This window comes from Macaca thibetana, chromosome 11 (genome assembly GCF_024542745.1).
Source record: "Macaca thibetana thibetana isolate TM-01 chromosome 11, ASM2454274v1, whole genome shotgun sequence".
Lineage (NCBI taxonomy): Eukaryota > Metazoa > Chordata > Mammalia > Primates > Cercopithecidae > Macaca > Macaca thibetana.
In genome coordinates, this window is record NC_065588.1 from 64,756,369 (window position 1) to 64,828,457 (window position 72,089).

The 72,089-nt window shown below is 39.3% G+C and overlaps 1 protein-coding gene and 1 non-coding gene across 3 annotated transcripts; one reads left to right on the forward strand and one right to left on the reverse strand.

Moving 5' to 3' along the window:
* Positions 1-5,953: 5,953 nt before the first annotated feature.
* Positions 5,954-56,851, forward strand: RAP1B (RAP1B, member of RAS oncogene family). Of its 2 annotated transcripts, none has more exons than XM_050748602.1 (8): positions 5,954-6,159; positions 43,148-43,230; positions 44,856-44,924; positions 46,464-46,520; positions 48,646-48,786; positions 52,252-52,395; positions 53,057-53,173; positions 55,609-56,851. In XM_050748602.1, the coding sequence occupies exons 2-7, from the start codon at positions 43,174-43,176 to the stop codon at positions 53,141-53,143; spliced, it is 555 nt and encodes a 184-aa protein (XP_050604559.1). In that variant the 5' UTR covers positions 5,954-6,159; positions 43,148-43,173; the 3' UTR covers positions 53,144-53,173; positions 55,609-56,851. The 2 variants fall into 2 exon arrangements, with proteins under 2 accessions (XP_050604559.1, XP_050604558.1); XM_050748601.1 differs by having other exon boundaries at positions 5,978-6,168.
* LOC126931888 (small nucleolar RNA SNORA70) lies at positions 22,465-22,598 on the reverse strand. The gene has a single exon (XR_007717996.1). It is a non-coding gene; the product is annotated as a small nucleolar RNA SNORA70 (small nucleolar RNA).
* Positions 56,852-72,089: the final 15,238 nt, after the last annotated feature.

Genomic DNA, 72,089 nt, shown 5'->3' on the forward strand with positions numbered 1-72,089 from the left:
CTGTCTCAAAAAACAAAAAAGTGAAACTTTTAAGGAGGTAAATAATATGAAAAATTAGAAATACTGTTATCAGGTTAAATAGTTAAGGACACTATTAATTCACTTTCTCTAAAAGGGGAAAAACTTGCTTTGAGCTTCTTCTTGTCCCAGAGACTGAGACATTGCTATTTCCTATACACTATTTTACAACAGTTCTGTACGGCAGATGTTATCATCCCATGTTATAGATGAGGAAACTAACATTCAACATGGTTATGGGATTTTTCCAAGACCACTAGGCTAATAAGCAGTGGAGCTGGACTCTGATTCTCACCCTCTCCACTATTGCACACTACCTTAGGAAAAGAAAACTCAGCAAATATATCTTAAATGCCTATTATGTTGAAAGCAACAAATACATCTCAAATGCCTATTATGTGGAAAGCACCAAGCTGTATTTCTTATAAAGATAGGAAATATGATCGGCACAGTGGCTCACACCTGTAATCCCAGCACTTTGGGAGTCTAAGGTGGGAGGATCGCTTGAACCCAGGAGTTTAAGACCAGCCTAAGCAATATGGTGAGACCCCTGTGTCTACAAAAAATAGAAAAATTAGCTGAGCGTGGTGGCACATGCCGGTAGTCCCGGCTACTTGGGAGGCTGAGGCAGAGGATTGATTGAGCCTGGGAGGTGGAGGCTGCAGTGAGCCATGATCATGCCACTGCACTCCAGCCTGGGCAACAGTGAGACCCTGTCTCAAAAAAAAGAAGTGTATATATATATATATATAGAGAGAGAGAGAGAGAGAGAGTATATATATATATAGAGAGAGAGAGAGAGCGAGAGAGTGAGAGAGCGAGAGAGCAGGAAAGGAAAGAAAGAAAATCCTGATCTTATAAGAAATATACATATACACATACACATTCTGATCTAGATTTTATCTTCTAGTATAGGCAGGACCAGTTACATAATTTGTGGGACCCAGTACAAAATGAAAATTCAAGCTTCTTATTCAAAAAATTATTGAAAACATCAAGATGGCCAGGCACGGTGGCTCACACCTGTAATCCCAGCACTTTGGGAGGCTGAGACGGGCGGATCACTTGAGGCCAGGAGTTCAAGACCAGACTGGCGAACATGGTAAAATCCTGTCTCTACTAAAAATACAAAACATTAGCCAGGCTTAGTGGTGGGCGCCTGTAATCCCAGCTACAAGGGAGGCTGAGGCAGGAGAATCGCTTGAACCCGGGAGGCAGAGGTTGCAGTGAGCTGAGATCACACCTCTGCACTCCAGCCTGGGCAACAGAGCAAGACTCCGTCTCAAAAACAAACAAAAAATCAAGATAGTGACATTAGAGCATTAAACCAATCATGGAACCCTTCTAAGTACAGGGCTCTGTACAACTGTATGCATGGATCATATGCCTGTGAAACTGGCCGTGAGTACAGGGCTCAGCAAACTATGGCCTACTGGCCAAATCCAGGCTGTTCCCGTTTTTGTGCACTTATAAGCTAAGAACAATTTTGACATTTATTTTATTTTCTTTATGAGACAGGGTCTTGCTCTGTCACCAGGGCTGGAGTGTAGTGGCATGATCATAGCTCACTGTAACTTTGAACTTGACTTGTGCTTAAGCTGTCCTCCCACCTCAGCCTCCCAAGTAGCTGGGACTACAGGCATGTGCCACCACGGCTGGCTACTTTTACATTCTTTTTGTAGAAACAAGGTCTTACTTGTTACTATGTTGCCCAGGCTGGTCTCCAGCTCTTGAGGTTCAAGTGATCCTCCCACCTCAGCCTCCCAAAGCACTGGGATTACAGATGTGAGCCACCACACTTAGCCGATTTTCACATTTTTAAATGGTTAAAAGGAAAAAAAAAAAAAGAATATTTTGTGATATGTTAAAATTACTTGAAATTCAAATTTTAGTGTCCATAAATAAAGTTTTATTAGAATATAGTCAGGTCTATTCTTTATGTATTATCTATGGCTGCTTTTGTCCCACAATTGCAGAGTTGAGTGGTTGCAACAGAGACCACCTGTCTGGCCCACAAAGCCTAAAATATTTGCTATCTGGCCCTTGACAGAAAAAGTTTGCAAATCCCTATTCATAGGAAGGTCAAACACAAGTGACAAAGGAAAGCAGCAATAAAATGTTTTGGGGATTCAAAAGAGAAGAGAACACATAAGGTTAGAAGTATCAGAAAAGAAGCTCTTTTTCTTTTCTTTTCTTTTTTTTTTTTTTTTTTTTTTGAGATGGAGTCTCACTCTGTAGCCCAGGCTGGAGTGCAGTGGTGTGCTCTCCGCTCACTGTAACCTCCACCTCCTGGGTCTGGTTCAAGCAGTTCTTCTCCCTCAGCCTCCCGAGTAGCTGGGATTACAGGCATGCGCCACCACACCCAGCTAATTTTTGTATTTTTAGTAGAGACGGGGTTTCACCATGTTGGCCAGGCTGGTCTTGAACTTCTGGCCTCAAGTGATACACCCGCCTCTGCCTCCCAAAGTGCTGGGATTATAGGCCACTGTGCCCAGTCAAGAAGCTCATTCTTAAGAGAAAGTAGATAAACCTAGAATAATGGGCAAGGTATTTCCAGAATTAGATGGAATGGGAAGGGGCATTCCAGGCAGAGGAAATCATTCACCTATGCACAACAGAGAGATGGGGAAGCAAATTATTTGGGCAAGATGGAAAGTCCACTGTCCATTCTGACTGTAAATCAGTTTTAAGTGAAAGGAAAAGGTGAGACACAAGGATTTTAATTTTATTTTGGTAGAATAGGGGAGTAATTGAAGGCTCTTTGAAGAAGGGTGTGACTTGCCTGGTATGCTTTAAGATAATCATCTGGCAACAACGTGTAGAATGGATCACAGCAGGAACAGATTGGAGGCCACCAGGCTGCAAAGGTCCTGGAGATGACTTGTGCCAACCTAAATTTGGCAACTAAAAACCATACTGAAAACCACACTAAATTTGGCAACTAAAGACCATACTAAAAGTATGATCTTAGTTGAAATGGAAAAGAGGAAACACAATGAAAGACCTTGTAGAATTACTGTCTAATAGATATGCCAATGGATGGATTATTTAAGAAAAGCAGAGAGGTAAGTGTCAGGCTTGAAGATCGGGTAATTTAAAAGATGGTGATACAATTCACAAAGGAAAAGGAAAAGGAAAAGAAACTGGTTTGGTTACAAAGACAATGAGTTCAGTTTGCACACACGACCAGTGCAAATTGCCAGTGGAATATCCTGGAGAAGAAGTCAAGGAAATAAATAGGAAAAGAGGCTCAAACTAAAAAGTGAGTTCAGTTCTAAGAGATGCAGATTATGGTATTCTCTGCATAGTGATAACAGTTTAATACGAATACAATGATTTCCAGTCTAATAAGAGAAAACGTGTTTTTAATTAAATAGATTATTTCACACGTTCTCTCAAACTCTAAAAATTCTAGCTTCCATTTTCTAAAACCAATTTCTTTCTGGAAAAAAAAAAAAATCAATTGCCCAAAGGACAAAGAGTTTTTCTAAAAAAAGAAAGAAAAAGCACAGTGTTCTCAGGTAACACTTCTGTGAGCTCAAAGTTTCAGACTTTCAGTTATCAAATTTTTATGCAATAATTGAAGTTAGTAAAGTCAAATTTATTTGTAATTCACTCATTCCTTGAGAAGTTACAATAATTCCAACGGACTGCTCTGAAATTTGCCTTTGAAACTTTCATTTAAAAAGGGTTTTCTGTGGCTCAAGCCTGTAATCCCAGCACTTTGAGAGGCCGAGACGGGAGGATCACGAAGTCAGGAGATCCAGACCATCCTGGCTAACCCGGTGAAACCCCGTCTCTACTAAAAAATACAAAAAACTAGCCGGGAGAGGTGGCGGGCTCCTGTAGTCCCAGCTACTCGGGAGGCTGAGGCAGGAGAATGGCGTAAACCCGGGAGGCAGAGCTTGCAGTGAGCCGAGATGGCGCCACTGCACTCCAGCCTGGACAACAGAGTGAGAATCCGTCTCAAACAAACAAAAAAAAGCGTTTTCTGAAAGAATGGATGTTACGTGTTCTCATAAAAAAATGCTAACTCAAGGCCCAGCGCAGTGGCTCACGCCTGTAATCCCAGCACTTTGGGAGGCCGCGGGAGGCAGATCACCTGAGGTCAGGAGTTCCAGACCAGCCTGACCAACACGGAGAAACCCCATCTCTACTAAAAATACAAAATTAGCCAGGCGTGGTGCTAGATGCCTGTAATCCCAGCTACTCCGGAGGCTAAGGCAGGAGAATCGCTTGAACCCGGTGGGGCGGAGGTTGTGGTGAGCCGAGATCACGCCACTGCCCTCCAGCCTGGGCAACAAGAGAGAAACTCTGTCTCAAAAAAAAAATTAAAATAAAAATAAAATAAAAAAGCTAACTCAGCCGGCGCGGTGAGTCATACCTGTAATCCCAGCACTTTGGGGGGCTGAGGCGAGCGCATCATCTGAAGTCAGGAGATCGAGACCATCTTGGCTAACCCGGTAAAACCCCGTCTCTACTAAAAAGTAGCTGGGCGTGGTGGTGTGCGCCCATCATCCCAGCTACTTGGGAGGCTGAGACAAGAGAATCGCTTGAACCTGGGAGGCAGAAGTTGCAGTGAGCCAAGATAATGCCACTACACTCCAGCCTGGGTGACAGAGCAAGACTCTCAAAAAAAAGGAAATAAATAAAAAGTAACTCTGTGAGGTAATATGTTAATTAGCTAGATTTAACCATTCCATAATGTATACATTACTTGAAATGATCATGTTGTATACACAATAAATGCAGACAGTAAATAATTTTTTAAAAAATATTTTCCTAAGGAAATAGAAATTATCGAAGTAGGTAATATATTCAATTAACCTAAATTGTAAAACATTATAAAACACAGAGAACTGTTATAATTCATTCTCATCTATTCGTTTAACTCAGGTTAGCTTAGTTTTGAATCACTACATATTCTTAAAAGGAGTGAAATTAGTCACATTCCATTTATCTTCCAAATTTATCAACGTTTATGAAGATTTATTTCAAGAATAATTTGTACAGGGCCTAATTAAATTATGAACCAACAAAATTAGTCTTAAATGATCCTCAAGCCCCACTTTTTCCTGCACTTTGCTCTCTTAATCTCTTCGTCCATCAAAACTGCTTCAAGAAAAAGTTCTGGTAAGTTTCTTGTACTAAGGGTAAAAATGGTAAGTTCCCGTGTTAAGTTCCCGCCCTTTTTGGAAGGAGGCATTTTGAAACAGAGAGTGTTTTCTGGTGCCCTGAAGTCACACAATAAACCTACCTGCCTATGCGTAATCCTGTGAAGTGAATAAAGCGTCCAGGCCACGCATTTAAATACTCAATTTATTTTAGTTATATAAATGGCGTTGGTTTAGGTGCAGGGTACAAACTTATTTGGAAATCATAGTTCTGATAACTGCGTTTGGCAGGGTAATTTGGAAAGAGTTCGCCCGGGTTAAGACACCAATGGATGAAATACTTGTCAATCCCGGAGAAAAGGCATCTCAAGAATGGAAAGACTTGCTGGCTCGGGCTCCCTCGGGGAGTTCTAGGTGTAGGAACTGCGCGCTCTCCGTTACTTCTCGGTTACTGCCCAGCACAAAGGACGACGCGAATACCAACAGACTGGACGAGTCTGTGACTACAGTTTGCATTAAGAGGCGGCGCTTTTTGGGTTTCGGAGGGTTCCACTGGAACCTACCAGGGTCAGGAACACCGACGCGCGGATTCCGCCCACCAGACATCCTGGGGAAGCGAGCCTGAAGGCGCGGCGCAGCTAGAGAGAACCTCGGCATTCAGGTAGCCCACAGGCAGCTAAGGGGCCCGTGGGCAGGGCCTGCTATCCGGCTGCGCCGCAGGCCGGCGAGAGGCCGGCGCCGAGGACCCGTCGCGCGGCGGCCAGGCCCCCTCGATTCCCCCTCGCCCCGCCCCCTAGGGCCCGCCCCTTCCCGGGCCGTGCACCCGCGCGCCCCGCCCGCGGGCGGAAGCTGGAGCGAGGCTGAACGCCTGACGTCAAGGCGACATCGCCAAACCTCGCCCAGAGTCAGGCGTGTAAACCAGCCGGAGCGGCGGCGGCAGCGGCAGGATCGCCGTGGCGCCGAGAGTAGCGACCCGGAGGGAGCGCGGGGCGACGCTGGCTGCAGGGACCCGGTGACAGCGTGAGAGGTTCGCAGAGTGAGTGCGTGGCCGCTGAGGGAAGCGGCGGTGGCGGCCGCGCGGGGCGGGGGCCGGGCGCCGGCTGAGGGGAGCGGGTGGGGTGCGGCGAGGCGCGGGCCGGGCGCGGCGGTCAGGGGCCCCGGCGGCGGCAGCCCCTTGGCGCGCGGCAGGTGGCGCGAGGGCCAGGCGCCCGGCCGGCTAGCGCGCTGCCTTGCGGGCCGGCGAGGAGGAGCCGCCGCCGCCGCCGCCGCGGGGGAACAGCGCGCTTTGCGGAAGGGGTCAAATGTCTGAAATATGGCGGAGGAAGTGAGAGCCCGAGGACCCCCCCACCCGCCCGCTCTCTTCAGCCCGCGGCCGCCGCAGCTTCTCCCGCCGCCCTCCTTTCCCCGCCGGCTCCCCCGAAGACTCGCTCCCCGCCCCGAGTCCCCTCGCTTGTCGCCTGGGTTCCCTCCGTGGTATGGGTGGAAGTTAGAACGGAAACCATAAAGTTGTCCTTTGCGAAGACCCAGCTTCCCCTAGCCCCGAGCTAGGGAGAGGAGCCTTCGGGGGAAACCACTCCCCTGCGCCCCGCAGGCTTGAGCCTGACAGGGAAAAAGTTTGCCTGAAACGGGGCTGGCTTGCTCCATTTGTTGCGGGAAGTGGCAGGAGGAAGGCAGCGGAGGGAGCCCCACCTAGTCTGGCAGCAGCCACCGTGCAGAGAAAAACTGTTAAAGGGGCCTTTCCCTTCGTCAGCAAGAGGAAATCTCTTTATCTTACAGAGGGAGAGAAAATCCAGGAAGTTTGTCCTCTTCTCTTTTTCGCCATCTCTGGGTGTCTAATCCTAAAACTATCAGCGCCATGAATTTTATTTAAAACTACGCCCAATGAACCGGGCCCTCCGGAGTTTTCTTCTGAAAAACACTGATGTCTTTTGGAGAAAAGATCATTCTTGCAAGTTAAAGCAGATGGATTCCTTCCCCTTCGCTTTACCCCCTCTTCCCACTCTCTTTAATAGTTTAGAAAAACGTTTTGGCCGTGTAACTTCTGATTGGTATGAATAGAAGCAGTTGTGTGTTGCAGTAACGGGAAATCACATTTTTACGGGGTAGAAAGTTGACACTAAATGAAGATTGTGATTTTAGTATTTTAAAATTAATTCCGTCTAATTGGATTTTGGTTTTGCTGGCGGCATCTAATATATTTCGAGTACTTAACAATTTAAAGCTCTGACTCGTAAATTTACTTTTGAACTCTTTTTTTGTAATTAGAATACTATTTGGACTTGCTCAACAAGACCATATCTTAACAAGAAGTAACTTATATAAATAGAAAAGGGAGACATTCATTTAACTTCAAGCCCATATTACTCTTAAAAGCTGACTCTTGAAATAGTATTTTTGAGTCATAGTGGAGTCATGGGACTTTTTAAGGGCCGGAAGGGACTATTTAGATCATCCAGTCCCACCCTGTCATTTTATGGAGGAGGAAACTGAGGCCTAGATAAGATAACCAATTAGTGGGTCCACTGACCTTTAGGACAGTAGTCTATCCGTAAGAGACAACCTGGAGAAAGAAATACAACATTTTTATAGTGAATTATTATCTTACAAAGAATATTCTTCCCATATCGCACTTTCTAAAAGTGGGTACCTTAGTCAAATAGGAGGAAACACCACTTGGGTAGTTTCATCCTCAGGTTTTAGGTAAGGAAACTGATACTCAGATTAAATAACTTTAAGCACACAGAGCCTGAATGATAGTCTTATTTGAGCCCATCTGTGCTTTTAATCTGTACTGCATTAGGTGTTTTCACTTGCATTTCCTTGTTTGACATTGACAATAAATTGTGAAGCTGCCTTATCTGAGGAAGTCCTAAAGTAAATCATTGGAACACATGTAACCAGTTTGTTGTTTCTAATATGCCAGGTATCAAAATACAACTGAAGAACCAATACTAAACTAACTTAATTTCAAAATGTGATATGGGGCATGAAAATGATTGCTCTGGCCGGGCGTGGTGGCTTACGCCTGTAATCCCAGCACTTTGGGAGGCCGAGCCGAGGCAGGCGGATCACTTGAGGTCAGGAGTTCGAGAACAGCCTAGGCAACATGGTGAAACCCCGTCTCTACTAAAAATACAAAATTTAGCCGGGCGTAGTGGCACACACCTGCAATCCCAGCTACTTGGGAGGCTGAGGCACGAGAATCGCTTGAACCTGAAGGCTGCAGTGAGCCGAGATTACACTACTGTACTCCAGCCTTGGTGACAGAGCTAGACCCTGTATAAAAAAAAAAAAAGAAAGAAAGAAAACGAAAAAAGAAAATGATTGCTCTGCTCTCTTTTACGTTCTCCCCCTCACCCCTGACCGCGTAAAAGACGTATCTCTTACCTTCTATGACACACATTACTTCCTGCCTCTTGTTACCATTATATATTATTTATTCCATTGTATTGTAAACCCCAACCACAAGATATATATTCTTTTGTATGCCTTAAAGCACTGGCATGGTGCCTTGCAATAGACATACAACACCAGTTAAATGTAAGTACCATGAGAGTAGGGACTTGATCCATTTCATTCTTCACGGTATTCTTCTTCTGTAGCTTTGCCTGGGCACAGAGTAATGGTTAGCGTTTGAATTTAGGGATTAATGGTAATGAACATTCAAAGAGAGGATACTTGAAGAGAACAGTGTAAGCCTTTAAAAAGAAACATTTCCATATTGGCTTTGGAATCTCTTTTACTTGACAAACTAATTTTCGTTTTATCCTCAATCCTTTTCAGAATTCCAATATTTTCTCTTAGCTGTAGAAAGGTAAAGTGACCCTCTCCCATAATAAAGAGCCACCATGTAAGAAGGGTATAGCAAAGAATTAATCGTTAAAATAACTAGATCCATTTTTGTAAGGATCCTTTCAAGTGTATCTTCCTATCTAATTCAAGATTGGTGAAAGGTCTATGCAGAGATTGATAACATGGTAACTGATTAGACATGTTATTTTAAATGCAGTCTAAGATTTGGATGAAAAACTCACGTTCAGGTTTCTTTGCCTTTTGTTGTAGGTATTCGATAAATATTTATTGAGGTAGTGAAATAAATCTGAAAGTGGATCTGATACAGAGAATTTGACCGATTTTACTAGGTGTCCATTTACTTTTTCCCCATAAGTATTTAAATAGGCTGTTTTATTATCGACTGTCAGGCAGATCTTAGTGATTTGCATCATTTCCTTAAATATGTAAAATAACTGTTTCTCTGTATGTTTGTGTTGCTAAAGAGGAGGTTGGGTATTGATCTGCAGTGTCTAGATTTGACTGGCACTAGGAGTAATTTAGCATTTATGATTTAGCTATTTACTGCTGTTTTATAACAGTGATGTCACATGTTCACTCTATAAAAAAGTTAGGTAAAGTTAATATTTCTTAAACTTTGTAAGACATAGATTGTGACTAAAAATATGCCCTGGGTGTTCTTCCCCCTCCTGTCATTGAGGACTCCATGGTCTAAGAGATTAGGCTGAAGTTTTTGTTAACCTTTTCAAATTAAATTTCTTTTAGAACAAGTTAAGACATTTTGGGTGATGGAATGATTCATTGTAACATTGGACAAAATTTTTAGTTCAGTAATCTATAAACAGGAGTACTGTATTATGGCTCTGGAAGCTAATGTTTTTCTGTGTTCATAGATGTTTTGTAATGGTATTGAAAGGTACTAGTTACCATTTGAGGTCTTAAGTTCTTTGTAAATCTCATGAGCACAGTGGAAGCAGCTACAAAGAATAGATGAATTTATCCATTTGCAGTAAAAACTGACTTGTATATAATCTGTTGTACTTTGAACCCAGTTGAGCACCGGATTCTAAAACAAATCTCTTTGGTCATAGAGAGTTTCTATTTTAAACAAGAGAAGTTTTCAGGAACTTTTGTGCTGCCTTAAAAACATCACTTTTTAAAATTCACTAGCAACAAAAAATAGTATCACATTCTGTATTTCTTAACACTAGACTATTTATTCCTAATGTTGGTCAAATCAAGGGTACAGTAGCAACTGATTATATAGTGATTTAGAAAGATTTTTTTTCCTTTGAATTAGTAGAGGGTCAAAATTTTTAAAACTGTTTCCAAAGAACCTTAAAACTTACGAAAAAATGAAAATAAAGGGGAAATGTACCAGTTTTTTAAATTTAAATTCCCTAAAGTAAAAATATTTACAGTATGAATTGCAGAATTTCCATCTGGTTTTTATTGTACAGGAAGACTATATTTTGTAATATCAGTATGCAACTCAAAATACAAAAAATTAGTTGGGCGTAGTGGGAGGTGTCTAATCCCAGCTACTTGGGAGGCTGAGGCAGGAGAATCCCTTGAACCTGGGAGGTGGAGGTTGCAGTGAGCCGAGATTGCTCCACTGCACTGCAGCCTGGGCAACAGAGTGAGACTGTCAGAAAAAAAAAATTACTTGATTATATGAGGTGCCTGCATACTAGAAATGTTCTTTTAAGTTACAAATCTCTCTCTCTGACCACAGAAATTATTTAATATTGTGAGTTTGAGTTTTATATCAAACCATTTCCTAAAACTTACTTGTAATTACTTTTACTTTATGTTTTTGTAGTTACACTACTTTATATATATACACATATGTATATATCAGTGAGACATTTTACATTTTAACTGAATTCTGATCTCATAAGTTGTGATTTTTTTTTCCAGTACTGGGGGATTATTTTTTAACTGTTGTGTTTTTTAACTGTGTTTAAATGTTTTTTGACTGTTGTGCAAATAGACTGAATAAAGGAAGAGAGCATCCATTAAAAACTCTAATAAATAATTTGGATCTTCTTTTTTTTTTTTTTTTTTTTTTTTTGAGACAGAGTCCTGCTGCGTCATCCAGGCTGGAGTGCAGTGGCACAGTCTCGGCTCATTGCAAGCTCCGCCTGCTGGATTCACGCCATTCTTCTGCCTCAGCCTCCCGGGTAGCTGGGACTACAGGCGCCCGCCACCACGCCTGGCTAATTTTTTGTATTTTTAGTAGAGACGGGGTTTCACCATGTTAGCCAGGATGGTCTCGATCTCCTGACCTCGTGATCTGCCCGATTCGGCCTCCCAAAGTGCTGGGATTACAGGAGTGAGCCACTGCACCTGGCGGTTTTTTTTTTTTTTTTTTTTTTTTTTTTTTTTTTTTTTTTGAGACAGTCTGGCTGTGTCTGTCAGGCTAGAGTGCAGTGGCACGATCTCAGTTCACCACATCCTCCTCCGCCTCCAGGGGTTAAGCAGTCCTCCAGTCTAAGCCTCCAAAGTAGCTGGGAATACTGTGCCTGGCTAATTTTTTCTTTTTCTTTTTTTTTTTGTTGTTGAAATGGAGTCTGGCTCTCTCCCCCAGGCTGGAGTGCAGTGGCGCAATCTCAGTTCACTGCAACCTCCGCCTCCAGGTTCAAGCAATTCTGCCTCAGCCTGCGGAGTAGCTGGTACTGCAGGCGTACACCACCACACCCGGCTAAGTTTTGTATTTTTAGTAGAGGGAGTGTTTCACCGTGTTGGTCAGGCTGGTCTCGAATTCCTGACCTCAGGTGATCCACCTGCCTCGGCCTCCTAAAGTGCTGGGATTACAGGTGTGAGCCACGGTGCCCAGCCAGTTTTTGTATTTTTTGTAGAGACGGTTTCGCCACGTTGCCCAAGCTCACCTCAAACTCGTAGGCTCAAGGAATCTGCCCATCTTGGCCTCCCAAAGTGCTGGGATTATAGGCATGAGCCACTGTGCCTGGCCCAGCATTTCACTAAGTAACTTTATTTTAAAAATATACAGTGAACTAATTGCCGAAGTGGTGGATTGCCTCTACCTGCAATTTTTGGTGAAAGCTTTTGGAGAGGAAATGGAAAATGCTGGGTAAAATGAAATTATAGTTATCTGTGTATTCTAAAATTTATCCTTCTTACATTAGAATATATTTTCCAAAGTTACTTTATACTAAATTCAGGGACTTTCTAAGTTTCTAAGTTCTAAGTTCTCAGTTAATAGAACTGAAAGGGTGTCAATAAAATAAGGACTATATATAAAATCTATTTTTACTTAGTTTTTATGCATCAAAAGGTATGTATGTTGCATCCAGCTGTTTGTTACCTTGTGTTTTAAAGTTGCAGTTAGAATGTGGAATCCTGTTACAACATTGTGCTCTAATATATTTGTGGCTCATGCTTCTAAGATTTTAAGTTATCCATAAGTTCTTCAATACAATAGCAAAATGCAGGAATTCCTCTGGAATCTTGAATTGAGGGATAAGGATGAGATATATAATGTATGTTATCTGTTATTTTCTTCTACTGCTCTTGAAATTAACAAACTTGAGATAGTGTACTGAATTTGTGTTTATAAGATTGGCTGAGTTCAAACATGTCTTTTTGATTTTCTTACTAGTGTTTAGAATATAGAAAAGTATAAAGAAAACTAATATCATCCGTAATCCAATCACTACAATGACTTTTTTTTAAAGCAAAATGTGTACTTTCCTTCTGAAGCTTTCCAGCCTCTGCCTCCTCAGTGAGAATGATGACATACTGTTGTTAGAGTTGTTGAGGATCAAATGCAGTATTATTTGTAAATATTTTATAAACCATACAATAATATAGTATTGTACTATTTATTTATTTATTTTGACGGCCTCACTCTGTCACCCAGGCTGGAGTGCAGTGGCACAGACTTGCTCACTGCAGCCTCAACTTCCCAGATTCAAGCCATTCTCCAGCGTCAGCTCCCCAAGTACCTGGGCCTACAGGTGCATGCCACCACGCCCAGCTAATTTTTGTATTTTTTGTAGATATGGGGTCTCACCATGTTGCCCACGCTGGTCTGAACTCCTGAGCTCAAGTAATCTGCCCGCCACCACTTCCCAACCAGCCATATTAGTTCTTGTTTTATAAAGCTTTTTTTTTTTTCTTTTTCTTTTTTTGAGATGGAGTCTCACTGTGTCGCCCAGGCTAGAATGCAGTGGCATGATCTCCACTCAGTGCAACCTCTGCCTCCCGGGTTCAAGCAGTTCTGCCTCAGCCTCTCGAGTAGCTGCGCCCCCATGCCTGGCTAATTTTTTTTTGTATTTTTCTTAGAGATGGGGGTTCACCATATTGGCCAGGCTGGTCTCAAACTCCTCATCCTGTGATCTGCCTGCCTTGGCCTCCCAAAGTGCTGGGATTACAGGTGTGAGCCACCTTGCCTGGCCCTATAAAGCTTTTATTATCCTATAGCATTGCTTAAGATTCCCATTGAAGTATGAATAAGAACTAATAAATGTGATTTTTGATTAGTCTAACAAAGGAATTACCCAGATCAGTATTTTCAAAGTATGGTCCAAGGAATCCTGGAGGTCCCCTAGACTTTTTTGGGGAGTGTACAAGTGCAAAACTATTTTTATAATGCTGAGACATTCTTTGCTCTTTTCTCTGTAGTGACATACCTGTAGTGTAAAAACAGTGGTAGATAAAACTTCTGGCACTTCAGAATAAACCAGGTTAGAGTACTCCACTGTGCTTATAATCATTGTATTATTCACTGCCATGCACTCACAGTTTTTTAAGTTTCACCTAAATGCTCTTGATGAAGAAGTAAAAAAATTTTTAACTAAATCTCTACCTTTGTACACATCTTTTTAATATACTCAGCAAAATGGGAAGTATGCTTAAAACACTGGCGAGACCACGGACAGCAAGCCTCCCAGCACTTTGGGAGGCTGAGTCCAGCCTGGGCAATGTAGTGAGAGCCTGTCTCTCCTATTAAAGAAAAAAAAAAAGCCAGCGTGGTCATGCACACCTACAGCTACTCTGGGAGGCTGAGGTGAGAGGATCTCTTGAGCCCAAGAGTTGGAGGCTGCAGTTAGCTCTGATTGTGCCACTGCCCTTCAACCTGGGTGACAGAGGAAGACGCTGTCTCAAAAAACAAAACAAAAACACTTTGCAGCATACTGAAATATAATGGTTGTTTCTAGGGAAAGCATTTGTGTGATTGAGTCGCACGCTGAAGCAGTCATTTTTTCATATAATGCCATTTTTGCTTAAAAGAATGCCAGACTTGGGCATTAGGCTGACATTTTCTTGAAAACAGTGAGCCTTTGCTTTAGGGAAAATAGTGATAGTATTTATGGTCAATGATAAAGTTCCTAGATTTTAAGCAAAAATTTTAGAAAGCTTGTATCAGCTGCTGTAAGTATATAATGAAATCTGTCATTATTTGATTATGTGCATAACTGAGTCAGTATTTCCAAATGATGAATTCATAGTATTATAAAAATCATACATGGGTAAGAAATCTTTCCAAAATGTGCTAGACCAATGGATTTTAATGTTATAGAGAACATAAAGTTTATCAATAAGGTATCCTGTTCCACATTGCAACTAATTGCTGAGTTTTGGTGTAGTGTCAAAGACCAATATCCAGATTTATCTGAAAACGCTATTATTAAAATATTCCCAACTGTCTGATGTATTCTTTTTGTATTACTCATTTTTCCATGCTTTGCTGTCAGTGTTTAATGTCTTCTTTGATTTATTTTGTTTATATTTTGGAAACAGGAATGGGAGCCAGAGATAAATGTGAAGCAATGTTTTCATGTGCTTTATCTTAAAATCTCTTATTAATATATAATCAATTTAAGTTTAACTTCTTTGTAGTCTTCTCTGAGCAGTCTATTCAACTTTTGGTCATGGTAATGGATTAGATAATAATTACTTTTAAGCCTATTTTTTGGTTTTAATACTTGTTTTGTATACCTGACCGCTCATCTATAGACAGAATGCCCTTGTGTCCAAATTCTAACATAATCCTTAATTAGATTTTTAGTAGTTGACTTTCTCAGTTTTAAAATATTTGATAACTTTCCCATAGTAAAGCTGTAAGTTTCAAGTTCGGTAATGTCTTTTTGACCTGAGAATTTGGTATGTTGGCTTTCCTTAAGGACACTTTTCAAAAACACACCTGTAGAATGATCCTTTTTTTACCTTTCAGGAGAATGCTGTTTCTTGCCTCTTTTTTTTCTTTCTTTCTTTCTTTTTTCTTTTCTTTTTTTTTTTTTTTTTTTTGAGACTTGAGTCTCTTGTTGCCCAGGCTGGATTGTGGAATGCAGTGGTGCAATCTCAGCTCACTGTAACCTCCTCCTCCCAGGTTCAAGCAATTCTCTTGCCTCAGCCTCCCAGGTAAGCTGGGATTGCAGGCACCACCACCATGCCCGGCTGATTTCTCTAGTTTTAGAGACAGGGTTTCACCATACTGGCCAGGCTGTTCCTGAACTCCTGACCTCGGGTAATCCACCCACCTCGGCCTCCCAAAGTGCTGGGTAAAGCCACTGGGAGGCCTTCTTTTTTATGTTAATTTAAAAACATTTGTAGCAATCCTTGTTAAACTTTTTATAAACTCATGGGATAAGTCCAAATTTTATTTATTTATTTTTTTTTTTTTGAGACAAGGTCTCACTCTGTCACCTAGGCTTGAGTGCAGTGTCAAAACCACGACTCAACTGAAGCCTTGACCTCCCGGGCTCAGTTGATCCACCTCAGCCTCCCAGGTAGCTGGGACTACAGGCGCGTGATACCACACCAGGCTAACTTTTGTATTTTTTGTAGAGACAGGGTTTTGCCATGTTGCCCAGGCTGGTGTCAAACTCCTTGGCTCAATCAGTTCTCCCACCTCAGTCCTCCAAAGTGCTGGGATTACAGGAGTGAGCCACCACACCGGTCTGGTTCCAAATTTTAAAGGATTTTTTAGACTGTTTGGATCTAGTAATCAGTTCAAATTAGGAAAGTGGTAAGAAAGATGGTTAAGTTACAGTTTGTATTGTGCACAGTTTCTTGGAAATTTAGTGCCAGTTATTTCCCTAGAGAGATTAAAATGGAAAGAAAAAGAGTTAATTCAGTCTGAACACCTCCAGTGTTGCAAAGAACAAAGTTGACACCAGAGGAAGAAAAAGGTTTAGGGAAGGAATACATGTGAAAATGCTAACTTCAGGGTAGCTTCTGGGATTAAGCATTATAGAATTCCTGCCTACATGAGCTAATCCCAGAGAGAGCAGGGAAATTTAACAGGAAGCTTTAGTGCTCTCTATATTAAATAATTAACTGGTCAGCTGTTCTAGCAGTTCTGAATTAGGGAACATACTGAGATCATATTTTATGTCCAGGACATCCAAATTAGTCACAAGGTTGTCACTGACTATTGTTTATAGAGTTGTGGTTGCTAGTTGAAAATATTGCATTAAATCCTTCTATTTTAGCTTGTTTATACTTGTGTTTTTTTCTTCCAGGAGCTCTCAACTTAATCATCCTTCAACAAAAAAGAAGTAAGACTAGGTTTGCAAGCTTTGAAGGACAGAAAAAGCATTTATAACATTTCTTTGTTTAGATACAAGTGATGATGGTTAATGATGGTGATAATAGGCAATGAAGAGGTGAAAGGGCGGGAAGTAGACCAGAAAAGAGAGTGAGGATGGTTATTAAGAGGTTCTTGTTAAGTGCAAGACTACTGTTAAAAGCAATTCACTTCACAATTCTGGTCAACAGGAATGATAAACTCAACATTGAAAAACACTTGTGATGCTTTAGTGGTTGATACATCTTATCCATCAGAAGGTCCTATGTAGAGGATAAACTGACATTATATTTGAGTTAGAGATTATAGTCTTGAAATTTCATCACTAAGCAGTTTGACTGGAGAGCCTTTCACTAGTTCTGCTCCCCAGTAGTCCCTTGTGTACTTTTCTCTGGACCTTCAGGTGATCAAATTATACCTTTATTTCATTGTCCTCATATGTTTTAGCTCATTCCATTGGGTGTGAAATTAAATCTGAGAACTCAGGTATTTGTTTTAAGTAGTTAGACCTTTTATTGTACTCTGTTGTCTTTTTTTTTTTTTGAGACGGAGTCTCGCTCTGTTGCCCAGGCTGGAGTGCAGTGGCCGGATCTCAGCTCGCTGCAAGCTCCGCCTCCCGGGTTTACGCCATTCTCCTGCCTCAGCCTCCCGAGTAGCTGGGACTACAGGCGCCCACCGCCTCGCCCGGCTAGTTTTTTGTATTTTTTTTAGTAGAGATGGGGTTTCACCGTATTAGCCAGGATGGTCTCGGTCTCCTGACCTTGTGATCCGCTCGTCTCAGCCTCCCAAAGTGCTGGGATTACGGGCTTGAGCCACCGCGCCTGGCCTGTTGTCTTAAATAGCATGGTTTAGTAGTGATAACATTGACCTAGGTGACAGGCTTCAGTTTAGTCTTTGGCACTGGTCATGAAACCTTGAACAAGTTAACTCCTCTCTTAAGACCTTATCTTTATGTAGAGAAAGTTTGACTAAATGGCTGTTAAGGTCTTTTCGGGCTTTCAAATCCTGTGTTTCTGTGATACCACCACCCTTGTTTAAGCCACAGTCATCTCTTGTCTGGACTCACAGGAGCTTCCTAATTTGTTTTCATTCTTGTCCTTCCCCACATTATTTCTACCCAGAATACAAAGTGACCTTTAAAAAGATGTAAAAATGTAAATCAGATCATTTAATAATACCCTCTGATTCCATTTTACCCTTAAGAACCAGTTCCTTTTCAAGGCCTACAAGGTACTGCATAATCCAGTTCTTGCTTACTTCACAACTTTATCCCTCTTACTCACTAAGCTCTAGCCAGCTGTACTTCTTTCTGTGACAATCTTTTGCCAGCTCTCTGCAATTCTGCCTCAGTCTCAACAGTGGATCTTAGTTCAGATGTCACAGTTACAGTTTTTACTGATCACCTTATATAAAGGAACATTTTTCTTCATTGCCTCTGTAGTTCTTATCATAATCAATAATTATATTTATCCATTTGTTTACCTCTCATCCCCTCTAAACAGTTTCAGGAGGACAGGAAGATCATGTTACTTTTCTACCACTATCTCAAATGGTTAGCCCAATAACTACTTAGTGCTCAAGATAATTATTTTAGTTAAAAAAATATGTAAAGTGTGTAACGGTTTGTCCATATCAGTTCCCATAAGCTACTCCTTAAACTGTTTTTCTCTTTACTCTTTTGGTAGTGACATGGTCTCAATCTTGCCCAGGCTAGTCTGGAACTACTGGGCTCAAGTGATCCTCCTGCCTCAGCCTCCCAAAATGCTGGGATTTACAGGCGTGAGCTACCGCACCCAGCCTTAAACTAATTTTTAAAGTTTTTTATCTGTGTCCAACTATAATTCCTCATTTTTTATTTAGGTCATCTGTCTCTTGAGGACTATTTGATTTCATTGCATGTTGTTGAGAGCTAATTGTTCTTAGTTACTATATGTTAAGATTAAATTGAGTAATTTTGCACAAAAGGTTTTTAGCAAAGACATGAAAAGTTAACCAATATAAAACTGTTAGCAGTTCAAAATATCGAAATGAGTGATATAAATGGGTGCTTATTAGAATCAAAGGAAGAAGTGAAATCCTTATCTATTAGTTAGAAAAGACAGTAAAAATAAGGTAGAATCTGCATATTAAAAGAGTTTTAGATTAACTATGAATTATAGTGAGCAACACTAGAGAAATTGAAGTAAATTCAAGAGTGTTTTGCTCTGGTAGATGTTTGTAAAATTGATTATAGGGCCATAATCCCTTATCTATATATAACCTTTGGTGCCAGGTTTGGATTTCAGAATTTTGAGGAAAGATTTGTTTTAGATTTTAGTAAGAGTAATCAAACACAGTATTAATGTGAAACATGGATAGTCACATTGAGAGAAGTAAAAGGTAAAAATAGTCTCCCATCAGTGCTCAGATGAAGTTTTGTCATTATATATCAGGTCAGTCTTTGCCACCAAAATAGTTGTAGAACTTTTGAGTTTTCAGAGACTTTAGGATTTCAGAAGTTCTATATGAAATTGGTTTCAGGTTGGGTGCAGTGGCTCATGCCTGTAATCCCAGCACTTTGCAAGGCCTAGGTGGGTAGATCACGAGGTCAGGAGATCGAGACCATCCTGGCTAACACGGTGAAACCCCGTTTCTACTAAAAATACAAAAACTTAGCTGGGCATGGTGGTGCATGCCGGTAGTCCCAGCTACTCGGGAGGCTGAGGCAGGAGAATCGCTTGAACCCAGGAGGTGGAGGTTGCAGTGAGCCGAGATCACGCCATTGCATTCCAGCCTGGGCAACAGAGTGAGACTCCATCTCAGGAAGAAAAAAAAAGAGAAGAAATTGGTTTCAAATGAGTTAAAAAAGGCTTTATTCATTACTGTTTGGAGAAGATACCAGGGTCTGAAAATGTTACTTTGAAGCAATTAGCTTTCCAAACCCTCTCTGCCAAGGAATTCTGTTTGACCCTGACTCAGGATGGAATGCACTGCTGAGGGTGATGAGTCTTTAGGGTATGGGAGAATCACCTAATTCAATAATTGCAGAGTCCAGTTAATCTTTGGAAATAGTTGAGGTTGGTGCCTGACAAACACTAACAGTTTTTTTTAAATGTTTAAATATTGAGAGCTCATATCTTAACCACAGTTTCATCTTGGTGATTTTTTTAGTCTTATATTAGGCAGTTTGTCTCCTAATGTTTTTAAGAATTATTTGATACATTTAATTGTAAAGTAAGAATACAATAGAAGATTAGAATAGGAATATTATAAATAGGACTAATGTAATCCTCATTTAAAAATCCTTGGACCAGACGCGGTGGCTCACGCCTGTAATCCCAGCACTTTGGGAGGACAAGGCGGGCAGATCACTTGAGGCCAGGAGTTCGAGACCAGCCTGGCCAACATGGTGAAACCCAGTCTTTACTAAAAAATAAAAAAATTAGCAGGGCATGATGGTGTGCGCCTGTAGTGCCAGCTGCTCGGGAGGCTGTGGCAGGAGAATCGCTGAAACCTGGGAGGGATAAGTTGCAGTAAGCTGAGATCGTGCCACTGCACTCCAACCTGGGCGACAAAGCGAGACTCCGTCTCAAACAACAACAACAACAAAAGCTCCTCGATGGAACCATTTGGTAGTGACAAGGATTGAAGTAAATCTCGGAAGAGGCTACTTAGAAACTCAGAATTGATTACAGGAAGTGACTGCCCCCTTTCCGTATTTTCTTCAGATGCTCTGGTTATTTTAACAGCGTAATTAACCACCTAGACTTTGGTTCTCATTGCCTTTATCCATTTGTTTGGTGTATATACTAATGTTCAACGATGCACACATTAATGCATGTGATGTTTTTTTGTACCATCTTATCACTTGTAGAATTGCCAAGATAGGCATTTTTTGGAGCTCCTTTTTTTTTTTAAGTGCTTACTGGCCTAATAATTATGCAAGTAAGTTTATTTATTTTAATGATATGTATATGAAAGCCCAAAGTAAGCATTATTTATTTCTTCCAGAGCAGTGTGGTGTGCCTTTCATTTTTCTAAGTGGTCTTTATTTTGTGGAATACTTAATGGATCTTTGAATAAACTGAAGAGGGTAGATTGTAAAAGGAAGAACTGTTAAATTAGTCAAAAACAACTTTATAACACAATTAGCTGCATAAACCAGTGTGTGCATAAGCAGGTAGTATAAATGCTTAGGTTGAGATACTAAAATAATTATTAGAGAAAATTATAGGAAGTACCTATGCTTCCACTATGTTTTGTTATTTGGTTAATTTTTCTCCTCTGAACTTCTGGCAGGTTTACTGGGGAATTTTCCATTAGGAATATTCTGGTCCTTAAGTTTCATTTTGAATGTGTAATAATGTCATGAAGATTATGAACCCACAATCTAGAATCAAGGCATTCTTTTAAAAAGTTTCAGATGAGGCCGGGCGTGGTGGCTCATGCCTGTAATCCCAACACTTTGGGAGGCCGAGGTGGGTGGATTACGAGGTCAAGAGATCGAGACCATCCTGGCCAGCATGGTGAAACCCCGTCTCTACTAAAAATACAAAAACTAGCCGGGTGTGGTGGCATGCACCTGTAGTCCCAGCTACTTGGGAGGCTGAGGCAGGAGAATTGCTTGAATCCGGGAGGCGGACGTTGCAGTGAGCCGAGATAGCGCCACTACACTCCAGCCTGGCAATAGAGCAAGACTCCGTCTCCAAAAAAAAAAAGTTTCAGATGTATTCAGGAGTGTTTATATTAAGCTTGTCATCTGATCCTGGTTATGAGGTTAACAGTAAAATGAAATAAAATATTTTTCTGAGCCATTTGTTTCTTCTGTCATGAAAGACTAATTCTGTTTATTTCTGAATTCGACCTTGTGTTGAAACAGACTGTAAAATCATGTTTTAAAAAAGCTTCACCCATTCTTGTGGAGGGTGGTGGTTTGCAAAAGCACCACCCCACTTAAGCATTTACATTGAGAAAATATTTATGGCATTCTTCGATTCATGAAAACAGGTATGCTTTGTTCTGGAGTTCTTACTGTTATCTACTAACTCTGAAGTTCGTCACTTTTGATTTCTTGTACCTCTACCTCAACAACTTATAAACTGCATGTAGTATAGTATTTGCTTGAAATACATAAAAGTAGATATTTTCCCTAACTAATGGGCATATTTCTGTGGTGGTTGTAGCTACTTTGCAACCTGTTCAGCAAATACTATGGGGCGTTTTTGGCAGTATCTTTAAATTTTGCACATAGAGAACCATCTTGGATAACTTTTTCCCCCTAGTCTCAAGTCATCCCTTTGGAGGTAGTGTCTCATTTTTAATCTGTGACTTGTGGAAGTTAAGGCATTTTGAGTAGCTTATTTAAATTACTAAATAATCTGATTTCTAGAGGTCTGAGGAATAGCAGACACCCTTTTCTGTACTAAATTGGGGAAGTTTACAGGCAAAAAGATGAATTAAATGGTCCTAGTAGACAGCCCCTAATATTTTTGGGCTAGGGGTAAAGGTCTTAAGAATGAGGGAAGGTAGTATCAGAATTTTCCAGGGTGTTTTTTTTTTGTTGTTGTTGTTGTTTGTTTTTTAGGTGGACAGGAAGTAGAATTTATTGGTGAGTATTAAGAGGGGGCAGCACAGTGGAAGCCCTCATGAGTGCAGGGCCTGCCACTTGTCCAGAGGGCCACGATTGGGAGTGTACTTGACCCCACAGCCATCTGGATGAGCCGCTTTTCAGCCACCATGTCTTCAGAATCATTGGCATTGAACTTGGTGAAGCCCCACTTCTTTGAGATGTGGATCTTCTGGCAGCCAGGAAACTTGAACTTGGCCCTGCACAGGGCCTCAATCACATGCTCCTTGTTCTGCAGCTTGGTATGGATGTACATGATAACTTGGCCAATGTGAACCCTGGCCACGGTGCCCTGGGGCTTTCCAAAGGCACCTCACATGCCTGTTTGGAGCCTGCACTGGGGTAGTGCAAGGTCAGACACATGAACATCCATCTGAAAGGAGGGGCTCCAAGGTCCCTTAAAGCAATCCATACAACAAACAGGCTGCATACACTACCAAGGAAGCTGCTGTTTGCAGCATTGCACACTGGGCCCACATGAGGAAAGGAACTCAGTTGGCTTAATGGGCTGCAGCAGGGTGTTTTTTAAAACACACACATACACCCAATCCCTACTAGAATGAGAGATTTTACTAATAATAGTGTTAGAAGTGTAAATGGTTTGGTAGCCAACCACTACTTTAAAATTGATTAGCTTTCCCGAGCTTCTGGGTCTTCACATTTAAATTTGACCTGACCTTGAAACTTCCCCTCTCGTTATTCCCAGCAGTGACTTTGTTTTATGCACTTTTCGAAATACCCCGTGCATAGCTCCTTCCTTCACATCATGCTGGAATATGACCCATACCAGCCAGACTACATCTAACAGAAACATAATACCTGACTAAAAGCGTCTTTTATCATGTAGATAGATATACAGGGTACGTTAATTTATCTTTAGAGAGACTCCCCAGCATACTGAAAAAACAGACCTAAGTTTTGGTAGATAGCCTTGCTTTATAGAAAATGAAAATGGGCCAGAGAGTGGTGACTCATTCCTGAAATCCCAACACTTTGGGAGGCCAAGGCAGGAGGATCACTTGAGGCCAGGAGTTTGAGACCAGCCTGGGCAGCATGGCAAGACCCTGTCTCTGCAAAAAATGTTTTAAAAAATTAGTCGGGCATGTGGCACACACCTATAGTCCAGCTACTTAGGATGTTGAGGTGAATAGATCACTTGAGCCCAGAAGTTGAGGCTGTAGTGAGCTATGATTGCGCCTCTGAACTCCCACCTGGGTAACAGAATGAGACCCTGTCTCTTAAGAAGAAGAAAATGAAGATGCCAGATACTAGCTTTTACAGCCTCCCTTGCAGCTAGGGCACAAGTACTTGACATAGGCCCCACAAAATTACACGTACTTTAACTTGAGATGGAAGAGATGATAAATTTCTGATGGATTTCTCTTTTCCGCTTGGTTGATGTACACCACAAATCAGTTTTCTGCTGCAGAAACAACTGATATAAACTGAAGCATCTACTGTTAGTGATGTGACAGCAGTGTCCTCACCTGGCCAGTTTTGTAATATGGTTTTGGGTTTTTGTGGCTATGTTAGCTTCCACCTTCGTTCTCTAGTTTCCACAGTAATTTTGTAAGTTGCTTGATATTTTTTAATGACTTTTTATATGTAAATGTGATTTGTATAACTTCCAAGAGAGGAAACCTTGTCCGATGCATGACTTTAGAAAATTTAGCAAAAAGTTTTCAAAGGGATATTTACGTGAAGAAAATGAGTGGTATCCTTGTGAGAGAAAAGTACAAAAAGACTGGGGCAAGCTGCTTTTCCAGAAATAGGCCCTGATGATGACACTTTTGGTAGATCCAAGTTTTTCATGAATATTGAAGCTCTGGATGCCTTATTCAGTAGTTTCGTAGCAGAAATCCAAAAGTGTAGAAAGAGTTTTAATTGCAATTAAATAAAATCAAAACTTTAGTTTTACAGTTACACTAACCACATTTGAGGTGCTTGATAGTCATCTGTGGCTAGTGGCTACTATACTGGGCAGTCCAGCTAGAACATTATCACAGGAATCTCTATTGGACAGCACTAGTCTATATTCTAATCCTAAATCTACAGTCTTGTGGTTCTGCAACCTCAGGTAAGTAATCTGAATCTCAAATCCTTTATCAATTTTTATTTATTTAGTTAGTCAGTCAGTCAGTTAGTTATCTATCTATTTTGAGACAAGTCTCACTGTGTTGCCCAGGCTGGAGTGTAGTGGTGCAGTCGTGACTCACTGCAGCCTCAGTCTCCGTGGGCTCAGGTGATCCTTTTACCTCAGCCCCCCCGAGTAGCTGGGGCCACAGGCGTGCACCACCATGCCCAGGTAATTTTTTGTATTTTTTGTAGAGACAAAGGTTCACAATGTTTCCCAGTCTGGTATCGAGCTCCTGAGCTCAAGCCATCTACCTACTGCAGCCCCCAAAGTGCTAGGATTACAGGCGTGAGCCCCTGTGCCCGGCCAAATCCTTTATCTAAAGACAGTACCTTATCTTCATTGTTGCTCTGAAGATTGAATGAAATTTAATATATGAAAGGACATGGTAAGTGCTTTGAAAGCACCATACAGACATGTAATTGTTCCAGATTAGTAATTTATTTATTGGTTAACAATAGATTTTTCTAAAATAATCTGAAGAGAAACTTCAGAACCCCAGTGGCGTGAATACTTTGATGTTAGACCATGTGTATTTTAGCCACTTGGAGAATCTAAATGCACAAAATTGACAGATTAGATTTTCATTTTAAATGTAAAATATTTTACCAAGCTGTCCTTTTCAATTTATCTTTAAATCTTAAAGTTTTTATGTATACTGGGGACTTACCTTCTTGTTGTAGGTTCCCTTTTTACGTACTATTTTATCCTCATGAATGATCTTAATCTGTTAACTAAGTGAATAATGTACCTGTCACATAGAGATGTTGAATGAATGTTATAAAAATGATAGCTATCTGTGCCAGAAATCACTGGTTTTGGTAGACAGACTTCAGCATTCAGCGTGATCATTCTCAGTAATTCTTTATAGGTGTTTTGATTTGTTTTGAGGGGGTTGTTTGGCATATATTTTGCAGCTAATTAATTCATTTTTGCAAAACCATCAGACAACAATGCTAGATATTTAAAATACTCTACAGCAGAAATTTTCAAATGTTTTTGGAATCATTAATACAACCGTTTCTCTCCTTCACTTAAACCATAGTAGCCATTGGTAATTGAGAACTAGATTCTTTTTCCCTTTGAGTCCTAGTTGATCTCAAAAATCATTCTCAACACTGCACTTAGCTACAGGTAGCTATTAACATTTTGAGTTGATGACTAAGCTAAAACCCATTTGCCACCTCTGAGTTAATGGGCAAGGTCTATCCTCGTCTCTTCCAGGCTCTCGCCTATAGTGCAAGTGTTGGCAAACTTTTTCTGTAAAGGACCAGATAACTATTTTAAGTCTTGTTAACCATACAATCTCTTATCACAGCCATTCACCTCTGCTATTGTAGCCTGAAGCCAACCATGGACAAGACACAACAAATGAACTATGTTCCATTACAACTTTATGAGTGTGACTGTGTTCCAATAAAATTTTATTTACCAAAAAAAAAAATAAACAGGGAGCAAATGGGATTTGGCCTGGGAGTTCTAGTTTGCCAACCTCTCCTAGGGCAAGAAACTGGTTTTGATTAATTCAACAAATAATTAGATGTCTTCCATATTCTGGGCACTGTGTTAAGTTTTGATTATATAGCAATAATCATTACATGTAGGCCCCAGGTCATGAGGTATTTAACCCTTAACTGAGTATGGTTTTGGGGCTTTTTGCTTTTTTTGGTTTTGGGGTGTTTTTTTGTTTGTTTATTTGTTTTGAGAGAGGGTCTCTGTTACCCAGGCTGGAGTGAAGTGGCGCTATCACAGCTCACTGCAACCTCAGCCTCCCCAGGCTCAGGTGATCCTTTGACCTCCCATCCTCCCGGGTAGCTGGAACTATAGGCATATGCCACCACGCCTACCTAATTTTGTGTATTTTTTGTAGGAGTGGGGTTTCGCCTTGTTGCCCAAGGATTACAGGTATCAACCACTGCATCCAGCCTGAATATGTTTTTTTTCATGCACTTTGGCAGATTCAGAGTACTTTTTTGAGGGAAAGATGGGGCCTGCCCCATGCATCTGCTTTATTTGTTAATACATGTGAGTTCGTAGGCAAATACCGCAAGTGCTATAAGTTAGCACTTGTTCTACAAGTTCTGTGATAGTGGTATAACTAAGTGTAACTTCAATGTGTCTTAGATATTAGATGCCGTGGTATCAAAATTAATATCCTGTTATAAAAAATAGGGAACCAAAAATGTTTACGTATGATATCTACACTGGCTGCACATAGCAGATACTTAATGTCCATATAATATTGAATAAAGCTGGAATTACCAGTTTCTTAACTATCCCTTATGTCAGTTTTTTGCAGTTTCTTCATTTGGTATGCTATTTCTGACCTCATTTTTTGTTTTTCACCATTTTAATATAGGTTTTTGTTGCAAATCAACCTTATACATTTTAAAAATATATCACATATTACTCATATTTTAATGAAATGCTTACCATGCCTAGATATATTGTTCAGCTTTCTACTGTTAGAACTTCTTTCGTTAATTTAAAAGTATCTTTAGTTTTCTCAGTATTCATGTTTATCTTCAAAATGTCTGTTGTTGCTTATTAAATGAGTCAGAGCTCTTCACTGATACTCAGAGATCTCCTTAATCTTAACTGAAGACTCCTGCTATTTTTATTTTCCTATTCCTTTTGTGCCCTGTGAGCCAGTCAGACTGCTTTTTCCACTATAGTCTAATTAATGTTCCCATGTGATGCTGTCTTTTGTGCCTTTGCTCTCACTTTTCTTATCCCTGGTATGTTCTTTCCTATTGAAATATTGTAACTTTTTTTTTTTCGCCACCTTCTTCATAAATCTCCTAATCTCTCCTTCTGAACTCCCATAGTATTTTGTACATCTCATGATATTTTTCATATTTTTATGTCTCCATTTTTTCCTACAAAATTGTAAGCTTTTTGAGAGCAGGTATGTTTCATCTGTCTTTAAGAATATGAAATAAGAAGCAAATTCCTGTCAGAATGTATTCCACCTAAAATGGCCAACCATTCTGGTTTGCCCAGGATGGAGAATTTCCTCAGACATGAGACTTTCAGTGCTTAAATCTGGACCGTTGGTCACCCTGATTGCGCTTTATGATGTAGCCATCTTTTTTGCATATCAGTGCTTTACTGCAGGTTTTGTTTTTTTTTTTCTTTTTAAAAAATAAACACATAAAATGAACATGAAAGAAACTTGTGAGTTTTTTGGGTTTTGGATTTTGTCTTGTTTTTTCAGACAGTTTGGCTGTCACCCAGGCTGGATTGCAGCTGCAGTCTTGACTCACTGCAACCTCCGCCTCCCAGGTTCAATTCTTGGGCCTTAGTCTCCTGAGGAGGTGGGACTGCAAGTGTGTGAGACCATGCCCGACTAATTTTTGTATTTTTATTAGAGATAGGGTTTTGCCATGTTGGCCAGGCTGGTCTCGAATTCCTGGCCTCAAGTGATCTTCCTGCCTCAAGTCTCCCAATGTGTTAGGATTACAGGCCTGAGCCGCTATGCCCAGCCAAACAAAAATTTTTTTAATTAACAGAAAAATTTCTTGTGCCTTTTAAGCAAATGTTTGGAAGATTATATTCATATGTAGAAATGTAAAGATCAGATTCAGATGATAAAAAAGACCAAAATGTGGGAAAATTTTGACTAAAGTTGAAAAAGAATGATGTCCTTTTCATAGAGGGACTCTTTGGTAGTTTTGGTTTGTTTAGTAGACACAGTTTTTTTTAGAGTAGAACCTAAAAGAATGTGGAGTAAATGGTGGCAGTGGTTTGACCACAACAGTGGTATCTATTGCTAGAGAAATTAAAAATAGGATGTAAGATACTTAACTCCCCTTTTTACCAAAGGCTTCAGATAAAGAGAAAATGGGAGCAAGTCCAGAGATGATAGGCACTGTGTGGGCTAATGATTTTTTTAGAGATGATGTCTCACTATGTTGTCTAGGCTGGTTTGGAACTCCTGGCCCCAAGCAATCGTCCCACTCAAGCAAGACTCAAGTAACTGGGCCTGTAGATGTGATCTGTCATGCCCACCTGGCAAGTGATTTTTATATGTTATGGTTTATTGTACAATACAAGCTACTCACTGTGTGTTTTATTGTGAGAAGCTCACTAAGTTAGAAGGTTTTTCAGTTTTGTGCAGTATTTTTTTCTATTCATATTTCTATTTCTCATAAGCTGGGAAAAACATCATCAGAGTTCATTGGGGTGACATCTTACATCTAAAACCTTAAAACTAAGTTGAGATTAATTATCACAAAATAAATTCCCCCATATCTCCACCAAACCTCCCACCACTCATGACTTGATGACTTCAATCATACTCATCCCGTTCCCCAGAGTGCCCTCACTTTCCAAGTGAACTCCCCTATTCCCTAACGATTTATATATCCACTGGTCTGGTTTAAATATCCACTTAGGAATTCTTGCCTGATAGTTCTTTATAGGTAGACAATTGTTCTCTTCTGTGCATCCACAGCAAGCACTTTATTCTGTAGACCCTGCTTGATTGTGCTAACACAGTGCAAACACTGAACATTTTAATTTATAAAACGGAGTGTCTTCTGGGCTTTAATATGTAGTTGTCACATTTGTTTTTCCTCTGATTTCTGGGCCACACAACCTCTTTGTTACAGTTAAAACTAATATCTCAGCCTGGCGCGATGGCTCACACCTGTAATCCCAGCACTTTGGGAGGCCGAGGCAGGCGGATCACGAGGTCAGGAGTTCGAGACCAGCCTGGCCAATATGGCGACACTTTGTCTCTACTAAAAAATACAAAAATTAGCCAGGCATGGTGGCGTGTGCCCATAGTCCCATCTACTGAGGAGGCTAAGGCCGGAGAATCACTTGAACTTGGGAGGTGGAGGTTGCAGTGAGCTGAGATCATGCCACTGCTCTCCAGCCTGGGCAACAGAGTAAGACTCTGTCTCAAAAAAACAAAAAAACCTAAACATCTCTAATCTGGTCATTGAAATTGAGGTGTAAAGCAAATTAATATTTTCTCATTGCCTCTTGTATCCTCCTTTTCCTGTGTAAGAAATAATAAGGCCCACTATAAGGTAGTGGAGTAGAGAGAATGGAATTGATTCCAGAAATACCAAGGTGGAATGAATCAGACTTGATAATGGAGAGAAGAATCCATGACAACTCCCAGGTATACAGTTACCTATTAAAATAGTATGCTATTGAAGTCCTTTAGGTGTCTTAAGCACTGTAAACACCTAGATAGATGTAATTTTTAAAAATAGCAAATTAACATTTACTGACTACTTCCTATGTGTTACTCATTGTGCTACACATTTTGCATAGGGTAAGTTATTTCATTTGAATCTTTAAAAACTGTAAGAAGTAGATACTCGTATTTCCATTTTCAAATGAGGAAATGAGACAGAGTTTAAAATAATATAACCAAAGCCACTCAACTAATACTTAGTAGAACTGATTCCAACCCAGACAATGGGATGTAAAGGCTATACTGAGTCAGTATGCATCCCTATAGATTTTACTGCTAGTTCAGATGACAGGAAAAGAATGACTTTTTTTTAGTCACATCTAGAGAATTGGGAGCAGGGAGGAGTTCTGCACAAATATGCCTATTTGGAAAGATCTGATAGAAACTAATAAGGTGGTCTTGAGCCTACATCATTATTATTTTTTTTACCTGTTTTTGAAATTGGTCTCTCCTTTTTTAAAAAAATCACTTAACTATTTTGCTTATCTATTGACTCAGGTGAGAAATCTATTAAACTGATTCTTCTGCATTTGTCAGATTATTGATAAATTGTTTATATTCTACCATACATGACCAAATACTGAACTGAAAAGGTAACTATAGAAATAAAACTGTAAGGCCGGGCGCGGTGGCTCACGCCTGTAATCCCAGCACTTTGGGAGGCCGAGACGGGCGGATCACGAGGTCAGGAGATTGAGACCATCCTGGCTAACACGTTGAAACCCCGTCTCTACTAAAAATACAAAAAAAATTAGCTGGGCGTAGTGGTGGGTACCTGTAGGCCCAGCTACTTGGGAGGCTGAGGCAGGAGAATGGCGTGAACCTGGGAGGCGGAGCTTGCAGTGAACCGAGATTGTGGTGGCCACCGCACTCCAGCCTAGGCAACTGAGCAAGACTCTGTCTCAAAAAAAAAAAAAAAAAAAAAAACTGTAAAAGTTAACCTTACGTTGCATGTCAAATTATATGTTGTTGAATATTTCAGTGAGAAGGTTGGTGTAATTAATGGAAAAAACTTGATTTACTAGCAGTGTTAATCCATGGAAAGGGCAAGGGAATTTTTTCCTACTTGAGGTATTATAAATATGGTCAGAATAGAGAAAATGCTATACACAGTCTGATAATCTACAAATTTTGCACTTTCTAGATTTAGAACTCTTGTTCACAGGAGATCTTTCTTGGCAGAATGAGTAAGATTGGAAACATTTTCCATGTGTCCTCATTATGAGAGAGGCAGACAACTCAAAGTAAATATGATAAGCAGTCTTCATTTTAGCAGCTTTCTATTTATTTTATAGTTCCTTGTTAGAAGTTTTATTTATTTATTTTTTTTTTGAGACAGAGTCTCGCTCTGCCGCAGAAGTTTTATTTTTAAAAGAGGGTAGGAGAGGTAGTGTTTGGGCCCCTTATTTTTTCCTTCAAAAAGAATTTTTAAAGTCTGTCATTGTGTTCAACAGATTCATAACAGGTCCATCTGACAGTTGAATTAGTTGATTTTATTTGGAAATGAGAAAAGAACACAGTTATCCTCTTTAGCTATTAAAATATTACTTTTGGAGTTGGAGGTGGAAAGGAGAAATCAAGTATCTTCTCTTCCAGAAAGTGCAGTGAGAGAAGCAATGTTACCTGACTTCAGGAACCAGTATTTAAGGCCTTTTTTTTTTTTTTTTTTTTTTTTTTTAAAGACAAAGTCTCACTCTGTTACTCTGTTATCCAGGCTGGAGTGCAGTGGTACGATCTCGGCTCACTGCAACCTCCGCCTCCTGAGTACAAGCAGTTCACCTGCCTCAGCCTCCCTAATAGCTGGGATTACAAGCGCTTACCACCTCACCTGGCTGATTTTTGTATTTTAGTAGAGACGGGGTTTCACCATATTGGCCAGGCTGGTCTCGAATTCCTGACCTCAAGCAATCCACCCACCTCGGCCTCCCAAAGTGCTGGGATTACAGGCATGAGCCAGTGTGCCTGGCCTAATTAGGCCTTTCTTTATAATTTAGGATCACAAAATTTCAAACTGGGGTTGGAGGGGTGAGTGCAGTAGCTAAACAGCTTGAGATTGGAGAACTGCTTGTTACCAGTGTTTTGCAAAATTTCCATTTTAGTTATACCCATGCAGAGATTTTTTTTTTTTTGAGACGGAGTCTTGCTCTGTCGCCCAGGCTAGAGTGCAGTGGCCAGATCTCAGCTCACTGCAAGCTCCGCCTCCCAGGTTTACGCCATTCTCCTGCCTCAGCCTCCCGAGTAGCTGGGACTGCAGGCGCCCGCCACCTTGCCCAGCTAGTTTTTTGTATTTTTTAGTAGAGACGGGGTTTCACCGTGTTAGCCAGGATGGTCTCGATCTCCTGACCTCGTGATCCACCCGTCTCGGCCTCCCAAAGTGCTGGGATTACAGGCTTGAGCCACCGTGCCCGGCCTGAGATTTTTTTTTTTTTTAATACCAAGTCTCGCTCTGTCGCTCAGGCTTGAGTGCAGTGGCGCAATCTCTACTTACTGCAAATTCTGCCTCCTGGGTTCAAGTGATTCTCCTGCCTCAGCCTCCTGAGTAGCTGGTACTACAAGCGCCCGCCACCTCACCTGGGTAATTTTTTGTTTGTTTTATATTTTTAGTAGAGTTGGGGCTTCACCATGTTGGCCAGGCTGGTCTCAAACTCCTGACCTCAGGTGATCCGCCCGCCTCGGCCTTCCACAGTCCTGGGATTACAGGCATGAGCCACTGCACTCAGCTATTTTTTGGCGTATTTTAAGGGAAAGAAATCACGCTTTTTAAATGTTGCTTATTGCTTTTCAAGGATTTGATTCTTATAAGCTACTTTTTCATTTATTAATGAGATTTAAATAAATCAGGTTATAAAGTTAAGAGCAGTTGTCTCTGGAACCCAGAAGTTGGTTTTAACACTAGCGTTTCTGCTGCAGGGCATTTCTACTGGACTGTAATTCCTCGAAGGCAAGTATAAGAACTATTTTTTTGTTGTTTGTTTGTTTTAGGAACAAGGTCTTGTCACCCATGCTAGAGTGCAGTAATGCAATCATAATTCACTGTAACCTCCAATTGGTGGGCTTAAGTGATCCTCCCACCTCATTCTTTTGAGCAGCTGGGACTCTAGACATGTACTACCACACCCAGCTACTTTATAAATTTTTTGTGGAAGTGTGGTTTTGCTGTGTTGTCCAGACTAGTCTCGAGCAGTCTTCCCACCTCAGCCTCCCAAAATGCTGGGGTTGTACAGGCGTGAGCCACCATGCCTATCCCTACTTTTTTTTTTTTTTTTTTGAGACGGGAGTCTCTATTCAAGCAGTTCTTCTGCCTCAGCCTCCTGAATAGCTGGGTTACAGGTGTGCGCCATCATGCCCAGCTAATTTTTGTATTTTTAGTAGAGATGGCATTTCACCATGTTGGCCAGGCTCGTCTGGAACTCCTGACCTCAGGTGATCCACCCACCTTGGCCTCCCAAAGCGCTGAGATTCCAGGCGTGAGCCACCACACCCGGCCTGTCCCTACTTTTTTTAATGCCAGGATTTGTGTATTTCATCTTCAGTTGGGATTCATGGCATCTGTCAATAATTGATATGAACTTAAATGGCAATTTACCTGTAAAAAGATAACTTATTACTCATCTTCTAAAAGTCTATACTTCTGTCATTTGCTGGAAAAGAATTATTAATCTTTATTCAGCAAACATTTATAGACCGAATAGTGGACACCAACATAAGGACTACCCTGCAGCTGCTTGATGATGGTAATAACTAACATTTAATGCTTTTATCAACAGTGTACATTCTTATTTAATCTGTTCCTCAACTCTGTACAGTCAGTATTATTGTTGTCCGTATTTCACAGATTAAGACACCAGCCTAGAGGCCAGGTGCAGTGGCTTACACCAGTAATCCCAGCACTTTGGGAGGCTGAGGCGGGTGGATCACCTGAGGTCAGGAGTTCAAGATCAGCCTGGCCAACATGGTGAAACCCCACCTCTACTAAAAATATAAAATTAGCCAGGTGTGGTGGCACGGCCCTGTAATCCTGCTCTGGAGGCTGAGAGAAGAGAATCAGTTGAACCAGGGAGACTGAGGTTGCAGTGAGCTGAGATCACACCAGTGACTGCACTCCAGCCTGGGTGACAAGTAAAACTCCATCTCAAAATAAATAAATAAATAAAAGATGCCAGCCTAGAAATAAATGACCACCCCCAGTAAATTACATAGCTAGTTTTGGTCTCCTTATTTCCAGATTTCATGTTTTACCACACTGAGCTCCAAAGATGATACAGTATTTACTTTTAAGTGTATAAGGAAAAACTGAGTTTGGGCCTCAAACCAGCCCCACGATTTCTTTATTTACCAATTGTGAACTAGCCTCACTCAGTTAAGGAAGTCTCTTAAAAAGTCAGTTATTTAGTTTCATCTTCTTAAAATGTAGAATTGCTTTATGTTACTTAAATATGGGTCCATTTTTTTAATGAGTTAATTTGTTTGCTTTTCAAGATTTTGGATTCAAAGTTTTTAAGGTAACCTTGGATGCAAATTTTGTTAATTGGATTAATATAAATTTAAAGTTTTTAAAATTCCATTGGTCTGCTGTGTTTTATCCTGGATAGGATTAAAGCAGTCTTTAAAGGTAATCTGTTGTTGGCTTTAATGTTTTATAGTACATTCTGGTGACACTTGTCTCACTAGTCCACATTTTTTGTATATTTGGTATATAGATTTTTTCCTTGGTAGTCACTTGTTTTTACTTTTTATATTTTACTTCCCAGTCTTAATCTCTGTAACCAATTTGTATAATCCCTTATGCAGTCAGTCTCTTTATTTGTGGTATTATTTGAAGAGAAGTGTGCTTCCTGAGAGAGATGTCATGTCTGTGCCCTAATTTTTAGTTATATTGCTTTTATTGCATAAAGCATCTTGGACTAGCTTGCGAGAAGGTAAAAGAAAATGTGGTTGCATCTTGTCCTGGTTGAATGCCCACTAATCTTAATGGATTTTCCCAGTTGTGCATACCTTAGGAGTAAGGATGTTGTCTTATGTTTATTTTCACTCCTTTTTAAAATGTGTATTGTTTTTGAAAGATAATGACTCTAATATATCTATAATATCAAACCACCATTATGAAGTTAGAGAAGGAATATTTAGATTATCATTACATTTTATTACTAATGCAATTTATATTTTTTATAGTAATTAAGGAATATAACTTTTTTTTTGAAACATAATAATAGTAATGTCAGTGGTTTGAGCTGCCACTCAATACACTAAAGAGAATTGCTATTCCTTCAGTTAAGAATCACTGCTCGACTTTTTTTTATTTTTATTTTTTGAGATGGAGTCTCCTCTGTCCACCTAGGCTGGAGTGTAGTGACGCGATCTTGGCTCACTGCAGCCTCGGCCTTCCAGATTCAAATGATTCTCCTGCCTCAGCCTCCTGAGCACCTGGGATTACAGGCGTGCACCATCATGCCCAGCAAATTTTTGTATTTTTTAGTATAGACGGGGTTTCACCATGTTGGCCAGCTAGTGTCGAACTCCTGACTTAAAGTGATCTGCCCACCTCGGCCCCGCAAAGTGCTGGAATTACAGACATGAGTCACCATGCCCAACCTAAGATGCTTTTAAAATTCCATTTATGTTTAATTCTTCAAAGTCTGGTGCATGTAACATTATTGTAACAAAACATTTTATAATTGAAAGGGACTTTAGGGATCTAGTCTAGAAGTCAAAAACTGCCAGACCAGGGTTCAGATCTCTTATCTCTCAAATTGATTTTGTTGGTTTATACAATATTCATAAGTTTTAGAATTCAAATGACTTTACCTATAAAGCATTCACTCTCTACTTGACCACAGTTCACGTTATTACCTAATAAGACCTTACTGCTTCAGGCATTTACATGGCTAGCTGACTGATGTAAGGCATCTGAGTGTTCAATATTTCCCCCTTCCCTCATTCCATCTTTTTGTAGACAAGGAATCTGGAAACAGAGAATTAAGTGATTTATCTCAAGATAAAAACTTTTTAAATAGAGCTGCTTAAATTCAAAGTTAATGTTACTTTCTACAGCTTGTTGTCTCCTTAGAAAATAGTACAAGGTAATACATAATCAAGTCCTAAAGTATTTGGTATAACTTGTCATGAAGGAGAATGATCACTGTGGGCTGAGTTAGTGCAAGAATGCTTCAGAGACATTTCCTTGACACCTCCTAAGAACTGCATCTTGAAATGTGCTGTCCTGATTCTGTGTTGTTCTTGCTACACAGTTGAGGAAAAGAGATAAATGCCCTCCTGTAAAGAGCTGGCATGGGAAATCACCAAAGGGCATTTTGTACATATTGAAAAACAGCACCTCATAAGACCAACTACATTTAGACTTCTCCAGAAATCCCATTTATGCCCCTTTTTGCAGAGGAAGGGGCTGGATAAATCTCTGACTCCCAAATCCAAATTTAACTAATTAGCATGTCACCCCACCAAAGATTTTTTTTTTTTTTTTTTTTTTTTTTTTGATACTGAGTCTTGCTCTGTTGCCAGGCTGGAGTGCAGTGGCGCAGTCTCGGCTCACTGCAACTTCTGCCTCCTGGATTCAAGCAATTCTCCTGCCTCAGGCTCCTGAGTAGCTGGTATTACAGGCACCCGCCACCACACCTGGCTAATTTTTTTATTTTTAGTAGAGACGGGGTTTCACCATGTTAGTCAGAGACCATCCTGACTGACCTCGTGATCTGCCTGCCTCAGCCTCCCAGAGTGCTGGGATTACAGGCATGAGCCACCGTGCCCAGCCCAAAGATGATTTTTTTAAATGCTCAACAGGACAAAGCTTAATGGTAGTCTTTTGTTAAAAACAAAATTTAATACCAATCCATTGACAGGACTCTGTGTACTGAGCAATATAGATTCACCTTAATAGAAGTCCTTCATAACCACCCTGTATAAAACCATCCATTTTTATCTCCTTTGGTTTTTTTTCCTCCATACTGCTTATCACACCTGACACTTTATATTGGCTTTGTTTCCCCTCTATACCCTTCACTCTGGATTATAAATTCTGAGGACAGGGTATTTTGTTCACTGCTTTATATTCCCACTGCCTAGAATAGTGCCTAACACATATTAGACACTCAGTATATTATTTATGGGTGTCGAATATTGAATGCTGTATTACAGTAGTGTTAATGGAAGGTGTCACTTCTTAGATTTTCTTTTCTGACCAGCACAGTTCTTGGGATGATGGAGTATGTCCTCAATAAATCTCAGCACCAAGTAAACAAGAATTTTCTTTTTAATACATAAATTTATCATTTTGTTATGCTTTTTAGTTTCCTCAGTGATTTTTTAGAATAACCCTTGTTCATAATTTGGAACAGTAATATCTACAGTTGAATCTTAGGAAGAATGTTACAGGCAATCCAGAATGTTGGATAATTAAATCAGTTATTTGCATTGTGATGTTTAATATAGTGAACACATTTAGACAAAAAAAAACTACCCGGTAATACCAGTTTTTATTTTCTTTGAGTCATGTCTTCAGGATTTTCTGTGAACTCAGAATTATTATTGCATTCATTATTGTTTTGTGAAAATACTAGTTAATAATTTCTAATTAATGAAATATTATCTTAGATAAATTTACTGAACTTAATGTAGAATATGATTTTTTTTTTTTTTTTTTTTTTTTTGGAGACAGGGTCTCACTTGTCACCCAGGCTGGAGTACAGTGGCACAAACATGGCTCACTGAAGCCTCGACCTCCTGGGCTCAAGTGATGCTCCCACCTCAGCCTCCCAAGTAGCTGGGACTACAGGTGTGTGCCACTACACTTGGCTAATTTTCATATTTTTTGTAAAGACTAGGTTTTGCCATGTTGCCCAGGCTGGTCTTGAACTCCTCCTGCATTAAAGCAGTCTACTTGTCTCTGTCTCCCAGAGTGCTGGCATTATAGGCATGAGCCACCACCCCCTTCTTCTACTTTCATTTCAGATAGTTACGAAGCAGCCACTGAAACCTGACTCTGGACAATGCCAAAGGAGGTTTTATTTTCTTGTCTTTCCATGTCTTTGCTGTGGTTTGCTCTGAAACTAGAATTAAACAGCTTTTTGAATTGATAAAAAAGAACCAATGCAAGTAAAACTCCAGCCTGTAGAGGAAATGGAAAAAGTTGTAGAAGTAATAATAAGTAAACTACTTTTAAACAAATGAGTAAGGTAGTAGGTATTTTGCAAGAAGTAAATAGCCAAGTGTAAAAGCTGTCAGTTACTTTCATCAGTCAGGTTAGTTGTAGTCACAGAAATTTTAGGTGATTATATGAGGAACTCAGATTAGGAATCTTTAAATGTAAATGACCTAATACTAAAAACTACCCCAAAAATATATTCAGATAAATAGCAGAAACATTTATGCATTTGAAAAAATCAGTGCATTCCACAGTTCCTCTGAATCAAAGATAAAAACAAATTAAATCAGTGTAGAAAATACTTTAAGTTTGAACAGTAGTGGAATTTTTAGTATTTTGATAGCTTTCTTTAGAGATTTAATTGATTTTCTTCATCTGTAATATTAGATTGTGTTGGAGAGGCAGTGTGAATCATGCATAAAGTTTATAATTGTGTATGTGCCTACTTGATATAGAAATTGCACCTTTTTGCTGATGAAGTATCGTATAGTTGCACTGTTGATAAGTTCATTTTGCATATATGCTACAGTCTTTTCTGTTTAACGGGTTGAGTAAAATGAAGATCCAGGAGTCCCTCAGTAGTTGGTATAATTGGTTAATTCATAGACTAAAGATTAATACAAATGTACTACATTTGCAGATTAATTCATACATAGGCATATTATTGATAACTAGTAATTCTTAACTGTACAGATAGTTTCAAACTGCATCCAGTTTTTACAAATGCTATTGTTTACAAGGAATACCGTAAAGAGAGCACATGTAAATGAACAAAATCCCATCACTTATGCTGGAAATTCAAACTAGAATGTTACACAGTAGACCAATAGCACCATAATTTTAGGCACAGTATTTAGCCAATATCTCTCATTGCTAACACAGTTTCATTTAATTTGTGTTGCCTTTGACTTCTTGAAGGTTGTTCATTCTAAAATTTCTTTGAGTTTATTTTTCTGTTGATTATAGTTTTTATTTTTCTTCCAAAATCTCTTCACTTTAAATGGTAGTACATGGCAGTAATACCTTCTGATAGTCAGAACTCTTAATAATTTGTAATATCAGGTATTCTGGTATTACTTTGTATCCTCTTTTTGACTTAATCCTTATCTTCTAACTACCTGATGTACAAGTAGTTAAAAATGACCAAGCTTCTTACAATATAATCATTTGCTTGTGGCACACCAGTTAAAGTACTAACTTAAGTCCTTTGCTACCTTATTTATCTTTTCATTCTAGATAAACTTTGCTTGCTAATTAATGGTAAATATTGCATTGATGTAAGATAGGTGTTTAAAATGTCAGCATTTACATTGAGTATTTCTTTTCCTATAAAGCACTTAAAATATGTTTAATGTTGTAATTTTCAGTAGTTAAGCATCTCTTAGCCCCTTTTGAGAAGTGTTTTCTGGGAAGTAATTAAGGCTTAACAGAATTAAACTTTAATTGATTCTTTTATGCTTACCTGCTTATTTCTTTAAAAAGGTACCCTCACCATTAGTTTATTAATCCAAGAAATACTTTTCTCTTCCAGCATCAGTGTTTTATAGTTACTCTATGAGTTGAGTGGCTAAACTTGGTATTTTTGAATTTTCTAAAGTCTGCTTCTTAAAAATACCAGTAATTATCAGCATTCTTATTATATAATATTGGGGTACTTATGGAACAACTTCACAATTTCTCTGTTAACTTCAGGTTTTGTTTCATTTGTTGTATATTTTTTTATTTGTTAACAATTGAACTGTCAGAAAAAAATAAGCAAAAGGAAAAGAAAATTCCCTATCCTACCACCTTGTTGTGTATTTTTTTTTCTTTTTTTTTATTCCAGGGAATTGAAATTTATTTTCTATTATACTCTCAAGATTTTTTCAATAATGAGATTCCTCCTAGGCTGTCAAAATTGCAGTCTGCATAACTTGAGGTACAATAGATTTCATTAAGACTTCTGTGATTAATATTAGCTGTCAGAGATAATGCCAATATTACAGGATTTTTGTTTAGTAATGTTTTTCTTAAATACTTAAAGGAGGGCTATTTCCCAGTCATTATCTCTGAACATTTTTAAATGATTCACAATACTGATGTGTGCACAGCTTTTTGCTTTTTTATATTGACATGGAGGGTTCTTATATGTTTTATTGAGCTATAGATTAAAGAGTCAAGCAGTGGGCGGGGCATGGTGGCTCATGCCTGTAATCCCAGCACTTTAGGAGGCCGAGGTGGGCAAATCACGAGGTCAGGATATGGAGACCAACCTGGCTAACACGGTGAAACCCCATCTCTACTAAAAATAATACATACAGAAAATAAGCCGGGCATGGTGGTGGGCGCCTGTAGTCCCAGCTCTTCAGGAGGCTGAAGCAGGAGAATGGTGTGAACCTGGGAGGCGGAGGTTGCATTGAGCTGAGATTGCGCCACTGCACTCCAGCCTGGGCGACAGAGCGAGACTCCGTCTCAAAAAAAAAAAAAAAAAAAAAAAAAAAAAGTCGAGCAGTGATTCTTAACTGAAGGAATAGCAGTTCTCTTAGCGTAGTGAGTGGCAGCTCAAACCATTGACATTACTATTATTTTAAAAGTTACTTTTTTTTTTGAGACGGAGTCTTGCTCTGTCACCCAGGTTGGAGTGCAGCAGTGCGCTCTGGGCTCACTGCAACCTCCCCCTCCTAGGTTCAAGGTATTCTCTTGCCTCAGTTTCCCGAGTAAGTGGGATTACAGGCACGTGCCACCACACCCGGCTAATTTTGTATTTTTAGAGGCTTCACCATGTTGACCAGGCTGGTCTTGAACTTCTGACATCCAGTGATCCAACCGCCTGGGCCTCCCAAAGTGCTGGGATTACAGGCATGAGCCACCGCGCCCAGCCTAAAATTTATCTTTTGTTGCCCAAGTATGTGCAAGGTGTTGTGTCAGTGACTGAAGAATTACTACATTTGTTTCCTTATTCTTTCTTTAATTTGTGGAACACATACTTCAGGCACAGTTTCAGGTTCTGGGAATATGGCAGTGAGTAAAACAGACAAAAATCCCTATCCTTATGGAGTTTACCTTCTTTTTAATCCATCTCACAACTTTATCATGTAACTGTTACTATCTTAATTTTACCTGGAAGGAAAGTGAGGCTCTGAAAGGTTTCATGATTTGCCCAAGATTATAGAAGACCACGATTTGAAACTTAGGTACCATTCGCCACTATGCTATGCTGTCAAAATTGTTCCCCCATGGGGTTCTGTGAAAGAGAACAATTAATCTCAACGTCTCAAATAGTAGTTGTTACAAATCTCTTTGAAAATCTGATGTAACTATTCCCATTTTTAATTGTGCATGAAATTTTAGGGAATTGACACATTTCAAAATGCTCATTCTTAACCTGAACTAAGGACTTCAGGAAAAGAACACTTGAAGAGAAAGGTTATGCCTAGAGATCACAAATACACTACACAGATACAGGTGCTACAACTCTTTCCCAGTCCCTACCAGCACTACAAGCCAGTTATGTTGCTTATTGAGCAGAGTTGTCTTTTCTGCAAAACTAGATGCAACCACACTATCCTAAAAACAGGACAATGGCTGTTGCCAGTCAGTCGGAGTTGGCATTCACAATAAAAATCTGTTCGTTATTTCAGTCTTAAAAAAAGTCTTTTAAACAGTGTTTTCAAGACTGGTGTAGTAGAAAGCATAGATTTGAAAAAATATTGATTCAAATCTTGACTATCGTACTGTTGGGGCTTTTTTGTTTTGTTTTGCTCTTTAAGGTAACAAAAATACCCTGATAACATCCCCAAACTGGAAACAATCCAAATTTTCATCAGCTGGTGTGAATGGGTAAAGAAAATGTCATGTATTCAGATGGTATATTTTAATCAATAATAATAAAAGGAGCAAATTACTGATAGATACAATAATATGGATTAACCTGACTCATTCTAGCAACAAATAATAATGCTCATTCATGGATAAATGAAGCAGCTGGGAAAAAAGAGTCCCTAATCTCACTAAAGAAGTATAACTCCCACAGCCAACTCAGCCACCTTTGTGAGATAAGAAAATAAAGGCATACGTCTCTTAGAAAACACCTGATAAATGTATAGTTTTTATATTCAGTATTTTTAAATTGTTTTTATGTTGTTTCGGTCAGTTGTGTTACGTTTGGAGGTTTTAGTGAATATATATAGTTGCGCAGTTGCGCAGCCATCACTACAACCGGTTTTTGGCGTGTTTTGTTTTGTGGGTTTTTTTTTTTTTTGAGATGGAGTCTCCCACTCTTGCTGGGGCTGGAGTGCAGTGGTGTGATCTCGGCTTACTGCAACCTCTGCCTCTCAGGTTCACGCGATTCTTCTGCCTCAGCCTCCGGAATAGCTGGGATTACAGGTGCCCACCACCACGCCCTGCTAATTTTTTGTGTTTTTAGTAGAAGTGGGGTTTTACCATATTGTCCAGGCTGGTCGCAAACTCCTGACCTCGTGATCTGCCCGCCTTGGCCTCCCAAAGTGCTGGGATTACAGGTGTCGTCCAGCCCACTACAACCAGTTTTTAGAACACTTCCATCACCCCCAAAAGGTTTCCTGTGACTATATGTAGTCAGTCCCACTCCCACCCCCAGTAGAGGAAGGGTGGAGAATTGGATGCTCATGTTACCCTTGGAGCAGCAAAATTGAACAGATTTGGGGTTATTGTACTTCCATTTCTTAGTGAATGTGCAACATCAGTTTCTCCTGTGGCTCTGTTTGTACAAGTAGCTTCATCTGTAGGTTTTCATTTCTTCAAAAACAAAGACCCTTTTATTTAGTTTTTTCTAGCTTGTTTGTAAGACTGAAAATCTCAACCATTGTAGATTTTTTCAGATTACCAATTTTCCATTTTAAGTTTCCTATTTCAGACCTGAACCCATATACAAAAAGAAAGGCCATCTCTTTACTTTAGCTATTGGGGCTGTGCCAGAATACTTTTGAAAATTTCCTTAAATCAATTTTTATTTTGTATCCCATTAAATCTTTTTTTTTTTTTTAAGACAGAATCTCACTGTGTTGCCCAGGCTGGAGCCCAGTGGCGTGATCTCAGCTCACTGCAACCTCCGCCTCCCAGGTTCAAGCAATTTTCATGCCTCAGCTTTGCGAGCAGTTGGGATTACAGGCATGTGCCACCACACTCGGCTAATTTTTGTCTTTTTTTTTTTTTTTTTGTAGAAACAGGGTTTTGCAGCTGGGTATGGTGGCTCACGCCTGTAATCCCAGCACTTTGGGAGGCCAAGGCGGGTGGATCATGAGGTCAAGAGATTGAGACCATCCTGGCCAACGTGGTGAAGTGCCGCCCCCCCCCCCCCAAAAAAAAAGGGTTTTGCTATGGTGGCCAGGCTGGTCTTGAACTCTTGATATCAAGTGATTCTGTAGTTTTCTTCTACCTCTGAGCATCTTTTAGTAAGTCTGCTCATAGGGTGCTCCGTATTTGTGTTGTATAGTAATCATTTTAAATAAATCTATTTTCCTGAATGTTTTATTTCTGTGAAAAGCACAGGAATACAAAACTTTACTTAGAATTCTTTTTTTTTTTTTTTTCTTTAATAAGGTACTAGGTTTTGACAAGCCTGCATCATGCGTGAGTATAAGCTAGTCGTTCTTGGCTCAGGAGGCGTTGGAAAGTCTGCTTTGGTAAGTCATTCTTACTTTACCTAAGCCTTTCACTCCGAGACGTTCTTTTTCTGTTGAGTTTTAGGTTTTGATAAGTCTTTGTTAAGATAAAATCCCTTAATGACTTTAGAAGCAATGTAATATTTTTCTTGTAATTTTACTCAACTTTTAATTATATCTGGGTGGATCATATTCTCTCTGGAACATTGACTCCAGAATGACACGAATTATGCTGGAATACAATTTGAGCTAAGCACAGAGATTGAGAGCATACAAATATGTGTCTTTTTGCATTTGCATTTCAGAGGCAGGTAGAATAAGTTTTGGTCTTTTTATTTTTATTTGTTTTCAGACAGGGTCTCACTCTGTTGCCCAGGCTAAGGGGTCAGGTGATCTCAGCCTCCTGAATGCTTGGGACTACAGGCATGTGCCTTCATGCCAGGCTAATTTTTATAAAGTTTTTTGTAGAGATGGTGTCTTGCTGTATTGCTCAGGCTGGTCTTAAACTCCTGGCCTCAAGTAATCCACCTTTGCCTCCCAAAGTGCTGGAATTACAGGCATAAATCACCATGCCTGGCTTGCTTTTTCTTCTTACATATAGTCTTACCCTATACATTTTATGTTAGAAAATATCAAAGCTTATAAAAAGTCTTCTTCAAATATTACGTTTGACTGTCCAGTTTTACATTATTATTTTAATGGCCATGTTTTCTGCATCAAGGAATGGTGTAGCAAGAATAACTCGGTAATGAGGGTTGGGAAAGGGGAAAAACGTAGGGAAAATAATTTGATGAATAGTTCAGAGCTTAGCAAAGCCTCACAAGCAAATAGATTGACCTTCTGCCTCACTCATAAGATAAACCATCTTGGCCACTTAGAAAGGCCACCTAGCTGAGAATTGACATGCTTGGAACAAACGGAGAAGTATATATGATGTGAAATGAACTGCTTTTTCAATTTGTATCCAAAGTGATGGGGAGGTCAGTTGATTGTGCATGTATGTGTGTATACATAACATAAAATTAGTCAATTTCTAATTTAAAATTCAAATTTAAGCTCTTAAGACTGAAACAACACCGGCACGGTGGCTCACACCTATAATCCCAACACTTTCGGAGGCCGAGGCGGGCAGATCACCTGAGGTCAGGAGTTCTAAAGCAGCCTGGCCAATATAGTGAAACCCCATCTCTACTAAAAATACAAAAATTAGCCAGATGTGGTGGTGCATGCCTATAATCCCAGCTACTTGGGAGGCTGATGTGGGAGAATGGCCTGAACCCAGGAGGCGGAGGTTGCAGTGAGCCAAGATTGTGTCACTGCACTCCAGCGTGGGAGACAGAGCAAGACTCTGTCTCAAAGAAAAAAAATAAAAGAATAAAAGACTGAAACAAGAGACATTTAAAATTTTTAAATATATGATCTCTAAATTTAGAATTACCCAATAAGGAGCATAGTGATTATTTATTTAAAAATAGAAAACAGCTTTCTGAGGTAATTTTCTTACCAAATATATACATTCAAATGTAGTATTGGCTGTGGTTTTTTTCACCGATGGTGTAACTCCCTGTGTGAAATCAGTTTACAATTTAAAGATTGAATGTACTCTTTTCTTTAGAAGTATAATGGTTTCTTAATTTTTTTTTCAGACTGTACAGTTTGTTCAAGGAATTTTTGTAGAAAAATATGATCCTACGATAGAAGATTCTTATAGAAAGGTATATATTACTTTGGAAGGCCTTTTGCTTTTGATTTTAATATAAATATTTTAGCTGTATAATTACTGAATGTTTTGTACAAAGTAGGATGGAGGCAGAGTTAATTTATAAAATTAGTAGGAAAAGTTTATAATTACTTTCTGGCATTGCATATTTACCAGTTTAAGAGGATCATAAACCCTCATACTCTGACATATTCACAGAATTTTAAGTTTATCCTGACCCTGAAGTTGTAATTTGACACGCAAACTTTAAAGCATGCCATCCATTTCAAGTAGTAGCCCCTTGTTACTTCCTATCCCCTACCTAGCAAGACTCATTACTCTCAAGCTCCCTTCTTTTTAACCTAGAAATTGGTGGACACAAGTCTTCCTAAGCTTTCTACTTACTAACCTCTTGAGAAAGTGCCACCACTCACAATATGGGTTGAATATCCCTTATCCAAAATACCTGGGACCAGAAGTGTTTTCAGATTTCAGATTATTTTCTGATTTTAAAATATTTGTATATACATAATGAAATAGAATGGGACCCATGTCTAAACAATTCATGGTTTCATATACACCTTATACACATAATCTTATGTAATATTTTTAATATTCTTACGCATGAAGCAAAGTTTTGGCTGCATTTTGACTGTGACTGGTCACATGAGCTCATGTGTGGAATTTTCCACTTGTAGCATGATGTTCCACACATGGCTCAAAAAGTTTTGGATTTGGAACATTGCAATTTTTGAATTTTTAGATTAGGAATGCTCAGCCTATAGTAAGGTGAATTCCTGTGACCACTAACATTATGTGACAATAAAACAATGTGTAGACATTTTTAACATAGTAGGGAAAGAGGTATTTCCCAGCTTTTATGAAGCAACTAACCTGGCCCTGCTGTTGTACAAACTGTGTTTCCGTTCCTCCCTCCATGTCCACAGTCTACCAAAAAAACTGGAAACTTTTTTGCACCCCAGCTATGAGACAGTAATACTCTTTTCTTTCTATATCTAATTCTAAATACCTATTTTTCCCTAGGAAATATTAGATGGAAAGGGGTAACAGGGATATATGTGCAAGTTATTTAATAGCTGTGGCTCTGCTTCCTTAATACCAGAAATCTTGTTCCAGTATGGTGAGGGCATATAGTTACCTAGAGAAATGAGGTATATCGAAAGTATCATGGGAGAATTGAGATAGATTACTTACGATATTGTTGGAACTATTGCTGGTTTTGTTTATTTATTTGAGCTATTTTGAAACTATTTTTTCTCTAGAATTAAGTGCTGAGAGATCATACTGAGACTGGATCTTGTAGGTTTCCCTCTGTTGACTTGGGAACACATGGCTTTTGAACCCGATTACAATTTGGGGGTCATTGAATCTTGATTACTTAGCTATTTTTCCTCCTGCTTTGTTGAAGTATTGCTTGATAGTAGTTTGTAAAGTTATAATCTGTGTATCTTATTTTTGATACATTAGCTTTTTTGTGTATATTAAGGTAGTCTTACATTTAAAAAATGAACATGTATTTTAATTTTTCTACCAGCAAGTTGAAGTAGATGCACAACAGTGTATGCTTGAAATCTTGGATACTGCAGGAACGGTAGGTAAAACTAAATATCAAAGTATATGCACCGTTTGTACAGTATTGACTTCATAAACGCTAGTACTCTATAGACAAATATTAGTTAAGCTTATTTAAAAGTACTGCTTGCAGCTGGTCGTAGTGGCTCACACTTCTGATCCCAGCACTTTGGGATGCCAAGGTTGCCAGATCACTTGAGGTCAGGAGTTCGAGACCAGCCTGGCCAACATGGCTAAACCCCGTCTTTACTAAAAATATAAAAATTAGCTGGGCATGGTGGAACATGCCTGTAATCCCAGCTACTCAGGAGGCTGAGGCAGGAGAATCTCTTGAACCTAGGAGACAGAGGTTGCAGTGAGCTAAGACTGTGGAGACTGTGCCACTACACTCCAGCCTGGGTGACAGAGCAAGACTGTGTCTCAAAAAAAAAATAAGAGTACTGGTTGCTAAACTTTAAATCTTTTTGTTGTTGTTCTGTTGAATTCTTAGTTTTATATTGGCCGGGCGCAGTAGCTCACGCCTGTAATCCCAGCACTTTGGGAGGCCAAGGTGGGTGGATCACTTAAGGTGAGGAGTTCGAGACCAGCCTGGCCAACACAGTGAAACCCCATATCTACTAAAAATATAAAAAAATTAGCCGAGTGTGGTGGTACACACCTGTAATCCCAGTTACTCGGGAGGCTGAGGCAGGAGAATAGCTTGAACCCAGGAGGCGGAGGTTGCAGTAAGCCAAGATCGTGCCACTGCAGTCCAGCCTGGGCAACAAAGCAAGACTCCGTCTCAAAAACAAAACAAAAAAAAGTATATTGCAATTTTTGTAATTGTAGTGGGTCATTTAAAATTTTAGAAAATGTGTTAGAAGGAAAATTTTCAGTCTCACTAGTACTTTTAAAACAATATATTACCGTATTTCAAATAATACAGGCATACATTCATTCCTCAGCAGCTGTGTGAAATATTTTGATTGAGGCTGGGTGCGATGACTCATGCCTTGTAATCCCAGCACTTTGGGAGGCCAAAGTGGGTGGATCGCCTGAGGTCAGGAGTTCCAAGACCAGCCTGGCCAACATGGTGAAACCCCGTCTCTATTAAAATACAAAAATTAGCCAGATGCAGTGGCAGGCACCTGTAGTCCCAGCTACTCAGGAGGCTGAGGCAGGAGAATTGCTTGAACCTTGGAGGTAGAGGTTGCAGTGAGCTGATAACGCACCACTGCACTCCAGCTTGGGTGACAGAGCGAGTCTCCATCTCAAAAGAAAAAGAAATATTTTGATTGGTATCTGTTCTCCTTCCAGGTATTTATAGACAAACTAGATTTGTAGGTATGTGAAGAGGAAGGGAAGATTTGTTGTTGGTGTATGGTATTCATTCAGCTAATGTTTGAATACCTGATACATGTCAGTCACTGTGTTCTTACCTTCGAATGCTCTCAGTCTAGCGAAGAAAAAGTAGTATGGGAAAATGGGATGGTGTAGATCATGCTAATGGAGCCCTACAGAACTACAGCATTTGAGTCATAGCTGTATAGATTAACTTGGCTGATACAATTGAGGTGCTCTTACACATTATGATGTATTTTTAAAAGCTGCCTTTAGTAACTTTTGGGGACGGGATATTTCTGTTCCACTTGAGTATATTTTTTATATATAAATCTACTTTGGTGTATGATTTTAAAATAAGAAACCTATTTCTGGCCAGGTGTGATGGCTCACGCCTGTAAATCCTAGCACTTTGGGAGGCCGAGATGGGCAGATCACAAGGTCAGGAGATGGAGACCATCCTGGCCAACATAGTGAAACCCCATCTCTACCAAAATACAATAGCCGGGCATGGTGGCACCCGCCTATAGTCCCAGCTACTCTAGAGGCTGAGGCAGGGGAATCATTTGAACCCGGGAGGCAGAGGTTACAGTGAGCTGAGATCGCGCACTGCACTCCAGCCTGGTGACAGAGCAAGACTCTGTCTCAAAAAAAAGGAACTAAAATGCCAGTTTTTCAAATAGTATCTTGTCATAGATTGTAATTTTAACAAAGTTACATAATACTACAATATTCTTCATTGAGCTATAATTATAGACTTCGAAATTGTAAAAATAACTGTCAAAACATTCTTGTTTTTTAACGTTCCTTTCTTTCTATTGTAGGAACAATTTACAGCAATGAGGGATTTGTACATGAAAAATGGACAAGGATTTGCATTAGTTTATTCCATCACAGCACAGTCCACATTTAACGATTTACAAGACCTGAGAGAACAGATTCTTCGAGTTAAAGACACTGATGATGTAAGCTGACTTCCTAATAAATATATTTTATTTCAAAACTCTGATTATAATTGTATAAGTCTAAATTTAAATTCATTTTAAAGCTCATGTATTTTGGTGGGGAGGGGGGTGGTGGTTTTTTTATACTTTTTCCTTGAAAGGCAAAAATACCCATACATGTTTTCAAATATATATCATGTGGAAAGTGAGAAATTTCCTCATTTGCCATTATCCTGTGAAAATTAAATGTTCGGCCGGGCGCGGTGGCTCACGCCTGTAATCCCAGCACTTTGGGAGGCCGAGGCGGGCGGATCACAAGGTCAGGAGATCGAGACCACGGTGAAACCCCGTCTCTACTAAAAATACAAAAAACTAGCCGGGCGCGGTTGTGGGCGCCTGTAGTCCCAGCTACTCGGGAGGCTGAGGCAGGAGAATGGCGTGAACCCGGGAGGCAGAGCTTGCAGTGAGCTGAGATCCGGCCACTGCACTCCAGCCTGGGTGACAGAGCGAGACTCCGTCTCAAAAAAAAAAAAAAAAAAAAAAAAGAAAATTAAATGTTCAAGCCTGTAATCTCAGCACTTTGGGAGGCCGAGACGGGCGGATCACGAGTTCAGGAGATCAAGACCATCCTGGCTAACACGGTGAAACCCCGTCTCTACTAAAAAAATACAAAAAAAATTAGCCGGGCGAGGTGGCTGGCGCCTGTAGTCCCAGCTACTCGGGAGGCTGAGGCAGGAGAATGGCGTGAACCCGGGAGGCGGGGCTTGCAGTGAGCTGAGATCCGGCCACTGCACTCCAGCCTGGGCAACAGAGCCAGACTCCGTCTCAAAAAAAAAAAAAAAAAAAGAAAATTAAATGTTATACCCTTCCTTCTTTTTTTTTTCTTTGAGACACAGTCTCACTCTGTCGCCCAGGCTGGAGTGCGGTGGCCCGATAGCATCACCAGGATGGTCTCGATCTCCTGACCTTGTGATCCACCCGCCTCAGCCTCCCAAAGTGCTGGGATTACAGACATGATCCACTGCCTCTGGCCTTTTTTTTTATTTTTATTTTATGAGACAGAATTTCACTCTGTCTCCAGGCTGGAGTGCACTCTTGTCTCCAGGCTGGAGTGTCACTTTGTCACCAGGCTGGAGTGCAGTGGCGCAGTCTGGGCTCACTGCATCATCCACCTTACTGGGTTCAAGCAGTTCTCCTGCCTCAGCCTCCTGAGTAGCTGGGACGAAGGCGCATGCCACTATACCTGGCTAATTTTTGTGTTTTTAGTAGAGACGGTTTCACCATGTTGGTCAGGATGGTCTCCTGACCTCAGGTGATCCACCCACCTCGGCCTCCCAAAGTGCTGGGATTACAGGCATGAGCCACTGTGCCCGGACAATAATAATAATAATAATTTTTAAAGAAAGGCGCCGGGCGCGGTGGCTCAAGCCTGTAATCCCAGCACTTTGGGAGGCTGAGACAGGCGGATCACGAGGTCAGGAGATCGAGACCAGCCTGGCTAACACGGTGAAACCCCATCTCTACTAAAAAAAAAATACAAAAAACTAGCCGGGCGAGGTGGCGGGTGCCTGTAGTACCAACTACTCGGGAGGCTGAGGCAGGAGAATGGCGTAGACTTGGGAGGCGGAGCTTGCAGTGAGCTGAGATCTGGCCACTGCACTCCAGCCTGGGCGACAGAGCCAGACTCCGTCTCAAAAAAAAAAAAAAAAGAAAGGCAACAAATACATTAGATTCTAACATTATTAATTTAGGTGCCCCTTCAGAGTCTACCATAATGGAGTTTAGTTCCTCATCACACTAAATACAGCAGTGGTTCTCAAAATTGATTTTGCATCAGAATCACCTGTAGGACCAGTTAAAACATAGATTGTTGGGCTGAGATCTCAGAACTTCTGATTCAGTAGGTCAGCAGTAGGGCCCAAGAATTTGCATTTTTAACAAGTTTCAAGGTGGTGTTGGTGATGCTGATCTGGATACCGTAAGAACTAGGTTGGGCATGGTAGCTCACACCTCTAATCCCAGCACTTTGGGAGGCAAAGGCAGGTAGATCCCCTGAGCTCAGGAGTTCAAGACCTCCCTGGGCAACACAGCAAAACCCCACCTCTACCAGAAATTAAAAAAAAAAAAAAAAAATTAGCCGGCGTGGTGGCGCGTGCCTGTGGTCTCAGCTACTTGGGAGGCTGAGGTGGGACAATTGCTTAAGCCTGGGAGGTAGAGGTTGGCAGTGCGCCCAGATCACATCACTGCACTCCAACCAGGGTGACAGAGTGAGACCCTGTCTCAAAATAAATAAATACGACTCGTTGTACTGCAGTTTAATTATAGCAAATATTGTGAGAGCTGGGAGACACCCATGGTAAATACTGTTATTTTCTGGACTTCTGAAACAAGGGAATTTGGGGGGACCCTACATAATTACAGCAACCTCAGGGAACATTTTTTAATTTGTAAATCCATTTAATAAGTGGTCTTGATTTTTAGTAAATTAAGTTTGAGTGGTTTTTTGGGGTTTTTTGTTTTTTGTTTTGTTTTGTTTTTGAGACGGAGTCTTGCCCTGTCGCCCAGGCTGGAGTGCAATGGCACGACCTCGGCTCACTGCAACCTCTGCCTCCCAAGTTCAAGCAATTCTCCTGTGTCAGCCTCCCAAGTAGCTGGGATTACAGACGTGTGCTACCACACCCGGCTAATTTTTGTATTTTTAGTAGAGACAGGGTTTCGCCCTGTTGGCCAGGCTGGTCTCCAGCTCCTGACCTCAGGTGATCCACCTGCCTCGGCCTCCCAGAGTGCTGGGATTACAAGCGTGAGCCACTGTGCCCGGCCTTGATTGGGTTTTTTAATACAAGACTTTGAGAAATTAAAAATTCTGCTTTGGGGGCCTTCCAAATTTCTCCTTTTCGTGTTGTGCAACTGAGAATGCTGAGTTTAATAAATGCACGTCAGGAAACCAGAAAACTTGAAGTTGATTCACACCCTTTAGAGAAACATTTTAAAGTGCTGAAATATATTAGATTTTCACAGTAACACCGTTTTGTACTTCCTTTTAAAAAGTTTATGTTTTGCTTAGTATAATTAGTTATAAGTTCATTATGATAAAATTTTAAGGTTTTTTCCTCATCTCTCATAACAGGATCATAGCTTGTTTTCTCAAAATTTTATGTAAAAGTGTCTTATTTATGTCTGCATTGACTAGGTTGTGTTCTTTTTACTTAACATATGAGAGTTTTCTTTCTCTCTTTTCTTCCCTTTGGAGTTATTGTTTGACATCTCCATGAAAAGAGAAGGCGGTGGAGATAATTGACATCAAAGTTAATACTAATGTTTATGTTACAGATTAAATTATTAAGGCTGTAAATTTTATTATACATTATTTTTTTCTGTGGCATTATATGAAAAGTAATTCTTAGATTTGACTCTTAGAATTCTTTTTATTTCAATTCATATAGCATATTTACTTATTTGTTTTTACTCTCACAAATGTATTTTTAGGTTCCGATGATTCTTGTTGGTAATAAGTGTGACTTGGAAGATGAAAGAGTTGTAGGAAAGGAACAAGGTCAAAATCTAGCAAGACAATGGAACAACTGTGCATTCTTAGAATCTTCTGCAAAATCAAAAATAAATGTTAATGAGGTATGGTCAAATATACTTACAGTGGCTCTTTATTTGAAGTACAACATTGAAGATGAACAGAAAATGTCTTAACCCCAACTTAATATGTACTCAGGGTACATAATGATGTTACAGGACAAAAAAAAAAAAACCTCTTATGTTAAATGTATCCATGTAGTAAATAAACAACAATACTATTTCAGTCTCTATTAAATACTTGTACATTGATATGTACCATGAAAAAGGAAGACTGGACAGAAAATACAGGGATAGGGAAGACAGATTTAAGACTTCAGGTATATGAAGGATGTTATGAAAAAAATAGAGACTAAAATGCCAAAAGGCATGCATGTTTCTTGAAAGGCTCCAAGTCATGTTGTAGAGCAAAAACTTACAGTTTTTAAAAGGATTTTTTCTTTGTGTGATGGTAAATGTTCTAATTGAACTAAGTTAAGGTCTCTGCAGCTCCTTCAATTAAGTATTTTAAGGAGCACAATATTAACACTCCCCAAAAAATTTGAGCTTGGCAGTTATAACACCTGATTTTATTCTCATTCCTTAGCTGAACAATTCTGGGGATTAATTTATATCCATGGAAATTTCTGTTTTTTCAATTTACTTTTTTATTTTTGCGGGGGGAGGTGTTCCTCCTGTAAATTAAAACAAATTAATGTATTTGCAGATCTTTTATGACCTAGTGCGGCAAATTAACAGAAAAACTCCAGTGCCTGGGAAGGCTCGCAAAAAGTCATCATGTCAGCTGCTTTAATATACTAAATGCATTGTAGCTCTGAGCCAGGTATGTTCACTTATCTTTCCTCTAACTTTTCCTCTAACTCAACCTTATTAAGGGCACTCTGTCATGAAAGCAAGTATAGAATTCTTTTTGTTGGTTCTGAAAAATAAATGGTTTATTTTTATAAGATATCCATGAGTTAGTATGCTGTCTTATTAATTAAAATATTTACCTATCATCATGAGTAAAGTATTCTTTTTTTTTGTTTTTGAGATGGAGTTTCGCTCTGTCACCCAGGCTGGAGTGCAGTGGCGCAGTCTCAGCTCTCTACAACCTCCGCCTCACAGGTTCAAGCAATTCTTCTGCCTCAGCCTCCCGAGTAGCTGGGATCACAGGCATGTGCCACCATGCCTGGCTAATTTTTGTATTTTTAGTAGAGACGGGGTTTCTCCGTGTTGGTCAGGCTAGTCTTGAACTCCTGACCTCAAGTGATCCACCCACCTTGGCCTCCCAAAGTGCTGGGCCACCACACCTGACTAAGTGAATATTCTAAATAAGTTCATTCTGTATACTGGTTGGTGCTGGCAATACAGTGGTGAACAAGACCAGCCTTCTCTCCTTGACTCTTAATTACTTTAAGCTAATTCAGGTATACTGAACGAGAAAGACAGTTAATTGCAAAACATGATAAATTCTGTATTAAGATAAATACAGGGTAGTGTTGCTAATAAAAACCCCTAACATGGCCAAGTACAGCGGTTCATGCCTATATTCCTAGAACTTTGGGAGGCTGAGGCAGGATTGCTAGAGGCAAGGAGTCAAAGATCAGTTTGGGCAACATAGCTAGAGACCATCCCTAATTTATTTATTTATTTATTTATTTATTTATATGTATTTATTTATTTTTGAGACAGAGTCTTGCTCTGTCGCCATGCTGGAGTGCAGTGGTGCAATCTCAGCTCACTGCAACCTTCACCTCCTGGGTTCAAGCAATTTTCCTGCCTCAGCCTCCCGAGTAGCTGGGATTACAGGCGTGTGCCACCATGCCCAGCCAACCCCATCCCTAATTTAAAACACACACACACACACGCACCCCACCCCCACCCCTGAGATGTTCATCATGCACCAGTCACTTTTTTTTTCCCGTTCAACCTTTAAGTTCCAGGGTACATGTGCAGGATGTGCAGGTTTGTTACATAGGTAAACGTGTACCATGGGGGTTTGCTGCACAGATCTCTCTCATTGCCTGGCACATACTTAACACTCAGCTGTTAGCTGCTGTTTGCCAATGATAATGGTTTCCTCTTCACCTGTCATTAAACTATTGTTAAACTGTTTGTTTATTCTTAAGAACCTTTGATATTCCTGACTCTTGTTTCTTCCTATGTTAATTGATTCAGTGCTGCCATAGCACTTTGATTCTGTATCTTTTTAGAGTTTTTATTCCCACCTTCCATCTAGGGCTTTCTGTTTAGTGATATATCATCTCATTCTGATATCCTGTAATTCCTGACCACGTGCCCATTCTTAGCAGCACACATGTGCTTGAGCTCACACACTTCCATCTGTCTTTTTTAATTTGCAAGTCTGCTAGGATTTAGAAAACTTGATTGCAAACCTCGTTCAGACTCAGAATGAGGACCTAAAGTTCTAGGCATTTGTGAAAATTATTTCAGCAGCCACATCTATATTAACAACTCTTCGGAGCTTGTAACAAGTCTGATCACCAGGAAAATAAAATAGGAAACATTTTTTAGTGCAGGCATGTATGTAGAAAATTATTCAAAATACATATTTAACAGTTCTAAGTTTACTTTTTAAAAAACTTTACATGTGATTTTAGTATAATACCAACTTTTTCTGACATCAGTCTTAATAGAATGTTTAAATGTGGAATTTAGAAAGTATATAACGTGATTGTAAATCTGTAAAACACCATCATGAAATAAATTCTACTTGTCTGCTTCTCTAAACGAGCTTTTTAGCCACTCTTATTGAAAGAGTAAGGAAGAACTTGATTATCTGATACTAGAAAAAAAATGGTTAGATGTGCATTCTATACTTATGATCTAATTCTAGGATTACACTACAATTGTGTAAACACAGGATCACCCATTTTGTTAATATTGCTATCTGACTTTTTAATCCTAATTCTAGTAAGGTTGACTTGACTAACAATTTTAATGTGATTTTTTCCTTTTTAATCCTTGGAAGGTAATGCACAAAAATGTGCACAAAGGTACTTTCCCTTTCTGTTCCTAAGATTTTCATTTAACTGACTTTCAAGAGGGCAACAGAATAGACTCCATCTTTTTGGAATGAAAAGATGAAAAGGTCTGCCATTAATTGTGGTACATTGCCACTAATGTAATGCCTAGAACAAGAACCTAGATTATATTCATTTCTAACACTTTTAAGACTTGTTTTCTTAACTGTTTCCTTTTGGGTTTTTACTTTTTCCAGCCCATGTTTTTAATTAATTTTTTTCCTTTTGACAGGTCTGAAGAACTGTTGCCCAATTCAACAGTGCCAGCATTCCAACTTTGTTAAACCTACCAACATCTTAAATGGACTTTCCTGTGGTGGTACCCTTTAAGAGGCGGATGAAAGCTACTATATCAGTTTGCACATTCTAATCACTTTCCAGTATCACAAGAGAGATTTTTACTTATATAATAATCCTAGAGTACGCAGCTGGTAAAACCAGAGGCTACATCCAGTATTACTGCTAAGAGACATTCTTCATCCACCAATGTTGTACATGTATGAAAATGGTGTACTGTATACTTTAACATGCCCCATACTTTGTATTGGAGAGTACAATAATGTAAATCCTAAAAGCACCACTATTTTAGCATAATAAAAGAAAGTCCAAAGAGCTCCTATATAGACTACTCCAGATAACTTCGCTTCTTTGATACTTGTAGCTTATTGTAATTTTTTTTAAGAAATTCAAGGTCATTATTATTGTACAAAATAAGCGCTTTGATTAACACAGCTATATAGTTTTTTTAATTTTTAAAAAACCTGTGGAGACAGTGATCTTGTCTTTAAAATATGATAGTCCTTTCAGTATAATGTCTTAGATTAAAGACGTTGCCTTTAATATCTGTTGGGAAGGAAATGTCCAGACTTTTCAAATCTCTTATTATATGTTTCCTTTTTTTGTTTACATAGGGAACAATGTTTATAGTCGTGTGTACAGTGGGGGTCTACAACAAGAAGTGTATATTTTCAAACAATTTTTTAATGATTTAACAATTTTTGTAAATCATTTTCAGGCTTCTGCAGCTGTAGATTCTCACTGTGAATCCCTTGCTTGCTCATGCATAAGTGTATTTGCAATACCAAATATACAGGTTTAGTATTTTTGCCTGTTAGTGATCGTTTCACATGTGTAACGTTTTGGTTGAGATGTTAAATGGTGGACGAGTACTGTGGATGTGAATGTGGGAAGTAATTTTAATCATATGTAATTGGTCACAAGGCCTAATTTGCAGTAACTATTGCTGTTTTATTTAACAATGCCTTGTTGCTTTGTATGCATTAATGTTTGGATGTAAAGATTGTGTGTCTATCCAACAGGGAGCCACAGTATTTAAATTGACCAACCTAATGTTACAACTACTTTGAGGTGGCCAAATGTAAACTAAAAGCCTTAATTAAAGTGGTGCAATTTTGTATAACTTAGCATCAGTAGTTCAATAAATTTGGATTGCCATGCAAGGGCTTGCATTATAATTACTTGCCACTTGAATGTGTTTTGTGTAATGTTTTAACAGTGCTAGTAAATAAATATGGGTTTACCCTGGTTTTAATTGTAATAGGTGCATTTTACACAGCGTGGTTTCATAATTTAACATTTGGGCAACCAGACTCATTAATTACAGGAATAAGTAAGCAGGGGGTTTTCTGGTATTGTTCGAGTATCCACATAACCACCTTTTGAAGTTTTCCTTGAGAAATAATTTTGTAAATCAAGCAGTATTACTTATGAACAGAGCCTTTGGGTAATGTTCAGTAGCTCTTTGAGGAGGTAGGTAAAAGAGGAACGATTTAAAATACTTTGATGGATGTTACACTATGAATTTTTTAAAATATAGGATGAAGTTAGAATATTGTGGTTATAAAAATCTGAGTGATGTGGATTAAGCACTTTTTAGAGAATCGATATTTTTCTTAAATATGCTATAATTGAATTCTTCTGTAAGAACTGAATTCTTACAGAATTATTTTTAAAGTGTAAAAATAAATTGTAAAGAAGCTCTTCACACAAACTTTTTCAAAGTATTTTCCAGCTACTGGAGTAATTAATTAGTGATAATATCTAATAGAGGAGTATCTGCTAATTCCCTAAATATACACTGTTTGAATGATACATTTTTAAAGGCTTTCATGTTAAGAAAGAAGTCTGATTCTTTACAAAAGAGACTTGTTTTTGGAAGAACTGGTTTTATTTATATTCATTTGGGAAAAAAATTAAGCCCAAAAAACTGGGACTGTGAAACACTAAAATTACTTCAATTTAGTATGTCCTGTTACATCTGTTGATACTGCCATTAATTCAATAATTACTTTTAATAAATGTTTGCTGCCTACCAGCTATGTACCAGGCACAGTTGTAGGCTCGAACAACTAAATATTCATTCACTGGACAAATTAAGTACTTAAGTATAAAAATTGTTCTAGGCCTAAGGATGTAGCAGCAACCAAGGTCAACTATGAAATGCTGTCCTCCTAGAATTTATATTCTATTGAAGAGTTTCTCAATCTCAGCACTATCGATGTTTTCTATTTGATAATGTATTCTGGCAACTCTCCTGTGCATTATAGGAATTTTAGTATCTGCCCACTAGATGCCAGTAACACCACCCCAGCCTTCAAGTTGTGACAACCAAAAATGTTTCCAGACATTGCCAGATGTCCCCCAGTTGGATTGTTGGGGGACGGGGGAGGTGAACTTGGAGGGCAAAATCACCCTGGTTAAGAACTACTGCTCTGGTGGGAAACAACACATTAGTTACAGATGAATGTTAGGGTTACAAGGTGGATGGTTTACTATAGTGAATAAGAATATAAACTTTGGAGCCAGACTTCCTGGGTTTTTAATCCCAGCTCTTCCACTTCCTACTATATACCTTTGGTTGGGTGCCTTGGTTTCCTTATCTATAAAATGAGAATGATAATACCTACTTCATAGAAGAGTGAAATGAATGCCAGTGCTGTCTTCTAGAGAGAGAGAGATATATATATATATAAAATATATAATATATATAATATGTAATTTTTTTTTTTTTTATGCTGATTGGAATAAGGCTGTGGTTTGGCAAAAAGCACCATTTTCTCCTATACAAAATAGTAACTGCAGTTTAGGAACACAACTCATGTAGACTGACTTTTCTGGTGCTTAATGGGAAAATACTAAAATAATTGAGTCAGAAAAGGCATGAGTTCCTTTGCATGTCCCCGAGGATACTTGGAGAAACTTGAGTTTTAGGAGAAAATCAAAGTGGTCTTTCACATTTTTCTAAAAAGTGTAAAAACCCTGTATTGACTTTCTTGTTGATTCAGTTATTTCTTAAATGTAAATAGCTCATCTTTACCATATATGGGCATTACAAATAGAAATTTTTAAAATTCCATTTATAAAATGAAGTTTTGCCTTGTTTTTTTAAATCATTCCATCTTTAGTTGTGGGACAGCAAACTTAGAATCAAAACTCATCACTACAACTTTTCTTTGAGGTAAACTCTTAATCTGTGTTTTCATTGAATTTAATCTCCATCTATTCTGTCTCTTTTTAAATATTGGAAATGTAAAAGGGAGTTACACAGTGTTTTACAATTAATAACTCTTACCTTAGAAACCTTAGAAGTGTTTGCAGGCTTGTCTCATCTATCAGTGAGCCTTAACATTGTGATTTGTAAGACTAAAATTTTTTTTTTCAAACAAAAATCAGCCTGGGCAACAGAGACCCCATCTCTTAAAAAAAATAATAATTTTTTTTTTAATTAGCTGGGCATGGTGGTGCATATCTGTACCTGTAGTCCCAGCTATTAAGGAGGATTGTTTGATCCCAGGAGATGGAGGATACAGGGAACTGTGTTTGCGCCACTGCACTCCCACCACGGCAACAGAGTGAGACCCTGTCTTAGAAAAAAACAAAAGATAAGTAAGTCTGTTCTATTTGTTACAGTGCATCAATACATTTGATTTTCCTTTTTTTTTTTTTTTTTGAGACTGAGTTTCGCTCTTGTTGCCCAGGCTGGAGTGCAATGGTGCAATCTCGGCTAACCACAACCTCTGCCTCCCGGGTTCAAGCGATTCTCCTGCCTCAGCCTCCCGAGTAGCTGGGATTACAAGCATGCACCACCACGCCCGGCTAATTTTGTATTTTTTGGTAGAGATGGGGTTTCTCCATGTTGGTTAGGCTGGTCTCGAACTCCCAACCTCAGGTGATCTGCTGGCCTCAGCCTCCCAAAGTGCCAGGATTACAGGTGTGAGCCACTGCACCCAGCCTAATCAATACATTTGATATTTCAAGAATACGTGAGAGAAGAAAAGTAGATTGAGAACAGAACTAAACGTTTTATGTTTCCTTGACTATTGGGAGGAAAATGGATGAGTCTATTGGGATACCTGTTGAAACAAGACTACTAAACAGATTAATCAACTAATTCCTTAGGCTTGACGTTAGTTTATCTTTGAAAAGTGCTTATTGCTAAATAGGTCTGTATTCTAAATGCTGCCTTCTTTTAAAAAAAAGTATTCCACATTACACATATTTTAAACTTGCTTCCTTAAAACATCCTTGTTGGTGGCCTGTAGGTTACTGACCTTTATCCAAAATTAGGGATATCTACCTGATTTTTGTCTCTAAGAATCAATAAATCCATTCAGTATTGTCTACCGTGTTTCAGGTGCTGTTTACAATATCAAGAAGTACAGCAGGGATTTTCTGCCCACATGGGGAAAACACACAGCAAGTGAACAAAGCTCTATTGGTAACGGTTTGTTAAACTTCCTAAGAGCTTTCCATTGGAGAAAATTGTAATGATTGAAAAGTGAGCTATCATTTTTCATAAATTTTTTTATTCATAGGTAATCTAATTTTTCTGATTTCTCCAAAAGGGTATGAAGACAGTTTTTACTATGTTTTACTGTGAACCTAGTTTAACCTGACTTTCCTTACAGACCCACATAAATGAGACAATTATCCAAATTCAACATTTGGGTCAAAATGCAGGGTTTTTTTCTGAAAACTAAACAGCACATACATATATTACAGGATTTTTATGTGAATAATATATTCACTTAAGTCAGGTTTCAGTTTTTAAATAGGCAGAGATCAAAAGCCTCTGTTTTTGTCATCTACCATTATTACCCTTTCAAATTTCTATTTATAGTCTGGTAGTTATGTCCCCTGTGGGCACTGATTTCAGAACAGGAAATTCTATTACTGTCAAACTCTTTAACATGCAGTGCAGTAGGTTTGGAGCAGAGGAGAGTAGGAAGGAGTAAACGATATGGTAAATCCAGTCTCTAGCCTGGCATGGTGGCTCACACCTGTAATCCCAACACTTCAGGAGGCCGAGATGGGTGGACCACTGGGAGCCAGGAGTTCGAGACAAGCCTGGCCAACATGGTGAAACCGTGTCTCTACTAAAAATACAAAAATTAGATGGCCGTGGTGGTGTGTGCCTATTAATCCCAGCTACTCAGGAGAGGCAGGAGAATCACTTGAACCTGGGAGGCCAAGATTGCAGTGAGCTGAGAACACACCACTGCACTCCAGCATGGGCAACAGAGACTCTGCAAAAAAAAAAAAAAAAAAAAAAATCCAGTCTCTGCTGGCAAGTCAATGATGGGAAAGACCAGTCAAACTATCAAATCTAGTAACTTGTCTAACCGTAGTTGGCTCTTGTTCCATTATCCATACTAAAACAAGTGACCCGTAGTAAAAATTGTATTTTGCAAAATATATGGACTGTTTGATTTATATTCCCAACTATTACATCTAGTTAATTATTAACAGGTCAGTGTCAGATTTCCTGAGCAAATCAACAAATGATGAAAAACTATGTGGCTAGCAGAAAAAAATAAGTGCATGTGGTGGTGCTTTCCTGTAATCCCAGCTGCTTGGGAGGCTGAGGCAGGAGGAACTCTTGAGCCCCAGTGGTTTGAGGCCAACATAGGGAGACCCTGTCTCTTAAAAAAGAAAAAAGTATCTTTTCCCTACTGGAAATGGAATAGAATCGGATGGGTATGGTACAGCAGGTAGTTGTGGGGAGCCCTCTACTGTTCTAAATGAGACTAATAGTAAATGTTACATAACTGAAGCAACAGATTTGCCAGATGTGTGAAAGATAACCCAGAGAGGGGTAATGGTGGAGCCAGGATTAACACAGCCAGTTTGTCAGCTACCTCTGAACCTGTATTTTCAGTGCACAGTCAGATTTGAATGGCTGGACCTTGGAGTTATTGACATATTGGAGGCAACTGAAACCATGAGTGTGAATGAAATTATTTTCCTAAGAATTACATGGGGTTAAAAATAGTAATAAAAAGGAAAGCCTGGCCTAAACAGGCTTGGGATGAGGAGAAGGGTTGGACTACGACACAGGCGGAGAACAAGGCAAATAGCTGAGCAGCAATTGAGAATTTGTTATGGCAAAGAGCAAAATACTATTGTTCCTCTTCTAGTATGCTATAAACCAGCAGTAATTTTATGCTTTAAAATGTTTCATTATTTTTATCACTCTGTATATACTTGGTGGTGAATTTGCTACAAATGTAAGGAGATGATGGGATAGTTTTTGGAAATACCATCCTCTAATTAGTACCAGGTCTATGTATATCTGCAGCAACTATAAAGTCTGTCTCAGAGCCAGTATTGGCAAACTTTAAAATTCAGCTGTAACAAGATAAGTCATCTTTTTTTTTTTTTTTTTTTTTTTTTTTTTGAGATGGAGTCTCTGTCTCACCCAGGCTGGAGTGCAGTGTCGTGATCTCAGCTCACTGCAACCTCCGCCTCCCAGGTTCAAGCAATTCTCTGCTTCAGCCTCCCGAGTAGCTGGGATTACAGGCACCCGCCACCGCGCCCAGCTAATTTTTCTATTTTTAGTAGAGACGGGGTTTCACCGTCTTAGCCAGACTGGTCTTGAACTCCTGACCTCGTGATCCACCCACCTCAGCCTCCCAAAGTGCTGGGATTACAGGCATGAGCCACTGTGCTCGGCAAGTCATCTTTCAAATACATGCCTTTGCAGTATTTCTCTACTTCCCCAGTAATGTAAACTTCATTTTCTCTCAATTTTCATAAGTGGTATTTTGTTGCTTTACCCAACATATTAGGGAGAAAATTCTTCTTTTTAATTGGATTCTCATATGTTGATCTATTTCTATTGTTTTCTTAAAAAAATTAGTGTCCTAGTTTAAAAGTATGTATTAGTTTCCTAGGGCTGCTGTAACAAATTATCACAAATTTGGTGGCTTAAAGCAACAGAAATGTACTCTTTCACAGTTTTGAAGGTCGAAGGCCAAAATCAAAGTGTTAGGATGTACTCCTAGAGGCTCTTGGAGAGAACCTGTTCCTTGGCATTATGCCACATCACATGTGCCTCCATCTTTGTATCTCCTCCTCTGTCTAATCTTTCTCTTACAAGGACAATTGTTTTGACATTTAGGGCTTACCCACATACTTAAGGATAATCTCATCTCAAAATGCTTAATCACATCTGCAAAGACACTTTTTTGAAATCAAGTTAACAGAAGTTTGGGGGTTGGGATGTGGACATATCTTTGGGAGCCATTAACCTACCAAAACATTGTAACAATTTTTCAGTACCAAAGACTAGTATGGGTCTGCTCCAGGGTAACTCAAAACATTCTGAACTGAATCAGCAGACCCTCAGGTCTCCCTAGAGAGATCCTGAGGACCTAGGAAAGCCCCAGAATTAAGCACTCTACAAGCATTCCGAGGGAAGTCTGGGATCAGGTGAGACTTTAATTAGAGTCCATCAAAGGTTTAGTATGGACTAGTTCTACAATTCCAGAAGCAACACACTAGGCATGGAATACTGTTAACCATTGTCATCCCACAGAATTACCTTCTACTTGTGTCAGTATATATTCTGCCTACTCTACACATTTTATATTTATCAATGATGACAGAAACCTCCTCCCTTTTACTTAGATCTAATAGTAATATAACAAACGTATTTTCTTTTTCATTTTCAGACATATCTAGAGGGTTTTCTCTTCATCTCACCTGTTACACTTTTAATCAGACACATATGATTCATATGAGAGAAAAGTAGTGTTTCTGAGACCAAATGGTGGTGTTTATAAGATTTTGCTTCTGCACTGAATTCAATGTTTTATTTATTGCTTGGTTATTTTTGTTTCTTAAGAAATGGGAGGAGTGTCATATCTAGAGGTACATGAAAAAAAAAGTGGGAGGAATGGACAGGCACAGAATTAAATGATAAAAACTCATCTCGTTGGAATGAAGTACACTGAACATTTGAGGAAGTTAGAGATTAATTCAACCCAACGGGTTTTGGGGTTTTTATATGTGTTAGTACATTCAGCATTAGGGTTGGGTTTCTTGTCTCTGTAATCACTTCTCAAAAATGAATTTGGGCTTCTCCAGATAGCCTTTTTATCCATTTATTATTTCAAGTAACGGTATAAGGAAATTGTAACCATTTGTGTGCTTTACATGTTTAAGATACAAACTTACAGTTCCCAGAAGTCGATTCAGTCATTCTCTATCAGAGCTGTTGTGGAAAAAGTTCTCACTTCACTTACTCATTCCTTTGCATTTTCCAACTTTAGTAAAGCATGACTTCATGCCTTGGATCATACAGGATTTCAACTGGAGATTATAGTCTATTTTGTTAGAATAAAAAGCAATAATACTTCCTGAAATACATCTTGGGCTCCTTGCAGAAGCTGAACTATCTGGTAATTACTATTTAGCAAACAGCTAACAGCTAGCTCTTAATTTTTCAGAAATAAGAGGACATCATTGGCCACTATCATACCACTAATTTTATTCCACCAATGCTTTCACAGAGGATGTCACCAAAGAAAGAAGTGGCGCCCACTACCCCACCCCCATCCTTCCACTCTGAACCAGTACAGGATATTCTCATGGTCAGGGCATTCTCTCCTTGGCAGGATGTAGTTGATGACATATGCAGAATTAATGACTTGGTTGCCCTAGGCCCCCTGCCAAGGCTTTTGTTCAAGGGAGGGTAAAGAGGACAGGTCTCAGGATGTCATCCAAACAGGATGGATACAGAATGCCAACCAGGTTAGCCCTGGCAAATAAGACATTTTACAGTGCCACTACCTACCTCCATACTGTCAGAGGAGCCAGTTGCACAGTGTTGATCTCCCTAAGACTATTATAACAAGGAAGGGGTTTTTTTCTTAGCCCAGTTACTACTAAAACTCACTCAGAGGAGCAAGTGGAATTTGTCACAATTGGCTCAACTGCTTTATCTCACTTTGAAAAAGAGAAGTTACAAATTCTAGTAAGCAAAAGATATTTTGTGACCAGGTCTCCCTGACCTGCACAAAATAAACTCTACATGAGTTAAACCAAAACAGATTTAATGTCTAACCTTAAATCTAGTTTGACATTAACTTCTTTTCCAAAGAGAAATAACCTTAACAATCTGAAATCATCCCTATGCAGACTTGCTCGACTCTTCTTTTCTGCCATCCTATGAATCACAAATAGAAGTTTAAGAAAGCTGTCATTTAGGCTCCCCAAATTCAATTAAAATGGGGAATGATGAAAGAATAAGAAAAACCAGCAAATGATAGCTTACTTATTCAGTTATTTGGCCTGATACAGCTTCAAAGTGACATTTCTAGATTAAAGAACTGATAAGCTCTGAGAGTTGAGAAATAATAATACTAGTTATGTCTTGGACACCCTAAGATGTGCCACCATTGCTCTAAGCACGTTACATGTGTTGTTTAACCCTCACAACAATGCTATGAAATAGGGGCTGAGTCTCCTAATAAAGTTAATGAACGCATTATATCAAAAGAATGAAATTTTAAATACAGATACTGGAAAATAAAATTATTTTTGATGTATTATAAATGAATACCTTGAAAGCTCAAAAAAATCTATTAGAAGTATTCAGGAGCGGCCAGGCGCAGTAGCTCAAGCCTGTAATCCCAGCATTTTGGGAGGCCGAGGCGGGTGGATCACGAGGTCAGGAGATCGAGACCATCCTGGCTAACACGGTGAAACCCCGTCTCTACTTAAAATACAAAAAACTAGCCGGGCGTGGTGGCGGGCGCCTGTAGTCCCAGCTACTCGGAGGCTGAGGCGGGAGAATGGCGTGAACCCGGGAGGCAGAGCTTGCAGTGAGCCGAGATCGCTCCACTGAACTCCAGCCTGGGAGACACAGCGAGACTCCGTCTCAAAAAAAAAAAAAAAAGTATTCAGGAGCTTAGGGAAGTAGCTGGATATAAGATAAGCATGCCAAAAATCAATAGCGTTTCTTTGTATTTATAAAAAATACCGAGAAGTTGATATGATAGTAAACACGACAGACAAAAACTAAATGCCTTAAGGTATAAGGTTAAGAAAGAACTATTATAAAATCTTATTGAAGGACATAAGTCAAGATCTGAACAAACACATTGAATGGGAAGATAATATCATAAAAATATCAATTCCCCCAAATTAGCATGTTAATGTATAATGATTACAATTTAAATTTCAACTAGGTGAGGTTTTGTTTTTTTTTGTTGTTTTTTTTTTAATAGACTGGATGTTGGTCTTGAACTCCTGGGCTCAAGCAATCCTCCCACCTTGGCCTCTCAAAGTGCTGGGATTATAGGCATGAGCCACCATGCCAGGCTTGGGTGAGGTTTTCAAATTGAAATTAAGCAAAATGGGCCGGGCGCGGTGGCTCATGCCTGTAATCCCAGCAGTTTGGGAGGTTGAGGTGAGTCACCTGAGATCAGGAGTTTGAGACCAGCCTGGCCAACATGGTGAAACACTGTTTCTACTAAAAATACAAAAATTAGCCAGGCATGGTGGCAGGTGCCTGTAATCCCAGCTACTCTGGAGGCTGAGGCAAGAGAATTGCTTGAACCCAGGAGGCAGAGGGTGCAGTGAGCTGAGATTGTGCCACTGCACTCCAGCCTGGGCGACAGAGCAAATCTCCATCTCAAGAAAAAGCAAAAAGAAAAGAAATTAAGCAAAATGATCTTCAAGTGGAAGAAGAAATGACAATGATTAACCAGTAGAGTAGAACTGAGTCCAGAACTAGATTCCAGTATATGACAAGTTTATACATGACAAAAATATTTTATTTTATTTTATTTTACTTTATTTTTGAGACAGAGTTTCACTCTTGTTGCCCAGACTGGAGTGTAATATGGCATGATCTTGGCTCACCACAACCTCCGCCTCCCGGGTTCAAGTGATTCTCCTGCCTCAGCCTCCCGAGTAGCTGGGATTACAGGCATGCGCCACCACGCCTGGGCTAATTTTGTATTTTTAGTAGAGATGGGGTTTCTCCATGTTGGTCAGGCTGGTTGTGAACTCACAACCTCAGGTCATCTGCCCGCTTCAGCCTCCCAAGGTACTGGGATTACAGGTGTGAGCCACCATGCCCGGCTGACAAAAATATATTTCAATAGAAAAGAATATCAGTAAAATGCTAGCACAACTAACTATCCGTCTAAAGACAATAAAAGTTCAACCCCTATATCATGCAAAAAGCACTTTCCAGATACATTGAAATTTTTTCAAGCTTTAAAGTAAAACAATAGAAGTCTTAGAAGAAAATCTAAGAGACTGGAAATCTAGAGATAGGGCAGACCTTCCTAGTCAATTTTTAAAACTCACGCTATATTTAAAATATATATTTCAAGTAAATAATAAATGTATGTGTGTGTCTGTACGCACAGATGCTTCTCAGCTTACAATGGGGTTATGTCCCAATAAGCCCATGATAAGTCAAAAATGTAAGTCGAAAATGCATTTAATACCCTGATAAATCCATCACAAAGCTGAAAAATTATAAGTAAAACTGTAAGTCAGGGAGTGTATATATAAATTTAAAATTTGACAAAATGTATTGCAAAGTCAAATTTGGGAAAGTATAACACAGATAAAAAAACTATTCACAGCCGGGCGCAGTGGCTCACACCTGTAATCCCAACACTTTGGGAGGCCGAGGCGGGTGGATCACCTGAGGTCAGGAGTTTGAGACCAGCCTGGCCAACGTGGAAAAACCCCATCTCTACTAAAAATACAAAATTAGCTGGGTGTGGTCGCACATGCCTGTAATCCTAGCTAGTCAGGAGGCTGAGGCAGGAGAATCGCTTGAACCCAGGAGGCAGAAGTTGCAGTGAGCAAAGATTGTGCCACTGCACTCCAGCCTGGGCAACAAGAGTGAGACTCCATCTCAAAAAAAACAAAAAACAAAAAGATAAACTATTCAAAAGAAAAATGGTTGAAAGATATATAACTCGGCAGTTCAGATAAGAACAAATCCAAATGGCCCATCATCATAAAAAGATGCTCTAACTGTAGCCAGAGAAATACAAATCAAAGTACCAACAAGTCCAACACATGGACAAAAACTGCAGCAAACACTACAGTCCCAGAAGAGGTAAAGGGCAAGAAATGAATCATTTATTGCCGATGGAAATGTGCATTGTAGAGCTGATATCTATTCAAATTAAATATGCATATTTGACCTTAATTCTACTACTGATATCTACACCAAAGAAATGAAAGGACATATACACAAGATTATTTATTGCCATACTCTAGAAGGAAAAACAGAGTGCATGCCCATCAATAGAATAATTGAATAAATTATGATTCATGCATAATATAGAACATTATGCATTCATTTAAAAATGAGTTTGATGTCTAAAGGTTGACTTAGAGGGATTCCCATGCAAAGTGAACAAAACAGAATACAGAGAAGGATGTGTGTGAGGGATGCCTTTGGGTGCCTGGGAAAGGAGCTGAAGAAAGGAACTGAAGGATATTTACCAAGTTGTTAATATGCATTACCTGACATGGTGATATAGGAGTAAGGGTAAGGAAGTGAAGGATCTAAGTAGGTGGAAGAAGAAAAGCAAAAGTACAACAGTGGGAGAAAAAACAGGATGACTCTTCTATACCCCTTTCCATACATAGGGATACAGAAGAGTTACTTGTCAGTAACAAGTAAATAACATTTTCTGGAATATAAAAAATAAAGCTATATGAATGTCATCATTATATGTGAAATATGAATGTAAATACATGGGAGGATAATATGCATTAATAAAAATTATTGTGGGGGCAACAGTATCATGGATGACTATATTATTTCCTTTTCCTTAACATTGTTATGCTATCTTTGAGTAACATTAATTTTAGAAATTTAAAAATAATTGTCATTATACTTAAACCTTATATTTAAACAAGAAAATAATTCAGAAAACCACAGTTTAACTTTAATTACCTGAAATTCAGCCTTTTTACACAGCTAGAGAACTTCAGTTGATCTTGTGAAGGACAAAGAAGCAGAAGGACTTCTCTAGGATGTTGGGTTTCCTAAAAATTAAACTCAATCATTTAAAATTGCAAATAGGGGCCGGGCGCGGTGGCTCAAGCCTGTAATCCCAGCACTTTGGGAGGCCGAGACGGGCGGATCACGAGGTCAGGAGATCGAGACCATCCTGGCTAACACAGTGAAACCCCGTCTCTACTAAAAAATACAAAAAACTAGCCGGGCGAGGTGGCGGGCGCCTGTAGTCCCAGCTACTCGGGAGGCTGAGGCAGGAGAATGGCGTGAACCCGGGAGGCGGAGCTTGCAGTGAGCTGAGATCCGGCCACTGCACTCCAGCCTGGGCGACAGACCGAGACTCCGTCTCAAAAAAAAATAAATAAAATAAAATAAAATAAAATAAAATAAAGTAAAATTGCAAATAGGTAGGCAGGATGGATTTTGAAGCACAGATTTCCCAAATGCCCTTTTTGCAGAAGATTCAGCTTCCAAACAAGTTTCAAGGGCAATGTTCATGATAGACACAACTTTTTCTTAGCATTACATTGCACTGCCAATACATATTCCATCATTTTATGCTTTTCAATGCACTTCCATTTATAAAAGCTGCATAGTTTGCTCTTATATGCCAATATGTTTGTAGCTTAAAATATACTTGAAATATTGTAAGTCAGTTTGTGCTCTTGATTTATGAACTAAATACACTACATTTTCCATTATTAAAATAACACCTTGGCTAGGTGTGGTGGCTCATGCTATAATCCCAGTACTTTGGGAGGTTGAGGCAAGAGGATCACTTGAGCCCAGGAATTCAAGACTAGCCTGGGCAACATAGGGAGACTCTAGCTCTACAAAAAGTTTAAAAATTAGCTGGACATGGGGGCACACGCCTGTGGTTCCAGCCATCCAGGAGGCTGAGCCCAGGAGATCAAAGCTGCAGTGAGACATGATCGTGCCACTGTACTCCAGCCTGGGCAACAGAGCAAGACCCTGTCTCAAAAAAAAAAAAAAAAAAAAATTAAAGACATCTTGAATATTCTGTTGTTTTTAAAGAGCAGATTCATGGATCATAGATGCATGATGCATCTTGTTAAAGATACATTATCATAGATCCTCTAATTAGAAGATATATCCTCTAATTAGAAGATATATAGACAAAGATATATATATATTTTATATATATATATATATATATATAAAACGGATTATCCTTTCAAATTTTTAAGTATTTGTTACATTGTTTTCAAAAAGATGTCTGTTTGCTTTCTTTGTATTTTCAGACCCACCCCACCTCACCCCCACCCTCTTCCACTTCATTCAGGATGTGAATAGCACATCTTCAGACGAACAGTGAGGCCTGGATGATGATCTGCATTAGGCAAATAGAACCTACTGAAAGCTAAAAGCCTTTTCCTGTGTCTTAGCAGCACAGAAGCCACTCCTCCTTCCCCCCAATGTTTGTGCAAGCCCTAGAGAAGAGGAGACAGCCCCTGTGATGTGTGAGGTTGAATTTCCTGCCCTCAACCCATCAAATCAGGCAGAATGAGGGCTCAGTCAGAACTACAACTACAAAAGAGAAACATTTTTATGTGACTTTTCTTGCCTGCTCAAATTTTGGGGTTAAGGTTCATGCCAGCTACATTCTTTGCATAATAAAATATAAACAGAGTATAAATTGTTCTATTTAGAGAAAACAGCAAAACAATGCTCTCCCAAGGGCCCCAATAAATCACTCTTCAGAAACGTGGATGTGTGTTGGATTTACAGGATTTCTATGCCAAGCAGAGAAGTACATGAAAACAGGAAAGCAAAATGCATAAATTGCAATAATAGTTTTGTGGTTTAGCTGAATAATGTCCTATATCAACAGAGGATAATGATTTTAGTTTTTCAGTTGCCCCAAGATCATTTCCATTACTGATGAGGCTTGAGATGTCTGTGGAAAAGAGTCATTGCAATTGATTTATTTGTCTGGCAAACATTTTGTCAGCAAATTCACCAGTACCTCAAAAATCTCACTAGCTACTCTATGCTTAAGACATTTAGAAGCATAAGCCACAGTGAAAACTAACTTAAGGTATAAGCATAAGCCACAATGAAAACTAACTCTTACCATTAGAATTCTAAGAAGCAGTAATGTATTTGTGATTTTACGTTAAAAATCTCCCAGATGTCAGCATTTAAATCACAATTCAGTAATATGAGTAATTTGAAATTAGAAAGTTTTATACTTCACTATTCTATTTTCCTCTGTAAATTGAACACAGTTTGAAAAAATTAAGAAAAGAAGCTATAAAAAATAAACTGTTCAAGGATTCTTCCTGTTTTTAAACACCATAAGATTATGATGATAAAGACATCATTTGAAGTGGTAGAGAGTACTGTGAAATATCTATATGTGATATAATGAAAATGAAAAATAATCTGATTATTTTTTAAAATTAATCTTGTTAGAGTAGTTTTTGAGGAATTGTATGCAAGTGTATTGATTGAAAATGACCTCCTCATTCAAGAAAAATCTATTGAGCACTTACTAAGTGTCAACAGGTGAATGTGAATAAAATAGATATGGTCCCTGCCTTCTTGGAGTTGAATAAAATAGCAAACACTTATTTAATCTTTATTATATGTTGTGCATTATAATATTAACCAATGTTTATTGAGTTGTTATTATATGCCAACTATGCCAATCCTGTCCTAAGCAATTTATGTATGTTAACTAATTTAATCCTCAAAATAAATCTATGAGGTAGGTACTATTATTTCTGTCATAAAATGACAAAGGCATAGAGAGATAATTTATCCAAAGTTCCATAGAATAAGTAGGGGACCCAGAATTCAATTCAAGGAGTCTTTTTTGTTCTGCATGACATCTCAACTGCTATATAAATATTATTTCGTTCCCAGGGCAAATGTTTCAGGATAATATTCTTATTCTCTCAATTTTACAGAAGAGAAAACTGAAGTGTAAAGAGGTGAAATAACTCACCAGAAGTTAACTGACAATGATGCTACCCACTACATTACACTGCCTGACCGGGAAGACACTCAATTTAACAAGTGCTGACCAGGCTCCACATTTAAACTCTGACCCTGTTTGACCTTAAAGTAATGCATTTTTCTTCAAAGCGGACACTTCTCCACGCCCAAAAAAGCCATATCTGAAAAGACATAATGTACTTAATCAATGGCTTCCTGCTATAATCACCACAACCACATCCTTTCCTAGAATCATATCTGTCTCATTGAATACTTCCATTAGCTTTTCTCCTATACATGAAGTTCAAATAGCAAACCTGAGTTTTTGAGGGTATACACAACTTACACATTCCAGGCTCAAATACTTTTTTCCTCCCCTGACTCATGAACTTTTTGAAATTTAACAGTTTTTTCTATCTTTTGTGCTACCCGGTCTATCTGAACCAAAT

What these genes read in the sequence shown, in the direction of transcription:
- RAP1B (XM_050748602.1), top strand. Translation starts at nt 43,174, where the DNA reads ATGCGTGAGTATAAGCTAGTCGTTCTTGGCTCAGGAGGCGTTGGAAAG. An exon ending in TAGAAGATTCTTATAGAAAG is followed by an intron (nt 44,925 to 46,463) that starts GTATATATTACT and finishes TTTTTCTACCAG; the next exon opens with CAAGTTGAAGTAGATGCACA. An exon ending in GAGTTAAAGACACTGATGAT is followed by an intron (nt 48,787 to 52,251) that starts GTAAGCTGACTT and finishes ATGTATTTTTAG; the next exon opens with GTTCCGATGATTCTTGTTGG.